The sequence below is a fragment of the Nuphar pumila genome, chromosome 12, assembly GCF_984573655.1.
Source record: "Nuphar pumila chromosome 12, dmNupPumi1.hap1.1, whole genome shotgun sequence".
NCBI lineage: Eukaryota > Viridiplantae > Streptophyta > Magnoliopsida > Nymphaeales > Nymphaeaceae > Nuphar > Nuphar pumila.
Genome location: NC_143260.1, coordinates 100,515,656 through 100,587,744, shown reverse-complemented (window position 1 = coordinate 100,587,744; position 72,089 = coordinate 100,515,656). Strand labels below are relative to the sequence as shown.

General features: G+C 39.4%; 2 protein-coding genes across 2 annotated transcripts; both read left to right on the top strand.

Annotated features, from left to right (window-relative positions):
* The first annotated feature begins 39,735 nt into the window (after positions 1-39,735).
* On the top strand, positions 39,736-43,815 carry LOC149821319 (uncharacterized). Its single transcript, XM_089981934.1, has 5 exons — positions 39,736-39,831; positions 39,908-40,037; positions 40,117-40,246; positions 40,331-40,527; positions 43,704-43,815. The coding sequence occupies exons 1-5, from the start codon at positions 39,753-39,755 to the stop codon at positions 43,813-43,815; spliced, it is 648 nt and encodes a 215-aa protein (XP_089838060.1). The 5' UTR covers positions 39,736-39,752.
* On the top strand, positions 43,727-56,183 carry LOC149821318 (leucine-rich repeat receptor protein kinase HPCA1-like). Its single transcript, XM_089983725.1, has 19 exons — positions 43,727-43,946; positions 44,610-44,730; positions 44,846-44,914; positions 45,090-45,164; positions 45,256-45,327; positions 45,434-45,595; positions 45,674-45,748; positions 45,865-45,936; positions 46,064-46,135; positions 46,222-46,290; positions 53,211-53,285; positions 53,359-53,430; positions 53,517-53,648; positions 53,729-54,201; positions 54,305-54,457; positions 54,605-54,747; positions 54,828-55,047; positions 55,149-55,384; positions 55,531-56,183. The coding sequence occupies exons 1-19, from the start codon at positions 43,853-43,855 to the stop codon at positions 56,032-56,034; spliced, it is 2,889 nt and encodes a 962-aa protein (XP_089839851.1). The 5' UTR covers positions 43,727-43,852; the 3' UTR covers positions 56,035-56,183.
* Positions 56,184-72,089: the final 15,906 nt, after the last annotated feature.

Genomic DNA, 72,089 nt, shown 5'->3' with positions numbered 1-72,089 from the left:
CTCAGCAAATAAATATTTGTAGATATTTTTTAAGAAAATGAGATTTTCTTAAGATCTTGACAAGTTAGACAATCAAAATATAAGACATAATCATATAATGATTAATGAGAGAGAGACATGACATGACTCATGAGAATAATTCCACGTAGATGTAAAATTATGGGCCTATCACAATCTATAAAAGGAGGCCCTCCTTCCTAGGGGTGGCAATCGGGTAGGGTTGGCAGGTCGACCCGAGGGGTTGGCGGATCAGCATACCTCAACCCGAACCCAACCCGTTTATTAAATGGGTCGGCTGTGGCAAACACGAACCCGACCCGTTTATTAAACGGGTAACCCGAACCCGACCCGTTTTAAACAGGTTGGCGGGTTAGCGGGTGGGTTGGCGGGTCAGGTAAACGGGTTGGCGGGTTGACCCACCCGCCTAACCCGTTTATTAAACGGGTTGACGGGTTGGCATACCCCTAACACGAACCCGACCCGTTTAATAAACGGGTTACGTGGGTTGACCCGTTTATTAAATGGGTTAGTTTAAGCCCAACCCGAACCCACCTAAGAGGCGGGTTGGTGGGTCGTGTCAGGTTTTGCCACCCCCACTCCTTCCTTCATACTTCACAACTCACAAGGGCCTGCCCACATTATGTGGGTGGGTTCCAACTTGGAAAAGTAAAAATGGAAGTAAAAGCCTTCCATCTTGGAAGAAGTTAAAAGTCTCCATCTTGGAAAAAGTAAAGATTTATGAAAATAAACTTTTTTTGTAATTTTGAAAAGACCATGATTTATGTTGTATAATTTATATTCTTTTGCTTGAACCAGCCAAGTCATTGTTCTTGGCCGAGTTTAATCATAACCAAGTCAAGCTGTTGTTTTGACTCAGCTACCCCTCAATACGAGACAACTTGGCTGATGCATGGGTTGACTCACCAAGTTTGCCAACTATGATGTGTATGTCTGCATGCATACATGCGCATGTGTGCACCTGCATGCATGTGTGTTTGATATGACTGTTGGGGGGTGAGGGGCATGTGTAACGAGTGAGTATCATATTTCATTTTTTGGGTTCTTTGCATTTTTATATACAAGTTGTCATCTTTTGATTCTGATACTAGTGCCTCCATGATTTTTCTGGCGAGGATGCATCTAAGAATCTGGGGGAGGAAAAGACAGGAATCTTAAAGGATTGTGAATCTTTTATAGGGAAGTACACACCTTGTCAATTTTGTCTGGAAAGACAGCAGTAGATGAGGATCTGGAGGCAGATCACAATGTTGAAGAATCTGAAAAAGTAATAAATGGGGACGTCATACATGAGGCCATCCACAAAAGGGATTCATATTTTAAGGCTCATTTAGGGTATGTGACTTGTGGTTATGTAAATGCTCATTTGTGAACTTTTTGCTTTTACCATCAGTTTTTTTTTTTTTTAATTCAAATTCAGCATCTTTGGAGGACTTTGAGTACCTTGAGATACAAGCTGGTAATATTCCTCTTTCAGTATTAAAGGGATCTTCCGGTGCCATGACCACTTTTTCACTGATATTTGCTTTCAGAGCTGTCACTTATTTAGGTGCTCGTAGCTTTCTTTAAGAGGATCTTTAAGTTGAAGAAGATGAATTCTTAGCCTTTTTTTATGGTTTGAAACCCGAATTTGAACAAACAAGCGCCTTTTTGCTATCATCTTCATCACCCTTACTATTCATGAGATTCTTATTAAACGTAGTGAAGAAGAAACTAGGCTAAACATGAGTAAAAATGTTAGTGTTCTTGCTACCTCTAACAATAAAAAGGATTGTGCTCTTACCGCATCAAAACCAAGACATTACATTAAGCCATATAAACTGCCTCACTTTAATAGAAATAGAGAAAAATAAAAAATCATTTGCCATAACTGTAATGAGCTCAGTCACATTAGGCCTCAATGTCCTAAATACAAATATAGGCCTTACGAAAAATGTGTTGCCGTTGCACCATCAAAATAAGATGTTGAGACTTTGAATATCAAAGACCTCACCAAATCTTTATCTCAACTGACCGAGGCATTACAACCATTGCTTAAAGGATCTACCTCAGAAGCGGCCATTGCATCATCTTCCACTCTTGGTATGTGCTCTTAGCTCCTTGATTCAGGATCTTCTTTTCATATGACACAACATAAGTCTATATTATTCAAATGTCAATCTAATTAAAAAATATCTTTTGTTTTCACTGCTGATGGTACTGTCTTAGAAATAGAAGGTATTGAAACTTTTAAAAATGATTTGTCAAAACATAGCAAATTTTATATTCTAAAAATAAGATTTATACCTAAACTTCATCTTAACCTACTTTCAGTTTCTCAAATCTTGGATTATGGATGTGATGTCATTTTCTCATCAAATAAATATTGGGTGCAAGATCGTCAGTCAGAGAAATTGATTGGGGGAAGTTTCAGGCAAGAAGATCTCTATTATATGGATTTCCTTTGTATTCCAAAGAAATCATTTTGTAACATTGCTCAAACAAAAGATATACAGACCTGACATCATAGACTTGGGCATCCAAATATAAAGAAATTAAATTTTGTACTTGTGACCAAGAATATTTGTAAAGAAAATTTTGAATGTAAAGAATGTTTACTTCATAAAATGACAACCTTGCCTTATGGTCAAAGAATATTTTATTCTACAATGCCTTTTGAATTAGTTCATTCAGATGTGTGGGGTCCTGCACCCATGGCATCTAAAAAAGGATTCTCCTACTATGTTGTGTTTATCGATGATTTCACTAGATATTGTTCAATTTACTTTCTTAAATTTAAATTCGATGTATTTGCAATCTTCAAAACATTCCATAACATGATTAAAAATCATTTTGAAAGTAAACTCAAAATCCTTCGAACTTACTCTTGGAAAGAATATTTGTCAAATGAATTTAAACAATTTTTAGAAAATGAAGGAATTCTACATCAAAGATCGTATCTTAGAACTACACAACAAAACAAAATTTCAGAAAGAAAATGCAGACTGCATTAACATTAGTATATCTTATAAATAGGATGCCTTCAAAAACATTATCCAATGAATTTTCCTTTAAAAAATTATTTAAATATGAACCTGACTATCAAAGATTGAGAATCTTTGGTTGCAAATGTTATGTTTTAAATGATAAAGGAGATAAAATGTCCTCTGAGTCTATTCCCTGTGCGTTCATTGGTTATTCTGAAACACAAAAGGATTTAAATGTTATGATATGAAAAATGTTAAACTTCTTGTCTCAATGAATGCTAATTTTGTTGAAAATGAAAGTTGATTTGAAGGAAACATGTTGCAAGAGGTAAATTCTGATTACTCATTCCTGTTTAAACTGTTGTCTAATGATGAAAATATTTGTGTAGAACCTCCTATTGACAATATAACAATAGCTGAATCAATAGTATATACTAGAAGGAATCAAAATACAACCAATGAAGATGAAAATCAAAGTAATCATGAAGCATTATAAATACCGTCAGAACAAACAACTATTCATAGATCTGAATGAACCTCAAAGATCTCAAATAAATTTGTATCGTATGACTAATTCTCTCCTAAACATAGAGCTTGTCTTATAGCTATTCATCCTTACTTTGAACCCCTCATGTTACAATGAAGCAAAAAATTTACCCGAGTGGATAAAAGCTATGCATATAGAATTAGATGCTCTTAAAGAATCTAATACTTGGGATATTCTAAATTTACCCATCAGAAAGAAGAAACCAGCATATATAGAGAGAGAGTTGTTAAATCCATAGGTACTAAATCCGTAGTCAAACACGTTGACCATCCATTGTGCGCATTGATAGACGGCCAACACAAAACAAAAAATCATATTTTTGACATGTTTTTCAGCCAAAGGGGCATTAACGGCGACAAAATTGTCGGTGCTAATGCTCAGGGCAAAAAAATGAGCATTAGCCATGACAAAAATTGCCACTAATGATTGATTTTTGGACTCCTTTAAAAACCTAATTACTTGTCATAATCACATGATTCAAAACAAGTTTACTACTAAAACAGACCATGTAAATCACATCCATAACATTTGATCTACAAAAAAAATGAAAATTGTGAAGAAAAGAGTGATTTCAGTTCCTTACCTTTGATATTTGCCAATATATAGTACAAAATATTGTTAATATGCATGAAGAATATTATACGTCTATTTTTTTTTTTACTTTTTCACTAATATTATGACAACCGGTAACAATTAATAAATTTATTTATTTCGTACCCTCTATGGTGGTTTTGGCAAGACACTACCCCCCCCCCCCCCCTCAAGCCTATCCGTAAAAGGGTCAACATTTGGGGGAGGGGTGGTTGCAGAAAACTGGCATATCGTGTGGATGGGACTACGAGCAGCGTAGTGCTAAGTGTTTTTAGCTGAGACCTCGTGGAGAAAAAAGAAAAAGATATTACCGAGTTCGTTTTAACCGGTCCTTCGCGGAAGCGGTTGAACGGATGAAAACGCTAAATATCTTATTATAATATACTAGTATTCAATAGAAAAGTCATAAGGCGAGAAGAGTATGTATGGTCCCTCCAATAATTTCGTCAAATTTCATTGTCCTTGATCCCCTTTTACTCGACAGCCAATTCAATTCCATTGAATCGGGGGCACTATTTGGTTCTTTTTTTTCTCTTTTTTGAAGAGATTTTTTCGTTCCTTTCTTTTATTCTTCCAAATATATGCCATTCAATCAGACTCAATCTTAACAGGATTGCATAAATGAATGCTCGCCCATACACAACGTCCCTTCCAGATGATTAAATGACGACGCTAGTTAGCCGATCCTGCTCGATCATACAATATCGTGTACCATCGACCCCGTTTCTCCAAAGCCCGTACTTGATGATACTACTTTCCAGCAAGCATACATAAGCTTTCTTTCTGGTGTGATTCTTGCACCACTAACCCAGCATACCAGTGCCATTCATAGTCATATGCGGCAAATATTGAGTTTGAGCCAACCACCCTCAACAATGCCATCACAAGCTAGTCGGATGCATATATCTGTCCTGATGCCATAACTAGAAACGAACAAACATTTGTAACATGTTTGCAATGCGCTCTAATCCTTGTATAAAACAAATACACTGTATGTAAAACATCAACAATTTGAATGGGAAAATTTTGGAATAATTTTTTTTTAAGACTGCAAAATACCAGTTAGCTTATCCGGTCCAACAGTTGGGCGAGTTACAGGGTAACACAAAGAGTATTCAAATAATATTTAATGACATCAATAAATGCTATGTCCAAAGTTATTACAATCCCATTAATAAAATAACGAAAGGTTTATCAGAGTTAATGCAGGATCACAAAAATGAAGTCTCGTGGCTTTGTCCGCAGCGACATCTGCAATTACCCGAAAACTTTAATCGCTATCTAAAAAATAATAATTTAGATGAGCTCAGACTATACCCCGTCAGAGTAAGAAGCATTATATCCATATAAATGTGCTCAGTGTCATGTGTACATTTATATATGTGCAACACACTTACAATAATGATATTGAAATATTAACAATTCACGTAATACAACCAACTCATGGTGAAAGCATTAATGAGACTATACATCTAATACACAGTTCACAGTTATGTAATAATTATTAAAATATGAATAAAACTTTGTTGCAGCTACACATCACATGAATGACACATATATTTTATAACAATTACAACTTCCAGCATTGAGTGTACTTAAACATGACTAAGAGTGAACTACCTTTATACTTTTCTTGTTAATTACCCTCTGGGTATACACAGACATTCGACATCTTAGCGGACTGAGACCATATGAGGGTCTGTTATATTTTTTCGATTAATACCTGTTTGACTAGCCATATAGATACCTAAAGAGGACAGTTCACGATAAAGACAGTGCTCCCCAATGACAAAATAAGAATTTGGATGCACACAGAAAAACTTTTACAAAAGACTTGGATCTACCACTAAGGATGCATTGATAGTCATGACCTCTAACTTTGAGGACCGGGTGAGATGCCTCGCTCTCAAAAAAATGTAATTGTCTCATGATCTTATACCATCTACCCTCTTCAAGGTAGAACATGGGTCTGGTAACATACACGGTCTTTCAGGTGTACCTAGAATCCTGAAAAATTGATAACATATATCGTCTTTCAGGTATACCCAGAGTCCCAAAATTAGGTTATAAGTGCATATATTAAGTTTCTATTTTTCATTCTTTCTGCAATTCACTGCACCTCCGGGGATTTCCAAAATCATGACCCATACTTAGGGTGATCAAGTCTATACATATTATTAACCTAGTGCTCAATAAACACCAACAAAATTCTCAAAAATTTTGGCTCGCATTCGAGCCAAGTACTTGAACTACTTCACACATTAATTTTTTGATTCGAATATATGCATCATACCCCGCCGATCATGCAGCCACATGGCCCATCTCAAATTCCTCACTTCGAGAGTGTTCATGTGACATTATAAGGGTTCTTCGGAACCACATAAATTCAATTTTTCTTTCACTTAATTCATGACCATGAAATCATCAAAATAATGTAATTAACATAAACATTCTATACCTTGGGCGTAGTCACGCGAATAATAAATTTCTTAATGTTTGCAATAAGCATATCTCTCATGCAACATATTTAATTTAATCCAATAAAATACAAAAACTTAAGTTCTGGATGTATAGCTCTAGATAGCATCATTGTTCTTAATTATTTGGTTTGTTATCTAAGATTTGCATGCCCTTTTTCTGAACTAGTCTAGTTAAAAGCAAAGAGTACCATCCTGCAATAGGACACAAATTGGTCCCTAGTTACAAGGGACATATCTCTTAGAATACTGATCAAAATAAGTTAAATGAATATGTCATGCTCAATTATAGAAAGTGTAGATTGAGATAAAACCCTTATTTATTTTTTTCGAACTTGTATTCTAGAAGATATCAACCATTTTCTGAAATATGTCAGAAAGAATATATCAACACAATCTTGTAACTGGACAGAGATTGATCCCCTATTGTGAGGGACATATCTTTCAGAATACAAACCCCAAAAAAATAAACAAATATATCAAATTGAAGATCCAAAAATGTAGATGATGATCAACTACTTATTTATTTTTTGGATATGTGTTCTAAACGATATCAGCATTTTTCTGAAATATATCAGAAAGAAAATATCAACGCAGTCCTGTAACTGGACAGAGATTGGTCCCCCATTGTGAGGGCCATATCTTCTAGAATAAGAACAAAAAAAAATCAAATATATGAAATTGAAGAAAAAAAATGTAGATGATGATAAACTACTTATTTATTTTCTTATGATCTATATTTTATAAGATATCAGCATTTTTCTCTAACATATCAAAAAGAAAATATTAATGCAGTCATGTAACTAGAACAAAGACTGGTCTCCCATTGTGAGGGACATATCTTACAAAATAAGAACATAAAAAAAATCAAATATATCAAATTGAAGATCAAAAAATGTACATGATGCTGAACTACTTATTTATTTTTTTATGATCTTTATTCTAGAAGATATCGGCCTTTTTCCAAAACATGTCAAAAAAAAATATCAACGCTATCCTATCACTAAAACAAATATTGGTCTCCCTTTGTGAGGGATATATCTTCCAGAATAAGAACCCAAAAAAACTAATCAAATATATAAAATTAAAGATAAAAAAATATAGATGATGATGGACTATTTATTTATTTATTTTTATTTGCATTCTAGAAGATATTGTCCTTTTTCTGAAACATGTCAAAAAAAAATATAAACACAGTTCTGTAATTAGACAGAGACAAGTCTTCCATTGTGACAAATATATCTTCTAGAATACTAATCCAAAAAAAAAAATCAAATATATCAAATTAAAGATAAGAAAACGTAGACAATGACGGACTACTTATTTATCTTTTGATAATCTGTATTCTAGAAGATATTGGCCAGTTTTTAAAATATGTCAGAAAAAAATATCAACGCAGCCCTGTAACTGGACGGAGACTGGTCCCCCATTGTGAGGGACATATCTTCCCGAATATGAATCCAAAAAATATAATCAAATATATCAAATTGAAGATCAGAAAATGTAGATGATGATGGACTACTTATTTATTTTTTATCTGTATTTTAGAAGATATCGGCCTTTCTTTTAAATTGGTCAAAATGAACACATGACCCTAGATACAAGCATATAGATCTAAAGCTACCTACCTCTTTTAATGAATCAAATATCTGAATATTTTTTTTGTATGGTTTGGCCGGCTTCGCGTCCGTGCCCTTCCTCTGGTCTAGCGACTCTGGTTTGGTTTATAATACAGTGAAAAAGAAAAATAAGGTAGACCAGAATAGAGGAAGAGGGATGAGAGAGAACAAAAATCATGTATCACAATTTTTTTGCTACTTATGAGATCCCTTTTTATCTATTTTGGTTTGATGCTCAAATTTTGAAATTTTGAAACCATCTATCCCTCAACCCATATTTTTTTTTATCTTGATAGACTTAATCAAAATGTACCTTTTTGCCCTTCCCCCATGTCAATTTGATTTCTCAAGACTACTTTTTTTTTTACTTTTGCCTCTTCACCCATCATGCGCAGTACACTACAAAAAAACAGTTGATTAGCGACGGAATTTAGCGACGACATTATGTCGTCGCTACTTAGCGACAGATTAACGAGAGAAATGAATCCATCGCTATAATTGGAGAATTTTACGAAACTAGTGACATATTATATTCCCTCGCAAAATCCGTCTCTACTTAGCGACGGATTTTGCGAGAGAATATTTTGTCGCAATAAATACGGCAGTTAGCGACGGAATTGTGACGGATAAATTCCGTTGCAAAATAGCGACGGCCTAGGCGACGGAATATTTTCTGTCGCCTTTTTCGTTTTTTGAATTACGATGGCTTAGCGACGGAATTAATCCGTCGCGAAATGTCGCATTACCCCTAATCCCAACCCTCTTTTTACTTTCTTCTTTCGCTGCTCCCGCTCCCGCCCACCGCCCTCTCCCTCCTGTCGCCCTCTTCCTTCGGCCGCCCTATCCATCCTGTCGACCTCTTTGCCGGCCCCCACCGTTCGCCGGAAGTCGATCTCCGTCAACCTTCCGCTGCCGCCGCCGGGAGGAAGCACAGGTATTTCTGGGCCCCACCGTTAAATGGATTGGGGGTCGACCCCCTGCATTTTCCAGCAGGGGGTCGACTCCGCCAGGCGGTCGACTCCGGTAGGGGGTCGACCCTTTGCCGTGTCCGGCCGGGGGTCAACCTCGGCAGGGGGTCAACCCCTTGTCATGTCTGGCAGAGGGTCGACCCCAGTAGAGGGTCGACCCCGGCAGGCGCTCGACCCCGTCAGGGGGTCGACCCCGGCAAGGAAAAGCCCTTTCCCATTGCACCCTCTCCTTCGTTGCGCTCGACTTCAACCCTCACACCTCTCCATCCGCAGCCTCCTGAGCCTCTTTAATGTCTGTCGCAGCCTCATCGGAGTCACCTACATGTGCCTCCAATCGTCAGAGCCACCTCAACTCATCTTCCACAAGAGCTAAGCCCCGTTGAATGCTCAGCGGGGCCCCTCCACACCTCATTTTCCAAACGGTGCTGCCCATTAGGTCTGATAATAAAAATATAATTAAAAAAAGTAAAGTTCTAATGTTAAGTGCATTTTCAGCATCAAGAAAGTTTGATTTCACATTTAGAAAAACAAATTTTTCATTTTTGAGAAGTGTCATTATAAGGTTTCATAAGCATAAAAAAGGTTGTTTGAAACAAGCTTCTTACCTTCCTCATGACAATTTCTGCCATCCCTAGTATTCATCGGTTCTTTGTAAAGGTTTTTTTCTCCATTACAATGGGGAGGTCATCCGAATGACTTCTAACGGGTTCAAGTCATGAGCAGTGATGTGTTGTTAATGGATAGAACCTAGAAGTAACCAGCGTGGTGAAACTCGAGCAGTACTATAGTTAGGTGTGAGGACCAGAGGTGGATGAGATAGGAGATTTGGTTCCTATGCTAGGCTAAGTTGGCTTAGCTAGGCTAGAGGTATTATGTCTAGTGCAGATAATTCAATAGTGTAGTTATGTCTAGATCTCATACTTCATGTACTGGAATACTGGTGGGGTAGACCCAAATTTATAACTTTTCTAGCAAATTTAGTCACAATTCCTATAAATATGATATTCGTGGATCCATATCTGCCCAAGGATGAGTTGGCAGGATCCTATTGTCCTAAGTTTGAAAGGGGTTTTTTTTGTGGTGACTTCATTTTAAAACAACATTTTTTTGTGCAGATTTTTCAACAGAACCAGCTCGTGCTCAGCCACTTGTGGTAAGTAAGGGACAAAAACAATGCAAATCGGGTAAATACCCGTGGTGAGTAAGTGATGCAAGTGTATCACATGTTATTTAATTTATTAGATGTAACACTTTATTGTTCACACACTCACTTAGTTATTAATATTTAGGGTTGCTTTGTTGGAGTTCAGAGATCATGCTGAGCATGATTTTAATGTATGAATATTGAAGTGTTCTTATTTTTGGAGTACGGAGTCCATGCTAGGCATGGTAGTAGTTAGTGAGATATTGAAGTGTGTTTGTTGTAGGTACATGTTTGTCATTTGTTTGATATGAATGATTACAATGTATTGCAATGTTTTATGTAATTGTATTCATGCTTGCATGTAGTTACTTTCAATTTGATTATGACTTTCATGTGAAATTGTATAATGAAAGCATGCTTCAAATGATTGTATCGTGTCATTAATAGTTTACACATGAAAATATTAAGTTATCAATGCATGCATCAAAATTCTTGTTATTGTATGATATCATATATTGCATGATAAATTTGATATGTTCTTCATCGTAGCATTCTGATTGTTCTCTTTTAATTTGTTAGGCTATTATTCGTAACTTCATAAAAAAATGACTGCAAATCGTGAATGGATGTACCGTAGGATAGTGGACAATGAGTTATCGCATGAATATATGGATGGTGTTGACAGTTTTATTGAATTTGCAACGACAAGTGTCAGTACAGTGGATCCTATAAGTCAGATTAGGTGTCCCTGCAAGATTTGTAAGAATAATCGATTTGTAGAACCTCATAGCGTTAGACATCACCTATACAGGAAGGGTTTTGTGAGTGATTATCAGAACTGGATGTTTCATGGAGAAGAATTTAGAAATAATTTTGATGCACGGGTGAATGTGGTGCATGATAATCCATATACGGATTTGATATTTGATGTCGCAAGAACAGAACTGGGTTCTGCTATGAGTTCTAGTGATGTAAGAACTGTCGTAGATGAAGAATCACCAAACGATGCAGCTAGTAGATTTTATGATTTACTTAGAGATGTTGATGAGCCACTTTGGAACGGTTGTGAGAGTTACACTATCTTGTCCGCAGTTCTTCAACTAATGAATTTGAAGTCCGAGTATAATTTGAGTTAATCACGTTTTGACCGTTTGTGCATGATTTTGAAGAGTATGTTGCCCAAAGATGAGAAATTGCCACAAAATTTCTATCGTGCGAAAGTTATGGTCAACGCTCTAGGTATGGGTTACAAAAAGATTGATGCTTGTCCAAATCACTGCATGTTGTATTTCAAGGAGCAGGAAAACAACATATCATGCCCGTCATGTGGGCATCCTCGGTTCAAGCCAAAGACAAGAGGCAATGGTAGCACAAGATCAAAGCAAGTTTCATACAAGTCGCTTCGCTACTTTCCTATCATTTCTAGATTACAGCGATTATATATGTCTTCAAGGACAACTAAACACATGAGATGGCATGCAAATAAAGTTTGACACGATGAAAATAAGATCACACATCCTGTTGACGCTGAATCTTGGAAGCACTTTGATCGTACTCATCAGAACTTCGTAATGGAAGTGCAAAATGTTAGACTCGGTCTATGTACAGATGGATTTAATTCATTTTGGGGTAGATCAACTCCATACTCATGTTGGCCAGTATTTGTAACTCCATACAACCTTCCACCAAGCTTGTGTATGAAACGTTCAAATCTTTCTTGTCTTTTTTGATCCCTGGTCCGACCTCACCTGGCCAAAATCTTGATGTATATTTAAGGCCATTGATTGATGAACTAAAAGTACTGTGGGATGATGGTGTTACAACGTATGATGCCCACAAAAAACAAAATTTCAACATGAAGGTCGTTGTTCTATGGACAATCAGTGACTTCTCTGCATATGGTATGCTATCTGGTTGGAGCACACATGGGAGGTTGGCTTGTCCGTACTGCATGGAGGATTCCAAAGCTTTTAGATTGAGGCATGGAAGGAAGCCTTGCTGGTTTGAGTGTCATCGTCGATTTCTACCCAGCGATCATCCGTTCCGATGATAAAAGAATGTGTTTAAAGCAGGCACAACTGAAACAGAAGGTCCATCCTCAAGATTGCTTGGTATAGAGATTCTAAGAAGATTGCAATACTTTCCAGATGTATTAACAGATGCCTGCAGTCCTACACCCTTCCGTGGATTTGGGAATGATCATAATTGGACAAAGAAATCTATTTTTTGGGAACTACCGTATTGGCCGACCCTATTGATACGACATAATTTGGATGTGATGCATGTAGAGAAAAATGTGTTTGATAATATGTTCAATACATTAATGAATATTAAAGGAAAAACGAAGGATAATCCGAAGGCCCGTATGGATTTAAAATTAATATGTAAAAGACCAGAATTGGAACTCAAAGAGTATAATGGCAAAGTAGTGAAACTAAAGGCAAAGTACGTGCTTGGACCTGATTAAATAAAACATGTATGTCAATGGTTGAGACAACTGAGATTTCCAGATGGATATGTCTCTAACATTGCTCGGGCTGTGAAGATTGACGATGGACAATTATATGGGTTGAAGAGCCATGATTGTCTTATCTTTATGCAACGATTGATACCCCTAGCATTCCATGATATATTAGACAAACCTATATGGGGGGTATTGTCTGAGTTGAGTGGATTTTTCAGAACATTATGTGCATCGAAGGTCGTAGTATCAGATGTAAAGAATCTCGAGGACTCTGTCATCACCACTGTTTGTCTGCTAGAAAATATATTTCCGCCAGCATTTTTCGATGTTATGGAACATTTGATCATATATCTGCCATATGAACTAAGAGTTGGTGGCCCTGTGCAATATCGATGGATGTACCCATTTGAAAGGTATATGTTGATTTATATTTGTCTCTTTAATGACAGATATTTCAAATTTAAAATGTATATTCTTGTCAGATGCATGTTCGACCTAAAAAAAAAGGTTTGTAATAAAGCAAGAAAAGAAGACTCTATTTGTGAGGCATACACTTTAGAAGAGATTTCAAATTTCTCATCTATGTACTTCGAACCTCATATTCCAACACGTTACACATGCTCTTCCCGTAACGATGATGGAGAACAAGTAACTGTAACTGACAAGCTGTCGATATTTCAACCACTTGGGCATGCATTTGGTAGTTGCCAATCAAGGCTATTGACAGATCGAGAGCAAGATGCATCACACATCTATATTCTTTTTAATTGCTCAGCGATCGACCCATACATCGAGTAAGTATATGTATATGCAACTCAATTATAAATCCTTTTATGTTCTATATGTGGATACATGGCTCGGTAATATAAGTATTTGTGGTTTGCAGACGATTTGATCTGGAGTTGCAAAGCGAAGTTTCACATCTCACTGATGCAGAAGTACAAAAAAAACGTGAAACTAAGTTTGTGGAGTGGTTGAAACAGTTGGTAAAGAAGCTAACATAAATTTTGTACTTATAAACAACACTAAGTTACTTAATTGATCGTGATCACAATCATTGTTTATGTTTGTGCATAGGTTCGCAATGGTGATGTTAAAGATCAAGGAATATGTGATTTAGAAAATGGTTCGACCAAAGTTGTGCAATGCTACAACGGGTATATCGTAAATGGTTATCGATTCCATACAAAAGACTACGGTGTAAACAAATCAACGATAAATGGTGGCGTGTGTGTCAAGGGTAGCAGCTACGGTGAAAATGAACATGATTACTACGGTGTTATAGAGGAAATAATGGAGTTGACTTACTTAGGCATGAATAACAGGGTTACGATATTCAAGTGTCATTGGTTTGATCCAACTGCAACAAGACTAATCTGAGTAGTCTAATCTGTTTCGTAGAGTGTCTACGCATACTCAATAGGCTTTTTGGTAATCTAGTGAAACTTAAATTACATGCTCACTTTATTTTTCTACACTTTTATATATGCTCATATGATTATTTGGATTTATGGATATGGTTAAATGTTTTGATTTGAATTAAATTGTTGTTGTGCATGCCTAAAATTGTGATATTATGCTTATGCATATTTTGAGAATTATGAATTAGATTATGTGTATTTACCTTGGGTAAGCTTGGCTATAACTAAACATAATTAAAAACATACAAGCCTTCTGATTCGGGCATATGGGAGCATGGACCAGAAAAATCGACTTATGTATTTTTTATGGGTTAGTTGTAAAAAACTCATTGATTTAATATATTATCATAAATATGTTAATGGGGTTGGATATGATTTGAAGTACTAAAACATTAATACATTAATCAGAGTCATGCCGATTTACTCGATAAGAGTTTATGGGAGCTATTATAAGGAAAGTCGAGTTTCGTTACTCTAGTTATGTTTTGATGTTTTTTTTTAAAATTTTAAAAATGTAATTTTGGATTATATCAGATCTAATATAAATATTTATGCTAGAGATGAAGGTGAGTTAGATCACGATTGGTAAGTTATGGTTTTGGTGTAAGGATGCCTTGTTTCGAAGAAATAGACTCCTGCACAAATTATATTTGATATTCATGATTAAATCCATTTATTACAACTTAATTGTATTCATTTTCTTGGTAAATTGAGCATGATTATGATCTTATTTGCAAAGAATGTGAAATATGAATCTGGACATGTTTGATTGTATTGTGTTTGGCAAAATATATTTCAGTTGTTTGGATTTTGGCTACTCTACCCACGGAACCTAAACAACTTAACAGTGATTTAAAATTATAATTCATAGAATAATATATAATTGTGATGATGATGCATGTTGATTTCTATTTATTGAAATTATGTGATACTGCATAAATAAATTATTGAATAACATGTTTACATGAATCATTGTTTATAAAATGCATGTAATGTTTTGAGATGCAATATTTGTTAAATGCATGCAGGGTGATAGAAATCTCACAGGATTGCATGAGCATATGGGTGCTTAATAAAATGCTGAATTAAGGTTTTCAAGAGAGAATAGTGAGATGACAATGCACTAGCCTAAAAGGTAGATGCATTTACAAATAACTTAATTAATAAGATAACCTTGAGAAAGATTTTGGTTATGCCTTTACTGAGGTATGATGAATAGAAATGGTCCTTAGTATACCTTAGACAGGATAGGTGGTATGAAACTCTCTTGACCCTTTTCTTTTTATGCTGCAAGGGGTAATGCCTCGATAACTCCCCAGCTCAGAGAATTTAAGGGGGTCAGGACTGTCTTTTTTGTCCTAGATGGGCATGTTCCTGGGTCTTCTATAGAAGTGAGTGATCGATCACCATATGGCGTGAAGCCATTCCCCCAGATAGTTTCTCTCAGTGCATGTCGCTACGTCTCACAGCTTGTCTCTATCTCTGGGGTAACGACTCAGTCATTTACTTAAAAAATTAAAATATATAGTATAATAAACACCTGAGTAGTCTAGTTTGTTTCATAGAGGGCCTATACATACTCATCAAGCTTTTTGGTAATATAGGGAAACTTAAAATAATGCTCACTTTACTTTTCTGCACTTTTATATATGCTCATATGATTGTATAAATTCATGCATATGGTTAAATGTTTTGATTTGAATTAGATTTTTGTTGTGCATGCCTGAAATTGTGATATCATGATTGTATATTTTTTGAGAATTATGAATTCATAAACTTTACTGTTTAGTCATTTATTTACATATTAAATGTTGAATTTTGTATAAAGTGATTGATACATGTTATGCAAGCTTAGTGTGTTGTATATTTGTATTATCTGTGTGAATCTTATTAAGATTCTTCAAAATCTCACATTTTCAAAATAAAAATATTTTTCAAGCAACATGTGACCTGAGGAAGCGAATGCAAGATGTTGTGAGTGTGTTGTATGAGACTGATGATTTTAAGATCCTGGGAGATATTTGTCAAACTGTAATGTGATATTATTTGACTATTTAAATTAACGATTTTTGGGATAAATGTATGAATGATTTTTTAGTTAGAATAGATTGTTCAATATTTCAATTAATTTCTTTTATGGGTGGTCGAATGAGTGTGTTTCAAAATGTAATGTATCTGAGAGGTTTGACCAAAAAATCTACATGTTAAATTGACTTTAAATCAATATATTCTGATGTGTTTACTCAACATAAATAAAGATATTTGGATTTTGTCATTTAGATGCCTTTACTTCAAACATTATTTTAAGGAGCTATTAAATGTTAGTGCATGCACATAATAACTCGTTATAGCTTAATTCAGTTAAAGCAATGCTAACGATGAAATAATTAAATTAATAATTCTTTTATGTAATGGTTCAATCGGTTTGTTAATGGTGGTTTCGTACTGAATCAGGTACAAAAAGGCTAAAACACGTTCGCGCTTATGCTCAGGCCGACCGTCTAGTATTTGATACAGTTAGAACATGTCTGATGGTGAGATCGTTGCATTCTTACATATAAAAAAAATCAACAATGTTTTACCTTTGATAAAAAAAAATTAATGGTATTTTTTAGTTGAAATCTATCTGAGCATTATATTTTGACAGGTATCCCTCGTGCTGAGAAAGATCAAGGTACATATTATCAGGGACAATGTAGACGACTGTGAACCTAGGAATGAAGCCACGAGAAGTTAAGCACAAGTGACCCAAGAAGGTGTCAGGCCTGCTCAGGCGATTTCAGTTAACAATATAGCCATATCGTGCATATGATATGGTGGAATCGTTTAGCCAGGAAGAAGGTGAGACTCAGGATATTCAACCATGAAAGGTACGCAGATATGGAGTCATCGGCCAAGGGCATCCACTGGCGCCAATCGAGGGACATCAATATGGCCTTTCTTTCCTCCCACTATGATCATCTCATGCAGTTAGATTGGTATTCTTTTAAAGATATCAGGCTTCCTTGGTTGATCATACGTGTTCAGTCTAGCGGCCTTCAATTGTTGGATGTGATGCCGCTTTTCAGTCGCATGAGAATCGGCCACGACTCACCACAGTGCTCGGATTTGTTTAAAACACAAATTTTGCTTCTATAATTTGCCCAAAAATAACATGAATTTTTCTCAAATTTTGCTTGAATTTAAAGGTCAAAATAAATTTTTTTCTCACGTTTTAACTTGCTCGTTTAGGCCTTGACAATGAGACCTGGGTCAAGCTCAGACTCAAAAGCATCAGCCTAAAATCGAGAATCAAATGATTTTCTTCTATACTTAGCCAAAATTTTCGCAAAAAAAATAAATTTAACTAAGTATGAAAATACGCGATATTACATATCCAGCTGGAGATGACCTGACTCCAACTATAATTCAGCTGGCTCGGTGTGAGAGCCCGAGTTGGAGAGGAGATGAGTGGGGCAATAAGGGTGGAGAAGAGAGTAGGTAATGAGGTTGGAGTTGTCAATTACTCATAGTTTAAATGGGGCCATCACTCCCATCTCCCAAATTGGGATTGCAAACAATAGAACTAAATTCCCATTTTTTCGAGTTCCAAGCAGAGTGAATATATATATATATATATATATATATATATATATATATATATATATATATATATATATATAAAGTACAAATATTGTTAATATGCATGAAGAATATTATACGTCTATTTTTTTTTACTTTTTCACTAATATTATGACAACCGGTAACAATTAATAAATTTATTTATTTCGTACCCTCTATGGTGGTTTTGGCAAGACACTACCCCCCCCCCCCCCCCCCCCTCAAGCCTATCCGTAAAAGGGTCAACATTTGGGGGAGGGATGGTTGCAGAAAACTGGCATATCGTGTGGATGGGACTACGAGCAGCGTAGTGCTAAGTGTTTTTAGCTGAGACCTCGTGGAGAAAAAAGAAAAAGATACTACCGAGTTCGTTTGAACCGGTCCTTCGCGGAAGCGGTTGAACGGATGAAAACGCTAAATATCTTATTATAAGGCGAGAAGAGTATGTATGGTCCCTCCAATAATTTCGTCAAATTTCATTGTCCTTGATCCCCTTTTACTCGACAGCCAATTCAATTCCATTGAATCGGGGGCACTATGCATACGGACAAAACGAGACCTAACAACTCCATTCGCGTTCTGTGTAATAAATAGTATAATTAATACCATGACAAGACCAACGCCCCTCTCCCCATTTTTTTTTTTCACAATACTCGCCTGTTACTTACGATGCCTAAACATAAAGATCAGAACAGTAGTCGCGTGTATGGTGAGAGGCGTTTAGAAAAGCAAGAGAATGTCCTTAAAAGGAAAAAAAAAAGGAAGCAAGAGAACGTTGAGGTAACTCTTGAGATGGAAGCAGAAAGACGCACCAATGTTTCCTTCTCCAGATCAGCCCACCCCATAAACCAGAAAAAAAAAAACTAACGGTTAGAAAAAATCACCATGGATGGAATGACCATCTCTTGAATAGGCCTCACTCTTTTTACTGATGCCGTCTGTGCCTTCGATGGACAGCACCAATGGCCGTTCGCACCTGTTGTGTATAAAAAATCTTAAGATGAATGACATCTGAGGCACTCTTGACCAGGTCCTCGTTCTGCTTCTTTAATTTGAGTCCTCACTATGGCCCTTGATAAAAACGACAAACCTTAAAGATAAGGCTGCTTCACTCTTTTGGTAAACGCTGCTGGCACATTTAATTAACTGTCACCTCACACTAAATGTATATATATCACCACAATAATTATCATTGACTGCAGTCTCACCCGTCATGCATTTTTCAAGTAGACCGGACTGTATACACTTGTGTAGTATTTTTCATCTGATGATATGGATTAAAAATAAGTAAATATTTGGCAGTAATGAATCAAGGTATGTAACTCTTGAGTAGAAATCACTTTTATTTCATATTTTTTAAAAGTTTTTTGAAATCTGGATGTGATCTATTCGGTTTGTTTAGTAAGAAATGAATTTTGAATTATGTGATTATAATATGTAAGTTTTTGTTTAAAATCAACGGCCTACAATCTACCAAAATTTCACAACTCAAATAATCATATTTTTACATCATACAAACATGATTAGCATGGTTTATTTACTATGTTAGCTGATGTAATGACCACCAATATTTAGTAGTATTCAATTTTCAAGATGGTGAAAAATGAACAGTTCATGCCCACAAGGGGTCTGCTTTCCTGGATATATACTACTGCGGTTTATCACCTGATGTGGAATGATCACCCTTTGAAACCAATGGAGGGGTTCCTTGCTGCAAAGGTCCAAGGTTGGGAGCTTGTACTTGTAAGTAGGGGATCTCAAGAATTTTACCAACTGAAGAATTGTCAATATGCAGGGTGGGGGTTAATTTGAGGGTAGGGCTGGTAAATGAGCTGAACGAAGCAGACAGGGCATGTTGGCTTGGCTCATTTACCAGGATTGAGCTCGTGGCTAGGCTGGTGTTCTTTTTTAGCCAAACCGAGCTTGAACTTGAGCTCGGCTCATTTTTGAATGAGACGAGCTGAACATCAGCTGACTCGTGTAAAAACATTCAATGTCATTTATACATGGAATATATATGTTTTTATATATTACACTTAATATATATATACACGCTCTCCTGAAACGAGCCACAAGCTGCTTGGTTTGTTTACCAGACCTACTTGGGGTGAAAGGGCGATGGTGGGGGTTTACCTTGACCTAAATATGCTCAAAATTCATGAAAATAATTATATTTAAAAAAGTGATCCAACCATCATATTGGAAACAACTTTATCATATAATAACAGCATTTATCATGTGAAACTTGATACAAAAGTCAGTTTTTGTTTTTTTGAGATTAAATTTATGTAAATTTCAAGTGGTTACTCTTGATTTATATAAATTTAATCTCCAAAAATCAAAAACTAACTTTTGTATCAAATTTCACATGCTAAATGCTGTTATTATATGATAAAGTTAGTTCCAATATGATGCGGTTATATATATATATATATATATATATGAACCATTTCAAGTGGTTACTCTTGATTTACACAATTAAATCCAGTCCAAGTACCTGTCGGTTGTCAGTTGTATTTTAATGCCGATGATACAAGTGGTTTACCTGTATATACCTTAGGTTTGATTCATTAAAGTTTTTTCGCTAGGAGGTAAGCTCACTTCTTTTGTTTAAATAATATATACAGGTCATTGGATGTGATCATCTTGAAGTCTTAAGGGTGGTCTTCAAATTGGAGGTGAAGGATCACCAAAGCGAAGCCATGGGGCCCAACGACATGATAAGTCCAATATAATTGCGATGGCATTGAATCAGACGGTTTGAAAAGTCGACGGGGAGAGGCGATTGGTGAAGGAGCGCAGGGCCCCAGGGGTTTTGATATTTCTTTTATTATCTTGGCCCCTTGGCAGAGGAAACAGCAAAACAAAGGCAAACTGATGAGAGCGCAGGAAGGAACATGGAGTGGTTTGCAAGGGAAGGGTAAGAATAGGAGGACCAGGTGGTGCGGTGTGAAATGATTTCGGCAATTATGATAGAGTGAGTGGTGTTCTTTGAGTGTGTGTGAGAGAGAGAGAGTTGGTAGGGGTGTGTGAGGTGTGCCAAGGTGAGTGATAAGGATAAAGATTCCACGAGTTTACAGAACTCTAAAACAAAAGTCTCCACGAGTTCTCAAAGTGCTAAAACAACAGAAGGTGTCCTAGATGTCTCGAATTATCGTGAAGGAGTCTTATGAATTATCATTTTCTTGTAGGATAAGAGTTATCATTTTTATCAAAAACGATAATTGTGTATTATGTATTCTTGTATTCTGTTATATTGTAAAACTCGTTTCATTATAAATAGAGTGCTTGACCTCTCGATGTACAAGAGAGTCAAAACCGAGTTTCTTCATCCTCTTTAAAGTTCTTTCATGGTATCAGAGAATTCAAGCTCAAGCGAGTTATCAATGGCTGCTTCATCATCCCTTTCCTCTTCTATGACCTAGTGGAATGTCATTGCTAGTCTTGTCTCGATAAAATTAAATTGGGACAACTATCTGTTGTGAAAATCTCAACTTGAATTTGTTATGATTAGCCAAAACCTCCTCAAGTTTGTCGATGACTCCTCTTCTCAACCCAATCCCTTCATTACTGTGATAGATGGAGGTAAGTTAGACAATCCAAATTATCCTATTTGGATTCGCTCTAACCAGTTGGCCCTCAGCTGAATCAATGCTACTGTTTTTGAACTTGTTCTCGGTCAAATCATGAGAACAAAAATGGCCCATGAAGCTTGGCTTGTTTTAAAAAATATATATGGATCTCAATCCCCTTTAAGACTCATATTTCTAAAGAAAGACCTGACCTTTATTAAGAAAGAGAGTATGGACATGCTCTTATATGTAGACTGTATAAAGTTTCTAGCCAACTCTCTTGCCACCTCCAACCATCTTGTTGAAGACGAAGAATTAGTCCAAATAACTCTAAATGGCCTTCCTCTTGAGTACGAAAGCTTTGTGACTTCTGTCACCATGAATCCAGCCATATATACCTTCACAGATCTATATGATCTGCTTCTTAACCAAGAAAAACATGTGCTTCTAATTTATGCCAAGCCTCTTGAAACCCCTGAACTTCAGAAAACTGCTTTCACTGCATCCAGGGGTCGAGGTCGTGTTTTTTTTATAGAGGTCGTGGCAGGGGACAAGGTAGAAACTTCTATCTAAACTTGTCCAATAATAACCCTGTCTGTCAAAATCAAGGTGACCGTGGGGTTGTCACCTGTCAATATTGTGGAAAATGAGGACATATTGCTAAAAATTGTTGGAAAATCCCTAAAGCCTTTCCAGCCATATTTTTTCAACAATCCACTGATGACTATTAGTATCCTGACACTGGTGCTATGAATCATCTAACCATAGATGATTAACAACTCTTCTACAAATCACAATATCACAGGGATGAGTAAATCGTAGTTGGTAATGGTAAGATGCTTCACATCTCGCACATTGATAACCTTATTTTGAAAGCTCATGGCTCTTCATTTGATTTAAATGATATTCTTAATGTTCCTTTCATTATGAAGAATCTTTTATCTGTGGGCTAGTTTACTGAAGACAATGATTACATTTTTTAATTCACTCCTTTTGAATTCCTTGTCAAGGATCGACAGACAAGCAAGATTCGTCTTAGGGAACCGAAATCTAGCACGGGACTATATCCAATCAAATTTGATGATCCTATGCAGGTGGTGGCATATGCAAGCAGGACGACCTCTTTTGACATATGGAATCAATGCCTTGGGGATGCAAACAAGAAGATTGTCTTTTACTTAAACTCTCGTCATTCTATTTCTATTCATAAAAATAACAAAATAAAGTGTGTGGGAGTTGCCTCATTGGCAAAGCTCACAAACTTTCTTTTGGTCACTCTTGCTCTTCTACAACATCTCCACTTAAACTTTTGCATGCAGATATCTGAGGGCGTGCTATAGTCAATCCATGTAAAGATTTTCGCTTTTATCTCCTTATAGTGCATATTTTTTCTTATTTTTCTTGGTTTTTTTATTGCATGCTAACTCATAAGTAATTGAGTGTTTTAAGTCTTTCAAGCAAGTCACTGAAAAGCAATTTCTACTTTCTATCCAGGCTTTTCAAACTGATAATGGAGGCAAATTTACCAGTCGTGATTTTAAAAGTTTTTTACGAGACCATGATATCATTTTTCGTGCCCACATACACCAGAACAAAATGGGCTTATTGAGCACAAATATTAGCATGTCATTGAAACTGGCCTTATTCTGTTACATACTTCTATGTTGTCATATACCTTGTGGGTCGATGCCTTTCATACCGCTGTTTATATTATTAATCGTCTTTCCACCCTTATACTTGATCATAAAAACTCGTATGAACTTCTCTTTCATAAAACCCCCGACTATCACCATCTTCGTGTTTTTGATGCATGTTGCTACCCCCCCTGTTAACACCCTATCATACCTCGAAATTTCAGCCAAAAACCATTCCCTGTATTTTCCTTGGCTATGTCTCTCGCCATAAGGGCTACCTTTGTTTTGACCTCTCTCACCTTCGTACCTATATCTTTTGTCATGTTTACTTTGATGAATTCTTTTTTAGACCCGTCCCTCGGTCTATTTGTTCTCCAACACCTAACTTTTCTGATTGATGTCTTTCTCCTCCTCTCGTCATACCCCCTCCATAAACCTGATATCTCTCCCCTCCTACTTCGTATGCTCCATCTTCTCTTGTGAGCCACACTTTCGCTCCTAATCCACCTGATTCCTCCTTGCCTATGTCCTCTATTCCTGAACCCCTCATGAGTCATCCGTCTGATCATACTCACCCCCCCCCCCCCCCCCTCATGAGTTGTCTGTCTGATCATACTCACCCTATGATCACTCGGTCTATGATCAACTCTCTTAAACCTCATGTTTTTACCACCACTCTCTATCCTCTACCGCTTGCTTGCTTTAGCTCTATACTGCTCACACCCAAACCTTCCTCGTTTAAATAGGCTCATCTTGACCCTAAATGGCACACACCTATGAATGAAGAGTTTAATGCGCTCCAACTCAATCACACATGGCATCTTGTTCCTCCTTTACCTCATTATAATATCATTGTTTTCAAGTGGGTTTTTAGAATTAAACTAACTATTGATGGCTTAGTAGCTCATTACAAGGCCCGCCTCATTTCTAAGGGCTTTCATCAAAAAGAAGGTATCAACTTTTTGAGACCTTTAGTCCCATTGTGAATCTCACCACCATCTGTGTGGTTCTTACACTAGCATTCTCTTTCGATTGGCCAATACACTAGTTGGATTTTAATAATGCCTTTTTAAATAGTCTCTTATCTGAGGATGTTTATATGATACAACCTCTTGGTTTTGAAGATCCATCTTTTCCTTAGCATGTATGCAAATTAGATTGAGCCTTATATGGTCTCAAGAAGGCTCTACGTGCCTAGTATCAACGCCTCAGTTCTTATCTTCAGTTTCGCGGGTTTCATATCTCTCTTTCTGATGCTTTGTTATTTATTTACCAAGATCGTGATTTGGTTACTTGTTTATTGGTTTATGTTGATGATATTATAATCATCGACAGTTCGTCTGTTGCCATCAAGCCGTTAATTCAATGTCCCAGCTTTGCATTTTCCATCAAAGATCTTGACAGGTTAAATTATTTTTTGGGCATTGAGGTCCATTATGCTTCGTTAGGGCTTCTTCTTTGTCAGTGCACATACACACTTACTCAGCTCTGTCGTGCATCTATGGCTGATGCGAAGCCGGTCACTACTCCTCTGAGTGTCTCTACTCGGCTCTCAAAAGATGACACTCCTTTTCATGATTTCACTTTATATCACAGTATAGTGGGTGGTCTTCAATATCTTACTATCACATGACCCGACATTGCCTTTGTGCTCAACAAGGTTTGTCAATTTATGCACCAGCTCATGGTCTCCTACTAGTCGGCTGTCAAATACATTCTTCGCTATATCAAGAATTGCATCCATCATAGCTTATTCCTCTCACGATCTTCTTCTCTTCAACTCAGTGCTCACTACAAGAAATCTGTGGATTAGCGACGATCATAATCCATCATAAATCCATCGTTGAACAATTTAGCAATGGGTTAGCGACGAATAACTTTTATCGAAATTTCCTAGTCGCTAATTAGCGACGGAACATATTTGTCGCTACTTCCATCGCTAACTTGAAATGAATTAGCGAATGTCATGATTCGTCGTGAGGTCGTCGTTAATCTGCAAAGATTTGGTTTTGTGATAGATACACATCCATCATAAAATATTGGTCGATTCAGTTTTGCGACAGATAAATATATGTCCCTAATTCATCGCTAAATTGGAGGCCGATACTAATTAGCGATGGATAATATTTATAGCTAATCTATTGCAAAAAATAAATAAAAAAATAAAAAAAGTTTGAAATATAAATAGCGAGAAAATTTTTCTCGTTATACAATTTATATATCCTGTGTATAAAAAATAAAGTAAACATAAAAAATACATATATAAAGCTGCTGAAACAAATTTAACATAAGATACAAGGTGAAAAAAATTATTGATCCACTATAATCCTCGTCAAGTTCTAATTATTTACAAGTAAACATATACAAAGAATTTCTTTTGAAACAACAAGGTGCAACAAATTCAACACATGGAATCATCGCCAAGATTTTGAGCAGCATCCTCTTCATTGTCTCGATCTGCCCTTTTATCCATGCCTCTATCAGCTCCTCTACGCTGATTATCTCCAGCATCCTATAAGAGAACTGCAAGGTTAGTATTGATAAACAAAATATAATGAAATAAATTATATGCAGTGCACCTAATCTAAGGCAATCAAAGTAACATAAATGAATTACACACAGACTAGCTAGCATTAAAGTGAAGGACAATAACAGAATTCAGATATGTGTTATAAGAGTCAAAAAACCTTCATAATAATGTAATCATGCTCATATGTGATGAAATCATGCATATATGTGTTCTAATGTTGTCAAAAAAATTTCATAATGATTTAATAATGCATATACGTGTTATAAGGCAGTCAAAAAACTTTCATAGTGATGAACTCATGCTTATATGTGTTCTAATATTGTCAAAAAACTCTCATAGTGATTTAATCATGCATATATGTGTTCTAAGGTTATCAAAAAACTTTCATAGTTATTCAAGCATGCATATATGTCTTCTAAGGCAGTCAAAAAACTTTCATAATGATGAAATTATGCTAATATGTGTTCTAAGGTTGTCAAAAAACTTTTATAGTGATTCAATCATGCATATATGTGTTATAAGGCAGTCAAAAAACTTTCATAATGATGTAATCATGTTCATATGTGATGAAATAATGCATATATATGTTCTAATGTTGTTAAAAAACTTTCATAGTGTTTCAATCATGCATATATGTGTTATAAGGCAGTCAAAAACCTTTCATAATGATGAAATCATGCTTATATGTGTTCTAATGTTGTCAAAAAACTCTCATAGTGATTCAATCATGCATATATGTGTTCTAAGGTTGTCAAAAAACTTTTATAGTTATTCAAGCATGCATATATGTGTTCTAAGGCAGTCAAAAAACTTTCATAATGATGAAATCATGCTAATATATGTTCTAAGGTTGTCAAAAAACTTTCATAGTGATTCAATCATGCATATGATTGTTATAAGGCGGTCAAAAAACTTTCATAATGATGTAATCATGCTCATATGTGATGAAATCATGCATATATGTATTCTAATGTTGTAAAAAAACTTTCATAATGATTCAATCATGCATATATGTGCTATAAGGCAGTCAAAAACTTTTATAGTGATGAAATCATGCTTATATGTGTTTTAATGTTGTCAAAAAACTCTCATAGTGATTCAATCATGCATATATGTGTTTTAAGGTTGTCAAAAAACTTTTATAGTTATTCAAGCATACATATATGTCTTCTAAGGCAATAAAAAAACTTTCATAATGATGAAATCATGTTAATATGTGTTCTAAGGTTGTCAAAAAACTTTTATAGTGATTCAATCATGCATATATGTGTTATAAGGCAGTAAAAAAACTTTCATAATGATGTAATCATGCTCATATATAATGAAATCATGCATATACTAGCTTAAAATCTAACGACATGAAACAAATGACATGAAATTTTCATACCTGACAGGCACCTGTAGACGAAATTCTCCTCTCTTGAAAAAAGTTGCACAACTCATTATGAACAATGTCGGAAATGACTTCATATAAATAGTCATACAGTGTCCTTAACAAGCTGGCGGACACCATCTCAAGAATTAACAGGGTCAATCGGACGCTGGGAGTTGATGCTGGCGAGAGAACTTTAAGAGCCCTAGCTAGAGGAGGAAATGACTGGTGTGGTGTTCATATTACTCCCAAACCTGAACACACGACCCTTTTTTGGTTCACCGATTGCAGTCACCTATGCTGCAGGATCAAAAGGTGGATGCTGAGTGGAGTCATCGCCGTATCGCTCTACCATCTGTTGCTCATATGACTCCTACAAAGTAATGATTACAGTATGAATTAATAATTAAGAATTACAATGTTTATGATAACTTGTATATTACAATGTTTATTAATACAACAAATACATACCATTGTCATTCTTGCCTTCTTTGATACAAACTCTCCTGTGGTCTTACATTTATGTGTTTCAACAAACACATCCTTATACAGCACAATGCCTCTTTTTTTTGCTTCCTGTGAAGTTAAATGATAAAATAATTATTTAACAGGTATGCAACAATACTTATAAAATTGACAATATATATATATATATATATATATATATATATATATATATATATATATATATATATATATATATTGATGATTTACCATTTTCTTTAGGTGGCTCCCAAAAGTCCTAGATCTACCTGTGTGTAGATGGGCATCGAGCATTTTTGCTCGGTTTTGTGCAGCCTTCACTGAGCGGTTTCAAAATTCATGCCCCGCCCACTTGTCGCACATTGCATCCCAAACATCTACCCTGATAGTAGGAGGTCCATAGCCCTTCCATTGCAGTGGATCATCTATCTCGCCAGATATTTTTCTTTTTGCAGTCTTCATATTATGCAACATGTCTGTAAATCGACTAGCAGCCACCTTTTACCACACCTTCCTCACGTCCTGCTCCTCCATCGTAGTCGTGAAGCGATTCAAAGCCTACAAATATTTTCATAAAGTTAGTAGACATGATTATAACAAAAAATTAAATATGAAACATATTAACTATGAGAAATGATTGTATACCATGAATGATGATCACAATCTGTCTAATGCCTCCTTCGGGTACTCTTTTCATCGAGCGACCGATCCTGGTAGATGTTGAACTAGTAAATTTCTATCTCTCGTATTACTTTTTGTGGCTTGAACCTCGCGCTGCACATGAATTGATAAACATTAACTATCAATATATAATATTTATAAGATAAGTATAGGATAAGTGAAAATAAAATACTTACGGTCGATTATCGATATATACTATTTAAATGAGTTTTCTTGTGTCAGACTGAGAAGACCCTGCATCCAGCGTTGTCTCATGACTAGTATGAACAACTGGTGTAGGTAGGTCATGTGCATGTGAAACATTATCTGTAAAAAAATGAGTTAGAAATTTATACAACGCGCATTTAAACTAATCAAGTATACAATTAGTTAAATGATATACCTATCGAAGCAGCCCGTGAAGATGAAGGTTGAGACTGGTTATCACTGGGTGATCGACTACTGTAACCTCCACGAACCATATTCTAACAAATAAAAAATGTTATGCAATACATTCAAACATTGCAATACCTTCAAATTATTACAATATATTCAAATAATTCAAATCATTCACATCAAATATTGCAATACATTCAAATCATTCAAACACGTTACAATACATTCAAATCATAACTCTATACATATCGAAGATACACAATCAAAGAATAAAAAACATCATGCAATACATTCAAATCATTCACATCAAGTATTTCACTACATTAAAACATAAGATATTCAAATCAAATCGAAAATAACTTCATGCAATACATTCAAATCATTCAAGTCATTGCAATACATTTCAATACATTCAAATCATTCATATCAAATAGAGGTTTGTATTACAAGATTTATTTCACTAGCTCAAGAATTCTTTCTCATTACTTATTTGACTTTCATATTCTTCTTCTTCCTCCTCCTCTTCCTCATTTTCTTCTTCTTCTTCTTCATTGGCCACCCATCCACTTGGTATATCATTTGGATCACATTCTTCCATGAATGTTATATCGACCAATAGAGATATGACATGCATACCATGCACGACATCGTGACCATAAGAAAAGTCATACATATCATCTGATTGATAGTAATCATTCTCTTCAATTAAGTCATCTTCCTGTAACTGATCATACGCAGGATATAGTTTAGACTTCACCTTGCAAACTGCGCATCATTCATTTCTATCTGACTTCTTTATACTTGGATATGAAGTATAGTAAACTTGTTGAGCTTGCGAAGCTAATATGAATGGTTTATATATTCCAAACCTTGATTTATGATTCACCTCTACAATGCCTAAGGCTTTGTCGACTCTTGTTGCAGTGGGATCAAACCAATGACACTTGAATAAAGTTACTCTATTATTTTATGCCTAAGTAAGTAAACTACCATTGACACTCACGCTACTATTCATCATTGGCTTGTTTACATCGTAGTCTTTTGTATGAAATTGATAACCATTTATGATGTATCCGTTATAACATTGCACAACTTTGGTCGAACCATTTTGTAAATCACATATTCCTTAATCTTTAACATTACCATGGTGGACCTACAAACATAAACAATGACTATGATCACGACCAATTAAGTAACTTATTATTGTTTACACGGAGACAATGTATGTCATCGTCCTTACCAACTCTTTCAACCATGCCACAAACTTATTTTCACATTCTTTTTGTACTTCTCCATCAGTGAGATGTGAAAGTTCTCTTCACAACTCACAATCAAATCGTCTGCACTTAACAAATACTTATATTACTGAACCATGTATGCACGTATAGAACATAAAAAGATATAGATTTGTATTGCGTTTACATATACTTACTCGATGTATGGGTCGATCACTGAGCAATTAAAAAGGATATAGATTTGTGTTGCGTCTTGCTCTCGATCTTTCAAGAGTCTTGACCGGGAACTGCCAAAGGCATGCCCAAGTGGTTGAAATATCGATAGTTTGTCAGCTACAGTAAATTGTTCTCCATCAATGTTATGAGGTGGGCATGTGTAACATGTTGGAATGTGAGGTTCAAAGTACATAGATGAGAAATTTGAATTCTCTTATAAAGTGTATGCCTCACAAATAGAGCCATTTACTCTTGCTTTATTCAGAATCTTTTTTTTGAGGTCAAACATGCATCTGTCAAAAATATACATCTCGAATTACAATAAATTTCTCAATAGCATTAAAGAGAAAAATATAAGAAAACATATACCTTTCAAATGGGTACATCCACCGATATTGCACAGGACCACTAACCCTTAGTTCATATGGCAAATGTATGATCAAATGTTCCATAACATCAAAAAATACTGGCAGAAATATCATTTTTAGCTAACAAATAGTAGTGACAACAAAATCCTCAAGATTCTTTACCTCAGATACTACGACTTTCGATGTGCATAATGTTATAAAAAATCTACTCAAATCGGATAATACCCCCATATAGGTTTGTCTAACATATCATGGAATGCTAGGGGTATCAACCGTTGTATAAAGACATGGCAACCATGGATCTTCAACCCATATAATTGTCCCTCGTCTATCTTCACAACCTGAGCAATGTTAGAGACGTATCTATCTGAAAATCTCAATTGTCTCAACCATTGACATACCTGCTTTATTTGATCTGGTTAAAATATGTACCTTGCCTTTGGTTTCAATACTTTGTCATTGTACTCTTTGAGTTCCAATTCTGGTCTTTTACATATTACTTTTAAATCTATATGAACCTTCGGATTATCCTTCGTTTTTCCTTGCACATTCATTACTGTAATGAACACATTATCAAACATATTTTTCTCCACATGCATCACATCCAAATTATGTCGTATCAATAAGGTCGACCAATATAGTAGTTCCCAAAATATAGATTTCTTTGTCCAATTATGATTCTTCCCAAATCCAAGAAAGGGCATCGGGCTATGGGCATCTATCAATCCTTACAAAAAGTATTGCAATCTTTTTAAAATCTCTATGCTAGACAATCTTGTGGGTGAACCTTCTATTTCAATTGTGCCTGCTCGAAACACATTCTTTTGTTGTCAGAATGGATGATCGCTGGGTAGAAATTGATGGTGATACTCAAACCAGCACGACTTCCTTCCATGTGTCAATCTAAAAGATTTTGTATACTCCATGCAATACGGACATGCCAACCTCTCATGTGTGATCCAACCAGATAACATACCATATGCAGAAAAGTCACTGATTGTCTATAGAACAACAACCTTCATATTAAAATTTTGTTTTTTGTGGGTATCGTACGTGAGAACACCGTCATCCCACAGTACTTTCAGTTCATCAATCAATGGCCTTAAATATACATCAAGATTTTGGCCGAGAGAGGTCGGACTAGGGATCAATAGAGACAAGAAAATATTTTGACGCTTCATACACAAGCTTGGAGGAAGGTTGTATGGAGTTACAAATACTGGCCAACACGAGTATGAAGTTGATCTATTCTCAAATAGATTAAATCCATTTGTACATAGACCAAGCCTAACATTTCTCACTTTCATTGCGAAGGTCTGATGAGTACGATCAAAGTGCTTTCAAGCTTCTGCGTCAACATGATGCGTGATCTTGTCTTCATCATGTCAAAATTTATTTGCATGTCATCTCATGTGTTTAGCTATCCTCGAAGACATATACAATCGTTGCAATCTATGAGTGAGAGAAAAGTAGCGAAGTGACTTGTATGACACTTTTTTTGACCTCGTGCTACCATTGCATCTTGTCTTTGGCTTGAACCGAAGATGCTTACATGACTGGTATGATCTGCTATTTTCCTGATCTTTGAAATACAACATGCAGTGATTTGGACAAGCATCTATCTTTTGATACCCCATACCTAGAGCGTTGACCATAACCTTCGCACGATAAAAATGTTGTAGCAATTTCTCATCTTTGGGCAACATACTCTTCACAATAGAGCACAAATAGTCAAAACATGATTGACTCAAATTAAACTCGGACTTCAAATTCAGTAGTTGAAGAACTGCAGACAAGATAGTGTGACTCTCGCAACCATTTCAAAGTGACTCATCAGCATCTCTAAGTAAATAATAAAATCTACTAGCTGCATCATTTGGTGCTTGTTCCTCTATCACAGTTGTTACATCACTAGGACCCATAGCAGAACTCAGTTGTGATTCTGCGACATTAAATATCAAATCCATATATGGATTATTGTGCACCACATCTACTTGTGCGTTAAAATTGTTCCTAAATTCTTCACCATGAAACATCCAATTCTGATAATCACTCATAAAACCCTTTCTGTATAGGTGATGTTTAACGCCATGAGGTTCTACAAATCGATTGTTCTTACAAATCTTGCAGGGACACCTAATCCAACCTGTGGGATCCACTGTACTGACAATTGCCGTTGCAAATTCAATAAAATTTTCAATACTATCCATATATTCAAGCGATACCTCATTGTCAACTATCCTACGGTATATCCATTCACGGTTTGCAATTATTTTGTTGTATGATGTTACAAATATTATCCTAACAAGTTAAAAGAGAATCATCAGAATGCTATGATGAAGAAAATGTCAAATTTATCATGCATTCGTGGTAGATGTAATGATTTGATATCACACACACACACACACATATATATATAATGTCATATAATCACAAAAACTATGATGCATGCATTAATAACTTAATATTTTTATGTGCAAACTATTCATAACACGATACAATCATTTGAAGCATGTTTTCATGATACAATTTTATATGGAAGTCATAATCAAATTGAAAGTAACTTCATACAAGCATGGATACAATCACATCAAACATTGCAATACATTCAAATCATTCATATCAAAATAATGTCAAACATGTACCTGCAGCAAACACACTCTAATATCTCGTTAACTACTACCATGACTAACATAGAATCCGAACTTTAAAAAAAAAAACACTTCTATTTTCATACATTAAAATCATGCTCAGCATGATCTCTGAACTCCATCAAAGCAGTCTTAGATATCCACAACTAAGTGAGTGTGTGAACAAAAAAATGTTGCATCCAAGAAATTAAATAACCTGTGATGCACATGCATTACTTACTCACCATGAGTATTTACCCGATTTGCATTGCTTTTATCACTTACTTACCACGGGTGGCAGGGCACAAGTGAGATCCGTTGAGAAATCTGCTAGAGACACTGTGTTAAAATAAAGTTTATTACCCGATAACAAGGAGGGTGACGCCCCCTAGTGAAAATGATTCTAGACAAGGAGACACAAACCTATGGTGAAAGCGAGACAGACAGGGGCGCTGCCCCTACTGGTAGTAAGGTCAAGGCAAGGAGGTCTCACCCCCTCTCATATCAATCATGAGGCAGGGGTCTTGCCCCCTGTCGAGGCAAAATTTTTTGTCAGGGAGATCCGCCCCTTGCCAGGCAAAATTTTCTGACAGGGGGATTCGCCCCCTGTCAGGCAAAAAAGATAAGAGGCAGGGGGGCTTCGCCCCCTGTCGAAATTATCGAGGAGAGGGGGGCGAAGCCACACCTTGTCAGGGAAAATAAAAGGGTAGGGGGCTTCTCCCCCTGCCGATCATTCTCTAACAGCGGACAAGGGGGCCCCTGTAGGCAAAGTCAAGAGGATAGGGGGGGCCCTGTCTGCAAAGTAAAGAGGACAGAGGGGGCCCTATCGGCATTCAAAAGGACAAGGGCAAAGCCCCCTGTCATGCCGGAGAAAAAGATGTCAGGGGCAGAGCCCCCTATTCTGCCGAAGAGATCAAGGGCAAGGGGAGGGTCTGGCAGAGGTGATCGGGGCCTCTGCTAGCCCCCGCCGACTACACAGGGGTGGGGAGGGCCCGACAGAGGCTGTCAGGCCTCTGCTGGCCCTCCAACAACCATAGGGGGAAGAAGGTGGCTACACCATAGAGGAAAGGGGAATGGTTATCTGCGGATGAGGTTCGTCAGAAAATCGAGAGGGTGAGCAACAAGAGAGAGAACGGGATGGGGAAAGAGAGGTCGACGGGTGCGGGTCGGGCAAGCAGGCCAATGGAGGTCAACGGGTGAGGGTCAGGCGGGTGGGCCAATGGAGGTCGACGGGTGCCGGTCGAGCGAGCGATGGCAGGATGACGGGTGGGTGGTGGGAGACAGACGGGTGGGCAGGCCAATGGAGGTTGATGGGCACTGGTCGGGCGGGTGATGGGAGGTCGCCGGTTGGGCAGGCGATGGGAGGTCGCCTGGCGGTGGGCGAGCAACAACAGGACGACGGGCGGCAGGCGGGCGATGGGAGCTAGACGGGCAACGGTCGGAAAATTGACGAAACAGAAAAGAAAAAGGGGCCCGCAATTGGGATTTATGGGAAATTTAGTGACAAATTAGCGATGACAAAATTTCACTGCAAACGCTGTCACAAATGTGCGACGAAGTAGTGATAGAAATTTTTTTATGCTTAGCTGTTGTGAAGTTGCGACGAAATTTAAGACAGAATTTTACCGTCGCTAATTCACGATGGATTCTCGACAGAATTTTTTCCGTTGCTAAGTCTGCAAATAATTCAAATGTTAGCGATGGGTAGTTTTCTCTGGCTAATCCATCGCAAATTGGCGATGAAAAAATCCATCATAAATTTTTGTCGTTAATTAGAGTTTTTCTTGTAGTATATCCTACGATACATTCATTCATGGTTTGCAGCCATTTTGTCCTATGATGTTACAGATATTATTCTAACCAGTTAAATAAAATCATAAGAATGTTATGATGAAGAAAATATCTAATTTATCATACATTGTTTGATATATATATCACAAAGATATTTAGAAAGATGAAATCACATTCATAAACATGATACATTCAATTTAAGCATGTTTTCATAATATAATTTCACATTGAGGGCATAGTTAATTAAAAAATAACTTCATGCAAGCATGGATACACGATACACGATACACGATACACGATACACAAAGATATATATATATATATATATATATATATATATATATATATATATATATATATATATATCACAAAGATATTTAGAAAGATGAAATCACATTCATAAACATGATACATTCAATTTAAGCATGTTTTTATAATACAATTTCACATGGAGGGCATATTTAATTTGAAAATAACTTCATGCAAGCATGGATACACGATACACGATACACACAAATATATATATATATATATATATATATATATATATATATATATATATATATATATATATCACAAAGATATTTAAAAAGATAAAATCACATTCATAAACACGATTCATTCAATTTAAGCATGTTTTCGTAATACAATTTTACATGGAGGGCATAATTAATTCAAAAATAACTTTATGCAAGCAAGGATACAATCACATCAAATATTATAATACATTCAATCATTCATATCACAATAATGTCAAATACGTACCTGCAGCAAACACACTCCAATATCCCGCTAACTACTATCATGACTAGCATGGACTCCGAACTACAAAAATAAGAGCACTTTTATTTTCATACATTCAAATCATGCTCAACATGATCTCCGAACTCCAGCAAAACAATCCTAGATATCCACAACTAAGTGAGTGTGTGAACAAGAAAGTGTTGCATCCAAGAAAGTAAATAACATGTGATGCGCTTGCATCACTTACTCACCACGGGTAATTACCCGATTTGCATTGCTTTTGCCTTTGCATTTTTTTTATTTCTTTTTACATTATATTTTTAGTTGCATGCGATGCTTAGCACTAAGCATCGCGTAATTAGCTTAGCTATGTACCTGCAATGCACATTTATATATTGCAATGCACATTTATATACGACAAAGAGGGACGGGGCGACGGTGAGAGGGGAGGCACAGTCGAGGCCGAACCCCTTCCTTGTAACCCAAGCAACAGGGAGGGGGTATCGACCCTTCCCTTACAAAGAAGGAGAAATGGGAGGGGGCTGAGCCCCTCCCTCAAAACCCAAGAAAAAAAAGACAGAGAGTGAAATTGACCCCTCCCTTGCAAAAAAAAAAGAACGGGTGGGGCAAGGGCCTTGCCCCCGCATGCCAGAAACACCCAGGCAGTAGGGGCAAAACCCCTACTGGCCTAAAGGAACGAGGGAGGTGCCCAATGCCCCTATTGACCGAAAGGAATGAGGGAGGTGTCTCCCCTGCCGATCGAAAAAACTTGCAGGGGTGCCCCTGCTTGCCGGTCGAAAAAGGGAGACAAGCTGGGGTGCAGCCCCTGCCTGTCAGCCAGAAAAAAATGGAGGACAGATAGCCTCTATCTGTCGGCCAAAAAAAAGGAGACGAAGAGGAAGGGGCTATGCCTGTCGACCGGCGGTAGGTAGCTAGATAAAGGGATAGTCGACGGAGGCAAAGGGGCCACTGTCTGCTAAGGGGCCGACCGATAGAGGCAAATGCGGTGGAGACAAAGAGGAAGACAATGGGATACTAGAAGAGAGAGAGAGAGAGAGAGAGAGAGAGAGAGAGAGAGAGAGAGAGAGAGAGAGACAGAGAGAGAGAGAGAGACCTGAGGGGGGCCAGAAGGCGGAGGGTGTTGCCAGCGGTAGATGGAAGGGAGCAACAGTGAGGCTCAGGGAAGGGAAAGGGAGCAGTAGTGTGGTGACCTCTGGTGAGGCGAGGATCGGGGCTCAGGGAAGGGAGCAGTGGCTGGGTGGATTCTGGCTGGGCTGCCGACGGCAGGTAGCTGGATGTAGGGAGGGCCGGCGGAGGCAAAGGGGCTGCCACTACAAGAAAATTGTTAATTAGCGACGGATTTTTTCCGTCGCTACTTAGCGACAGATTAGCTAGAGATAGAATCTGTCGCTAATTCGCGACGGATTAGCGAGGAAACAACTTTTATCGCTAATCTGTCGCTACTTAGCGACGGATTCGCGACTGCATGTTTTTGTCGCTACTTTTTATTACAAGAACACCATTTTAGCGATGGATTTAGAGAGGGAACTCTGTCGTCGCTAATCCGTCGCTAATTAGCGACGGCGTAGCGACAGAATATATTCCGTCGCTTTTTTGGTATTTTGGTTTAGCGACGGCTTAGCGACGGAAACATTCCGTCGCTAAGCCGTCGCTAAATGTCGCGTAAATCCCTAATCCCATCACTCTTTCTCTTTTCCCTGTTTCACTATATTGCTCCCTCCCGCCGCCCGTCGGCTCTCGCCACCGTCCGGCCGCCGCCGCTCGCCAGCCGCCGCTCCCCGTCCACCGCTCGCCAGCCGGCGCTCGCCAGCTGCCGCTCCCCGTCAACCTCCCGCCACCGTCCGGCGACGCGCAGGTAATCTTATTCTTCTTCTTCTTCTTCTTCTTCTTCTTCTTCTTCTTCTTCTTCTTCTTCTTCCTCTTCTTCCTCTTCTTCTTCTTCTTCTTCTTCTTCTTCTTCTTCACGTTGTACGCCCCTTCCCTGCCGGAAACGCAGGGGGTTAAACCCCCTGCCGGAAAGGCATGTTCAATTTGGATGGATTTAAAATTAATATGTAAAAGACCAGAATTGGAACTCAAAGAGTATAATGGCAAAGTACTGAAACCAAAGGCGAAGTACGTGCTCGGACCTGATCAAATAAAACATGTATGTCAATGGTTGAGACAACTAAGATTTCCAGATGGATATGTCTCTAACATTGCTCGGGCTGTGAAGATTGACGATGGACAGTTATATGGGTTGAAGAGCCATGATTGTCATATCTTTATGCAACGATTGATACCCCTAGCATTCCATGATATGTTAGACAAACCTATATGGGGGGTATTATCTGAGTTGAGCGGATTTTTCAGAACATTGTGCGCATCGGAGGTCATTTTATCAGATGTAAAGAATCTCGAGGACTCTGTCATCACCACTGTTTGTCTGTTAGAAAAGATATTTCCGCCAGCATTTTTCGATGTTATGGAACATTTGATCATACATCTGCCATATGAACTAAGGGTTGGTGGCCCTGTGCAATATCGATGGATGTACCCATTTGAAAGGTATATGTTTTTTTATATTTGTCTCTTTAATGACAGATATTTAAAATTTGAAATGTATATTCTTGTCAGATGCATGTTCGACCTAAAAAAAAAGGTTCGTAATAAAGCAAGAGTAGAAGGCTCTATTTGTGAGGCGTACACTTTAGAAGAGATTTCAAATTTCTCATCTATGTACTTCGAACCTCATATTCCAACACGTTACACATGCCCGCCCCGTAACGATGATGGGGAACAAGTAACTGTAGCTGACAAGCTGTCGATATTTCAACCACTTGGGCATGCATTTGATAGTTGCCGATCAAGGCTATTGACAGATCGAGAGCAAGATGCAGCACACATCTATATTCTTTTTAATTGCTCAGCGATCGACCCATACATCGAGTAAGTATATGTATATGCAACTCAATTATAAATCCTTTTATGTTCTATATGTGGATACATGACTCGGTAATATAAGTATTTGTGGTTTGCAGACGATTTGATCTGGAGTTGCGAAACGAAGTTTCACATCTCACTGATGCAGAAGTACAAAAAGAACGTGAAACTAAGTTTGTGGAGTGGTTGAAACAGTTGGTAAAGAAGCTAACATAAATTTTGTACTTATAAACAACACTAAGTTACTTAATTGATCGTGATCACAATCATTGTTTATGTTTGTGCGTAGGTTCACAATGGTGATGTTAAAGATCAAGGAATATGTGATTTAAAAAATGGTCCGACCAAAGTTGTGCAATGCTACAACGAGTATATCGTAAATGGTTATCGATTCCATACAAAAGACTACGGTATAAACAAATCAACGATAAATGATGGCGTGTGTGTCATGGGTAGCAGCTACGGTGAAAATGAACATGATTACTACGGTGTTATAGAGGAAATAATGGAGTTGACTTACTTAGGCATGAATAACAGGGTTACGATATTCAAGTGTCATTGGTTTGATCCAACTGCAACAAGACTCGACAAAGCTTCAGGCATTGTGGAGGTGAATCATAAATCCAGGTTTGGAACATATGAACCATTCATATTAGCCTCGCAAGCTCAACAAGTTTATTATACTTCATATCCGAGTATAAAAAAGTCAGATAGAAATGAATGGTGGGCAGTTTGCAAGGTGAAATCCAAACTATACCCCGAGTATGATCAGTTACAGGAAGATGAGTTAGCTGAAGACAGTGATTACTATCAATCAGATGATGTCTGTGACTTCGCTTATGGTCACGATGTTGCGCATGATATGCATGTCATATCTCCATTGGCTGATGAAACATTCATAGAGGAATGTGATCCAAATGATGTACCAAGTGGATGGGCAAACAATGAAGAAGAAGAAGAACAAGAAGAAGAAGAAGAAAGTCAAACTAGTGACGAGGAAGAATTCTCAAGCTAGTGAGCAAAATCTTATACTACAAACCTCTATTTAAATGCATTGTAATACTTGATGTGAGTTGTATTGCAATACTTGGTGTGAATGATTAAAAATTTTATTTGAATGTATTGTAATACTTGATACGAATGATTCGAATGCATTGTAATACTTGATGTGAATGATTTCAATTATCTGAATGTATTATAATTTATGAAATTAACGAATGATTTGAATTAGTGCAATACTTGATGTCAATGATTTGAATTATTTGAATGCATTGCAATGCTTGATGTGAATGACTTGAATGCATTGTAATACTTGATGTGAATTATTTGAATGTATTGTATGACATATGTTATTTGTTAGAATATGGTTCGTGGAGGTTATAGTGGTCGCTCATCCAGTAGTAGCCAGGCTCAACCTTCATCTTCACGGGCTCCTGTGATAGGTATATCATATAACTAATTAGATGTTTGATTAGTTCAAATGCACATTCTGAGAATTTCTAATGTATTTTTTTACAGATGATGTTGCGCCTGTACACGACCCACCTACACCAGTTGATCGCACAAGTCAACAGCCAACACAGGAAACAGGGTCTTCTCAGGCTGGCACAAGAAGACTCATTCGAATAGTGTATATCGATAATCGACCGTAAGTATTTTGTTTTCAATTATTGCATATCTTTTAAATATTTTATATTGATATTTACTGTGTAACAATTCATGTGTAGCACGAGGTTTGAGCCACAAGAAGTAGTACGGGAGATTAGGAATTCACTTCTTCAACATCTACCAGGACCAGTTGCTCAATGGAAAGAGTACCCAAAGGAGGTGTTAGACAGATTGTGGTCCTCATTCATGGTATACAGTTGTTCCTCATAGTTAATGTGTTTCATATTTAATTTATTTAAGCAATGTCTACTAACTTTCTGAAAATATTTGTAGGCTTCGAATCGCTTTGCAACTACGGTGGAAGAAAATGATGCAAGGAAGGTGTGGCAGAAGGTGGCTGCCAATCGATTTGCAGACATGCTGCACACTATGAAGACTGCAGCAAAAAAAGCATCTGGCGTAGTAGATGATCCATTACTGTGGAAGGGCCATGGTCCTATTACTATCAGGAGAGATTATTGGGATGAAATGTGCGATAAGTGGGCGGGAGATGCATTTAAAAATCGCTCTGCGAAGGCTTCACAAAATCGATCGAAGATGCCCGAAGCCCATCTACACACAGGTGGATCTAAGACATTTGGGAGCCACCTAAAGAAAATGGTAACTCATCAATATATAATATTAATTTTATAAGTATTGTTGCAAACTTGTGTACTAAATCTTTTGTCATTCAACTTCGCAGGAAGCAGAAAAAGGAGGCAGTGTACCATATAAGGATGTGTTTGTAGAAACACATAAACGGAAGACCACGGGAGTCTTCGTATCAGAGAAGGCGAGAACGACAACGGTATATATTAATTCTATTAATAATCATTGCAATATATATGCAAGTTATCATAATGTTTTCATTAATTATTAATGAATACTTTAAACATTATTTTGTAGGAGGCATATGAGCAACAGATGGTAGAGCGATATGGTGAAGACGCTACTCAGCATCCATCATTTGATCCTACAGCATGGGTGACTGCAGCAGGTGAACCCAAAAAAGGTCGCGTGTTCGGGTTTGGGAGTAATATGAACACTTCACCAGTTATTGGTTCTTCCAGTTACGGCTCACCGACTTCTTGCGCCGACATAAGCTCCAAGCAGCCGACTATTCTTTCCGGTGATGATATACGCGAGATCATTAATGAATCACTGAATAACTACTTCCAATACACTGTCGCCCCCTTTCTCCGAAATGAGATCAAGGCCGCTGTTCAGGATAGGGGATCTTCGATTCCAGGTCCCTCTCAGGTATAATCATATATATAGTTTTTTTGACTGTCTTAAAGCACATCTGAGCATGGTAGAATCACATATAGAGTTTTTCTAGATGCCTTAGAACACATATGAACATGCTATAATCACATATTCAATTTTTTTACTGCCTTAGCACACATATGAGCATGATAGAATCATATATATATATATATATATATATATATATATATATATATATATATATATATATATATATATATATATATATATATATATATATATATATATAACTTTTTGTCTGCCTTAGAGCACATATGAGCATGATAGAATCACATATAAAGTTTTTTTGATTGCATTAGAACACATATGAGCATGCTATAATCACATATTCAGTTTTTTGACTGCCTAAGAACACATATGAGCATATTATAATCACATATTCAATTTTTTGACTGCCTTAGCACACATATGAGCATGCTATAATAACATATAGAGTTTTTTAACTGCCTTAGAACACATATGAACATGTTATATATCATTTATGATAGAATCACATATAAAATTTTTTGCTTTGCCTGCCTTAGAGCACATATGAGCATGCTATATTCACATATTTAATTTTTTTATTGCCTTAGCACACATACGAGCATGATCGAATCACATATATAGTTTTTTGCCTGCCTTAAAGCACATCTGAGCATGGTAGAATCACATATAGAGTTTTTTTAGATGCCTTAGAACACATATGAACATGCTATAATCACATATTCAATTTTTTGACTGCCTTAGCACACATATGAGCATGATAGAATCACATATAGAGTTTTTTTATTGCCTTAGATCACACATGATAGAATCACATATAGTGTGTAATTTATTTCATTATATTTTGTTTATCAATACTGACTGTTCTTTTCTTGTGTAGGCTGCTAGCGATATCAGGGTAGTGGAGCTGAAGGGACAGATAAAGACAATGAACAAGAAGACGCACAAAATCTTGGCGATGATTAGAGGACTGTGTTGAAGAAGTTCTATTTTTTTTATTTTTCCTAAATGTAATTGTTGAATTGTAAATAATTAAACTTCTTAATTTTAAGGTGGAACGATTAATTATTGTAGATACTTGTTATATGAATTTTTTTGTGTGGTTTGTTTTTTATTTACAGGAAATATAAATTGTACAGGAAATAGAAATTGTACAGTTCTCGGTAATTAATTTTTAAATAATTTTTTTTTGATTTTTTTTCGTGTTTGCGACGGATTAGCGACGGATGATTCCGTCGCTATTCATATTAATCTAGCGACGGCATAGCGACGGAATTAAATCTGTCGCCAAGACGTGGTCGTCGTTTAGTACCGGCGGATTGGCGACGGAATATAGCGCTCGTTATTCCGTCGCAATTAGCGACGGACCTGGCGACGGAATAATTCCGTCGCCAGTTAGCGTCGAAATATTCGCGACGTAAGCATACTGTCGCCTCGTTGTCGCTAATCCGTCGCTAACTATGTTAGCGACGGATTAGCGACGGAATGTGGTCGTCGCTAATCTACTGCTTTGTTGTAGTGTGCCGTCTATTAAGGGGCCGACCGACGGAGGCAAAGGGGCCGTCATCTGCTAAGGGGTCGGTCGACGGAGGCAAAGGCAGAGGGTTAGGGTTCGAACCCGATTTGGGGGAAATCAGAGAAAGAGAGAGAAAATTTTGAGTCTTAGACGGGCTTATATCAAAAAATAGCGATGGAAAAGTTTCATGTCAAAATCCGTTGCTAAGTAGCGACTTCCGTAGCAACGAAAAAATTCTGTCGCTAAGTTGTGACGGAGCTTGACATGGAACTTTTTTGTCGCTAATTAGCGACAGAGTTTGAGAAGGAATGTTTTCATCGCTAAGTTCGTAGCAAATTTTAATTTTAGCGATGACTACTTTTCTCTCGCTAATTCGTCACAACTTTACGACGAAAATAATTCATCACCAATTTCTATCGCTAATTAACATTTTTCTTGTAGTAGATCTTTGATGCTCACTAAGCTGGAAGCCTTGATGACCGCAAATCAATAAGTGTTTTTTCTTTGGGTTCTAATTTGGTTTCTTAGTCTTCTCGAAAAGTAGCAAACTGTTACTCGATCCAGCACTGAAGCCAATACAAAGTCTCTTGCTTGTTCTACATTTGGCTTAAGTCTCTTCTTATTGAGTTTGGTGTTGCCCTTACTTTTCCGCCCTTTTTATGGTGGGATAATCTTGGAGCGTTATATCTTACCAGCAAATCCGGTTTTTCATTCTTATACCAAACATGTTGAAATTGAGTTTCATTTTGTTCAACATCATGTGCAAAATAATCATCATGTTAAGTTTATCTCCTGCTCCTGATAAAGATTCCACGAGTTTCCAGAACTCTAAAACAATATTACGCATTTATATTGTAAAACTATTTTCGTTATAAATAGAGTGCTCGGCGTCGGCCTCTCTCGGTATACAAGAGAGTCAAAACCGAGTTTCTTCATCCTCTTTAAAGTTCTTTCATCGAGGATTGACTTTCACCATAATTATTTCATTTGAGCTCACCCGCTAATCCTCCGTCTCTCACAATTCCACCATGGCTGAGATTCGTTTGGCTTGTTTGAAGTTGCTGTTCCTGTGTGTTATTTGCCATCCTTTTTTAGTCTCCGCTGATACAAACGCTGAAGATGGTGCTCCCTCTCTCTCTTTTTTTCTTTTTTGACAGAGGAGATTCTCTTGTTCCTTTGCTTTTAGTTATGATAGGAGCATCACCTACCTCTGCATTTTCTCTCTTCCTTTTGTAGTACTGCAACAGTGGAAGCATAACGTCTCTGAGATATATGTTATTCTTCATGTTTTCGTGAGTTCTGATTTCTTTCCCGGGACAGGGCTGTGGTTGGTTTGATACCTCGCTTTGGATAATAACTTTGAACTTCTTTTCCTTATTTTCTTAATTGGGAGGTGACTTGCAGCATGAGATTTTTGATGTCAGGGATCAATTCAGTTCTGTTTTGCAGCCCCTGTGGCGACATGGCACTCCATGTCGATTAGTTCTCTAAATGAAATGATCTGATTTTTGTTACCTATTTCAAGGGTTTACTTCTTGTGCGAGCTTCCAAGTTTCATACTAAAACCGGTAGTCATAATCGTGCCAAGGTTGTAGAATCCCAAGATAGCCTTTTGCCTTTCTTAACTTAGAACAAGCCTTTCTTAACTTAGAACAAAGGACTACTGTTTCTCGATCGGATTTCTTTTTTTTTCCTTTTAAACTTTATCTGAAGAGAGACTCGAGGATGCTCATTATAACTTACCCGTTCTTGTTTTAATTTCTCCGAATATTTCGATTTCGACAGCTGCTGCCTTATTTTCCCTCAAGACTTCATGGCAGAATACGCCACCAGGATGGGAGACTGCAGATCCTTGTGGTGCACCATGGGAGGGAGTCGGCTGCAATAATTCCAGAGTGACAAGTTTGTGAGTGTTATCTGAGCCTGCATAATATTGGTACCTTACTTGTCGGGCAGGATTGCCAATAAAGGCTATCCAATTAATGGTTTTACCTGTCTTATGGTTCTGGATTCCTCTTTAGGAAACTATCATCCATGGGCCTTCAAGGTGACATTTCTGACATTGGATCGCTCACTCAGTTGCTTGTGTTGTAAGTCCCTGACCCTTGTTTGTATCTTAATTTGACGACAAGACAACATTTCATTGGGTTGATGCCCTTTGTATGTACTGCTTGTTTCCTAGCTAGCTAGCTTGTGTGTGAGTGTGTGTTTGGATGCCATTAGGTATTGTTGAAGTATCGGTTCTGTTTTTCTTGGTTGGCATAGGGATTTATCTTCCAATCCTGGTCTGACGGGTCCAATCCCCTCCAGTATAGGGGACTTGGCTAACCTAACGATCCTGTAAGAGAATTCGGATTCTGTTTACTTCCATTCGTGCAAATGGCTTTGTGGTTAATTTGATGCTCAAGACTGTCACCTTCTTCCGTGTCAGAATCTTGCAAGCTTGCAATTTCACAGGTAGCATCCCCCAAGAATTGGGCAATCTGCGACAACTTACTTTCCTGTAAGAATTTAAGACCTCAAATGTTTTGAAGTTTCAACGTCATTTTATATGTGCTTCTTTGGTTTCCTGTTTCATTGTTGGGTTTGTGGTTTTCTTTCTTTACCAGGGCGCTGAATAATAATAAACTGACGGGCAACATACCTCCCTCCTTGGGTAATCTCGCAAATGTTTATTGGCTTGACATTGCAAGCAATGCTCTAAGTGGACCTCTTCCGGTCTCAAATGGCAGCACACCTGGTTTGGATATGCTTGTTAATACAAAACACTTGTAAGTTAGAAAAACACTTCTCGAAAAATGTATTCATGCACTTAACAGTAGACTCATTTCATTGTTTTCGGGATGCAGCCATTTTAGTAGGAACCGGCTTTCTGGTCATATTCCATCTCAGCTTTTTAAGCGAAAAATGGTGCTTAAACACATGTAAGCTAGCAGTGATCACAGGACACTTGCATCAACATCGGGATTCTCTTTTTCTTTTCCTTTGTATAGAATGTTCTCGACTTACCTTTCTTACTGACTACTTTGCTTCACAAAAGATTGTTTGATGGAAATCAGTTGTCTGGAGTAATCCCTTACACAATAGGGTTTGTGCAAACACTTGTAGTCCTGTGAGTATCCATAATATCTCTTCCTGTTGATTACTTGTTTATATGCTAGTGTAAGCACTTGTTATACACCATCATTATTTCATTCACTTTTTATTAATACCTAACCCTGGATTTGCTTCTTCAAAAGCCGACTTGATCGGAATTTCTTGACTGGTTCAGTGCCATCCAATCTCAACAACCTTACACAAATCAATGAATTGTAAGTTTTTTACTGTTACCTGATGGACTTCTACTGCAGTAACAATTTAATTGGCATAACCTTTCGACTCCTTGCATCTTTTTCAGGAATTTGGCAAGCAATCAGCTGACCGGTCCTATACCTAATTTGACGAACATGAACAGCCTCAATTATGTGTAAGAATATGATCTCTCTCTCTCTCTCTCTCTCTCTCTCTCTCTCTCTCTCTCGCGCGCGCGCGCGCGCGCGTGTTCTCTTCCTCCCTCCCCTATGCCCCCTTTCTTTCTGTTATTTTGAGCTCTATAACCTGCCATTGAAGCCTGGTAGCATCCGAAAACCTGCGTTGGAGAGTGGCGGTCTCTCTCTCTCTCTCTCTCTCTCTCTCTCTCTCTCTCTCTCTCTCTCTCTCTCTCTCTCTCTCTCTCTTTTGCTGTAAAACAACAGAAGCCTACTGAAGCATAAACCAGAGGCTCGTGATTGGGGGTTTTCAGTCTCATCGCTCTTTATATCGAAGCGGAGAAAGTGAGGGAATGGAAGGAGGCATTGAAGCAAGTTGGTAATCTCAGCGGCTTTCATCTTGACAACCAGATTCCGTTCAATCCATCAAAGCCCCTTTGAGTTGAGCCCTAACCCCTTTCTCTCTCAAACTCTCACAACATCACTCTCACCGTGCCTGAAGGATTCCGTCGTGGTGCTGCTGTCTGGTCAATCCATCGATCAAAAATGGCGTCCACATCCTCTTGGTCGAGCCCCATTAAGATGATGGGGATGCTTTTTCAAGGGAGCTCCCGATGAATGGTTTTCGAGCAAGCTCTGAGCACCAGAGATCATATGAACCCATCGCTTCCATTTTCTGCTGATATCGCTCCCCTTCTCTCCTGTCCTGCGGTCCATCCCACACCATCCTCTGCACTCAGCTATCATTTTCCGGCATCGATGACAAGCTCGAAGCTTGAAGTAGGATTTTCTTCTTCTCGTTAGGGCACCACCCTCCGCCCCCCATTAGACGGTCATTCACCCTCCTCCCCTCTGCTTCGGCCGGCGACTGGTCCTTCTTGTCATCCGGCATCTCTCTCTCTATCGGCCTTCTCTCAAAAACCCAATTCCTCAAAACCCCAAATCCATTCTTCTTTTCATTCCCCATCTGTGCAGTCTCTGTCGGTTGCCCTCTGTCGGACGCTCTTTGTTGCCCTCTGTTGTGTGCGCTCGTCAATTGGCCTGTGGTCGGGGCTCGCACGGCCCTGAAGGGCCTTACATGTGTCAATAAGGGCAGCAAGAGGCAATCACATCCCAATCGGGCGCGTATGCGGGATATCCAGGAACATCTTCGCCAGCATCTCAGCCCACCTAAAATCCGTTCCTCACCTCTGCGGTTCACCTCTGTGGAAGTCGTTGGCAACCTGACTGCAAGTCTGCAATAGCCAGGCTTCAGCTACTGGCTTCCGGCGACAATCTCGATCGAAGTCTGACGAAAGTATCGAAGCCTGCATTTCCAGCAGCAGGCTCGAACGTCGGATGCCCTAGCTTGTGCCGAGTTTCGTTGGTCGTGTCGATCACCGCCGAAGTCCCCAACCCTCGCAGTTGTGCCTCTATCTCGTATATTCCATTTTTTAAAGTTTCGTAGGCTCCTTCATCGGTGCCTTTCGTCGTTTGGTTATGCACCCCTCGTCTAGCCATTTTTTGGGGCTTGCTCCCGATCTCCCGTTGAAGGTCAACCTGCGAGCCCTACATTTCATCAAGGAAGCTGTGAATGACTGGGGTGCAGCCTTTGTGCTTCGTCGGTGGGGATTAGATGTTGTCTTGCCTTTCAAACTCAATTATTGGTTCTTCTCTAAGCTTTCGGAGTCCCTCCGATCATGCCTAGATGTGGGCTCTTTTCGTATTTCGAACATTAGGTTTTTCCTGCGAGCTATTAGGCGGGAGCCTCTCGAAGCGTGCTCTGTTAAGGCTTTGCTTGTTTCGCCTTTCTTCATTCGTGAACTTCCAGAATGGGTTGCTGATCGAGGATGGCAGCATGTCCCATCTACTTGGCAAAGCTCCTTCCATGATGTTCGCTATAGATCTCAGTTGAGTCATGCCAGGTCGGGGGATTGGTGGTGTGCTAATTGTTTTCTCTGAACTTTCATAAATGATGTGATTGTCATAAGTGTGGCTCATCTTTTCTCTCTCGTCGTCACCCAGTCTGGAAGCAAAGGCGATCTAACCCCTCTCATTCTCATTCATCGAGGCAGAATCTAGTCACTAAAGATTTTTCTGGGTTGGAGCATCATCCTGCAAGTCGGAATCCTGAACGGCCTCCCCAGAAATTATCCTTCTCGCCATGGGTGCAGATTGGCAATCTTCATAACCCGGCGAATTCATTCCATGCTGTCAAGATTGGGTCTATCTGGGTCCCGGTCCGGCCGCAACACTTTGGGCTTTTTTTTTCTGTCTTTTGCTCCAGTTATGTTAGCCTCATCGCCAGTGTTTGATGGCATCTCCCAACCGTCGCAAGTTCTGCCAAGGGTGGGCCCCAAAAAATTTGGCTCTGCCATCAATGTTTACTCTCCTAGAGATTTGCCGCTCACTATTTATAATGCATGGAGCTCGACGTTTGATTCTTTTTGCGCTAATTCTCGTGGCGGACTGATGGCGCGGTTGGGCAGGCATGCTCGTGAGAAGCAGAGGAAATTTTTGCCATCCTCACCATCACAAGTTCTGTCAAGTGTGGGCCCACAAAAATTTGACCATGATAGCAGTGTTTTCTCTACTGGAGTTCAGTCGTTAAATATTTCTCAAGCTCCGGACCTGGTATCTGCTTCTGTTTGTACCACTTCCCGTTTCAGCTTGGAGGCGCGATTGAGCAGGCTTGCGTGTGATGAACGAAAGACGAATCTGCAATCATCCCTTATTATTTTTCCCTCAAGACGCTCTGACTATCTGGTTATCAATCTTATTGCGTTTAATGCTAGAACCAACCTGGCAATCAGATACATGGTGCTTAGCTGCTCGGTTCCGCGTCCTCTCTCTGTATCGTATTATGTCTCTGAGGTTTTTTCTTCTACCAAATCTTTTGGTCTTCCGCCAAACGGGGTCTCATCCAGTAGTCCAGCACGGGGTCAGGGTAGTCATTTGTTTATGCCTTTGCTTCAGCAGTGTCCTAGTCCACAACACTTGGGTGTCACGGTTGTCGATGCAGCTAAGTTGTTGGATATCTCTCTCTCCTCTTCGCAGCTGCAAGCTATAGCTGTTGATATGGATTCTATGATTTCAGCTATCTCTTCTATTATTGGGGACTCTCTCTGCCACTCCGGTGGAGTAGACTGCGAGCAATTGGGCATTTTTGATGGTCACTTGAGGTCGTCTATCAGTGTTGGTGGTCAACGTAGAAGAAGAAGGCTATTGATGCTAGGTCCCCAAGAAAGTCGTCTCGGTGCCACCACCCTGAGTTTTTTCCAGATTTTGTTCCATGAAGACTGTTTGTTGGAATGTTAGGGGCTTAAATTGTCCCACGAAACGTCTGTTTCTGGCTAATTGGGTTAGGGAGCAAAAGCCCGACCTTCTTGCTTTATGTGAAACTAAAATGGAGGTCATCCCGCTCGTGGTCGTCTCTAGCATCTGGCAGGGAGCTGACTATTTCTTTAAGCCAACGGTAAATCATGCAGGAGGTATCCTTATCTTGGGAAATCAGTCTTTAAATTTATCTCAACTGAATGTGGGTCTTTTCTCTCTGTCTGTTGCTTTCAATTTGCAGACAGTTGATAGAAGGGTAGTGGTTTCTCTTGTTTATGGCCCTAATCTCGCCGCCATGAGGCCCGCATTTTGGGATGATTTGGATAGGGATGTCATTTTTAGCGCAGATTGTCACCTTCTTATGGGGGATTTCAATTGTTTGCTATCTATTCATGACTAATAACCTCGTAATTCCTAATCCCTCTATGTGAGGTTTCCAAGACTTTGTTCATCGACATTTTCTCTACCATATTCCTTTAACCGAGGAGAGCTTCTCTTGGTCGAATAGGCGGTTTCGTCCGTGTTGTAGGGTCCTTGATAGGGTCTTTGTTACCCCTAACTTATTGGACCTCATTCCCGACATTAAGTCTGTGTTGTCTGCTCTCTTTATCTCGGATCATGGGCAAATCATCACTCATTGGGGGGATGACTTTCAACCCACCAGGAACTTTGCGTTTGAAGAATGGTGGCTTCAGGAGCTAGATTTTCTCTCGGTTATTGCTAATTCTTGGAACAAACCTGTTGATGAGCATTGGGCCACGCTCCGGGTTCAAAATAAGTTTTCTTGTCTAGCTAAGGATATCAAAGCTTGGCTTCATAGTCGTAAGGTGGAGAAATTTCAGCAAATGGCCGCACAGGATCAGGAGATTTCTACGTTGTATCATTCTATGTCTTCCCCTCGCTCTCTTTCTGATTTGCAACTTCTAAGCCTCCAGGCCAGGTCCTTAGAATTAACTATGCTCTTGAAAAGCTGGAGGGTCAAAGAAGAAATTCGTTGGAAGCAGAGGTCTAGGGTGAAATGACTTGCGGCTGGTAATGTCAACACTAAATTTTTTCACTCATATGCTTCCCATCGTCATAGAAGGAAGGTTGTTCCTTCTATCTCCATTGAGGGTGTTTCATATCTCAATCAACACGTAAATTCGACAGTCTCGCTATATTTTAAGGACTTATATTCTGCTTCGTTAACTGCGGAGGGTGCCTTTAGTAATATCCAAGTTGGGTCAATTCAGCCTGAGCAAGCCAGATCTATGCAAAGGAGGTTCTCTGACGATGAAATTTTTAGGGCCATTAAGGATCTGTCGGGTTGAAAAGCGCCTGGCATTGACGGGTTTCATGTCGACTTTTTTAGAATCTTTTGGGACTGTGTTAAATCAGACGTGGTGAGCATGTTTGATGAGTTCCATCGTAACTCCAGATTGCCTTATCATTTTCATGTTGCTATTATTTCGCTCATTTCAAAAGATGATGAGGCCACTCATATTTCACGATTCCGCCCAATCTCAGTTATGAGTGCTGTCTATCGGATGTTTGCCAAGGTTTTGGCGAATAGGCTGAAATCGATGGCTAACCAAATTTTTTCGACTCTCAGTTCGCCTTTATCTGTAATAAGAGGGTCCAACACTCGTTCATCATGGCGTCCAAGGTTGTTCATTCCTTGCAGCATAGCGGTCAACCTTACTTTATCCTTAAATTAGACTTTCATAAAGCTTTTTGACTCTGTGCATTGGCCATTCTTATTTCAAATATTAGCAAATTTCAGTATTGGTCGTCGTTTTTCTGGTTGGGTGAGAGAGCTGGTTTCAAATGCTCAGGCCATGTTAAATATCAATGGTGTTAGAGGAGACCGGTTCAAGCTGGGGCGGGGTTTGCGGCAAGGGTGCCCCCTATCGCCTTTGTTGTTCAATCCGTAATAAGAGGGTCCAACACTCGTTCATCATGGTGTGCAAGGTTGTTCATTCCTTGCAGCATAGCGGTCAGCCTTACTTTGTCCTTAAATTAGACTTTCATAAAGCTTTTGACTCTGTGTATTGGCCATTCTTATTTCAAATGTTAGCAAATTTCGGTATTGGTCATCGTTTTTTTGGTTGGGTGAGGGAGCTGGTTCAAATGCCCAGGCCATGTTAAATATCAATGGTGTTAGAGGAGACCGGTTCAAGCTGGGGCGAGGTATGCGGAAAGGGTGCCCCCTATCGCCTTTGTTGTTCAATGCAGTTGCTGAGGGTCTTGTGATCTTGCTTAAGCGGGCTGCTATATCGTGTTTCATTGATCCTTTGCAGGTTTTCGACTTCCCGGGTCATATTCTTACTTATGCTGAAGATATGATCATTTTTTGTCGTGCAAATGTTCAACAGATGCTTAGGTTCAAGCTTATCATTCAGTTCTTTCTCTCCCTATCTGGGCTTTCTCTAAATGAGACCAAAAGCTCTATTACCATGTTCAATGTTAATGCCAATATGCTTGCAGCTGGAAAGAGAATTTTTAATTGCACTATTTCTGACTTGCCTATTATGTACCTAGGTTTGTCGTTACAAGTGAAGCACCTCTCTTCTGCTGCTTGAGCTCTGACGCTTCAAAAAGTGAAGCGCAAATTGCTTTCGTGGCAGTCGTCTTATCTCTCCATTGCTGGCCATCAAACCTTAGTCAGACATGTTCTTTCAACTATTCCAGAATTTTTCATGTCTATGTTTGTGATGCCTATGGGAGTAGAGAAGCAGCTGACGCGCTTGCTGGCAGGTTTTCTATGGTCTGGGTGTCAACTCAAAGGTAAGCGTCACTTGATTGGTGGGCGTTCGGTGCTCTTACCTCAGCGTATGGCTGGTTTAGGCATTCCTGCGCCCAGACTGAAAAGCATTGTTCTTGTCGCCAAGCAATATTGGTTGGCCCACCAACCAGATAACCCTTTTGCTAGTTTGCTTCTTGATAAATATGGGGTTCCTGCTCTTATTCTGATTCGTTTGGGAACCCGAGGTTTGGCGCTCTCGCACTTGCGTAAATCGTGGTCGAGGGCTTTAGCCTGCTTTAGAGACCATTTTGAGGAGTCCAAAAATTTTGGTCAGTGGTTGCAGTGGGCGCTGGCGCCAAGCGAAGAGTTCTTCACAAAAAAAGTCTATAGATCGTTGCTCCCCTCGGGGGCTGATTGGTTGCCCGAGGATGTGCTTTGGGCGAAGGGTCCTTTTGGTGGTTTGTTTGGATGGAGCCAAGTGGAGAGGTTAATCTGGCAGACGTGGTTGCTTAATTTTTGGTGGTTTATTTGTATGGCGCAAAACGATGCTCATTTTCGTCAAATTCTGGTTAACATTCAAAACCTGGTGCATAAAATCTCGGTAGATGTTTATGCGATCTTGCGTATGCATCTTAGTGATCTTCCGCTCGCTCCTGCTGACGCTACCTCTCTTTTGCCGCAATCTGGGCAAGCGGCTCCGGCGTGAGCCCGTTTTATCTGTTTGATGTTCTTTCTCTTCTGCTTTCTTTATTTGTTTTGGCTTTTGCTCTTGTTCAGTTCATGGGTTCAACATTGTGTTGATCTTCATGAGTGGTAATGTTGAATTACTTTCCTCTCTCTCTCTCTCTCTTCCTTGGAACTGACATTCGCTTTCTACAGGGACTTGAGCAACAACTCGTTTGATGTATCAGTAGCCCCATCTTGGTTCACAACCATACCGTCTCTAACAACATTGTGAGTCCTTAACTTGCCTCCTTATTTTTCGAGCTTTTTATTCTCTTGATCTAACTTGTACATGATCGTGTAGAGTCATGGAGTTTGGAACACTGGAAGGACCGGTACCAACACTATTGTTCAGTTTGCCTTCTCTTCAGACAGTGTAAGCACAGAAGAATATATTTCTTCGTCTATTGGTCCAAATCACCCGAGTTTTTGGCAGCGTAATTATTTTTTTAAAATTTGCAGGAGGTTGAAGAGAAACTCATTTAATGACACACTAGATATGGGAAACAACATTCCTCCGCAGTTACAGCTCGTAGACTTGGAATATAACGAAATCTCTTACTACAAAACAGGGAACTTCAATCATTCTCTAATGTACGAGATATTTAAAGTTGGTACTTTAGTTTTTCTTCTAAATTAGTGATATGCCACTTCTTTGTCATTCAAACTTTCAGGCTTATGGAAAATCCAGTATGCTCTTTGTCACTTGCAAATACTCGGTACTGCGAGGTGCAGCATGAGCCAGCAAATGCATACTCAACTAGCCTACCAAACTTCTGCAATACAGAATGTCCACTCCCCGAGAAGGTTAACCCTCGGGATTGTATGTGCGCATTTCCTTACGAGGGAACTCTATATTTCAGAGCAATCTTTTTTTCGGACTTTAAGAACAAAACCCCATTCTTATCACTGGAACAAAAGCTTTGGACAGAACTTGGTCTGAGACCCGGCTCAGTGTTTCTCGGGAACCTACAGTTGGATGAAAGTGCCTATGTGCTACTGGACATGGCTCTTTTCCCATCAGATGGCAAGTATTTCAACAGGTTAGAAGTCTTGGGAATTGGTTTTGATCTGACCAAGCATACATTCGATTTTTCTCGGGAGTTTGGACCATTCATTTTCGTGGCATTTCCCTATCCCTTCCCAGGTATCTGATCCTGATGCAGTTGATTTAGCAGAGAATGTTTTTATTACTTGATTTATTATATATTATAGTCGCTGGTATATTGATTAAATGAGGGTCATATCAGAAGGAAATGGTGGAAAGTCTCTTAGTTCTGGTGTGATCATTGGCATAGCTGTTGGTTGCTCTGTTTTGGTTCTCGCACTTGTTACTGTGGGAATATATGCTATCCGACAAAAGAAGAGGGCCGATAAAGCCATAGTACAAAGCAGACCTTTTGGTAACGTTTTCTGTTCAATCTTAGTCCAATCACCTCCTAATTGGTAGATGAGTTGGCATTGTGTTATTTCCTTGGAAAAGAAAGGTCGCACTTTCTCAGCCTTGTTGGCCCTACCATGACTGACTGCGGTTTGTGTATGAATTGCAGCATCCTGGAGAGGAACTAGCAGTAAAGACAGTGGGGATGCACCACAATTAAAAGGATCTAGGTGTTTTTCATATGATGAAGTCAAGAAGTGCACAAATAATTTCTCAGAGCGCAACGAGATAGGATCTGGAGGCTATGGCAAAGTAAACAAGATTTGATGCCCTCTTTTCCGTGTTGATTTATAGGTTCTGACAAATGATTCATTTGAAATGCTTTTTCCCAGGTCTATAGAGGAATTCTGCCAAATGGTCAGATGGTAGCAATCAAGAGGGCACGACAGGGATCTATGCAAGGTGGGGTCGAGTTCAAGACAGAAATTGAGTTGTTGTCAAGAGTTCATCACAAAAATCTTGTCGGGCTTGTGGGCTTCTGTTTTGATCGTGGTGAACAGATGCTAGTTTATGAATTTATTCCTAACGGAACACTAAAAGATAGCTTATCTGGTATACAGGGAATATTTAGATTGAGATTGCCTTTGTTTATACTTTCTTATCTGCAATCTCTTCTGAACTTTTTTAATGAGCGGTTTCTTTTATTTTAATAGGAAGGAGTGGCATTCACCTTGATTGGAAGAGGAGACTTCGAATTTGTCTGGGCTCTGCTAGAGGATTAGCTTATCTGCATGAACTTGCTGACCCCCCCATAATCCATAGGGATGTCAAATCTCCAAATATTCTATTGGATGAAAATTTAACAGCCAAAGTTGCAGATTTCGGCCTGTCTAAACTCGTTGCTGATAGTGGGAAAGGGCATGTTTCTACTCAAGTTAAAGGGACAATGGTGAGATATTTCTAAAAGTAAAATGATTACCGCAAACGCGTCATGTGTGCTTCTGTTTCTCAATTTTGACCCTGTTGAGATTCTTTTGTATGCTTGTCATAATAATTCTTAATGCAAGCCCCCTGTTTTATGTAATCAAATCACAGGGTTACTTGGATCCAGAGTACTATATGAGCCAGCAACTGACAGAAAAGAGTGATGTATATAGCTTCGGTGTGGTTATGCTTGAAATGTTAACAGCCAAACCACCAATAGAAAGAGGCAAGTATATTGTCAGAGAGGTGAGAATGGCCATTGACAAAGCAAAAGAACTTTATGGTCTGAGGGAGTTACTGGATCCAGCAATTAGGACACCAGCCGTGCTTGTAGGCTTTGACAAGTTTGTGGACTTGGCCATGAGTTGTGTGGAAGAATCTGCATCCGACCGCCCTACCATGGGAGAAGTTGTGAAGGAAATCGATACAATTTTGCAGAATGAAGGACTGAATACGAACCAAACATCAGCGTCATCATCTGCTACTGATTTTGGAACGACTAAGGGTGTTCCGCATCATCCCTACAATGATCCGCTCCTTGGGAAGGAGCTAAACAGCGATGACTTCAGTTACAGCGGTGGCTATACATTGTCCACAAAGGTTGAACCCAAATAGGTGTTGCATTGTATACGTACACCTTCATCCCTGTTCATTGTTTTGTTCGAAATATTTTTGCTCTAAAACCCATGAGCACTAGCATTTGAAGCTGAAATGTATTTATCCAAACTTTATTTTATATCAAATTTCCTGGCTTCGTGCTTCTACCATACTTGGTGAGTTGGGATGTGAAATCCTCGGGTCAAAAAAACCCCAAATACCGGACTAGAGATCCTCGGATTTCAGAGCTCAGGATCTCCAGGTTGAGATCCGAGAGATTCAAACCTAACACTATGGGTGAGTTTGCTTGTCATGGAACCCCTACCACCACCACCACCATCACCCACAAGAGCTGAATCCGTGGAAAGGGGAGTCCAGCGTGTAAAATGGGAGCTGCTTTTGGCGAGGAAAGCAGCTCGCATTGTGGAGCCCGTGGAAATGGCACCCATGCATTTTTGCAAAAAGTTTCCCTTTCGGGTGTGATTCTTGCACCACTAACCTAGCATACCAGTGCCATTCATAGTCATATGCTGCAAATATTGAGTTTGAGCCAACCACCCTCAACAATGCCATCACAAGCTAGTCGGATGCATATATCTGTCCTGATGCCATAACTAGAAAGGAACAAACATTTGTAACATGTGTGCAATGCCCTCTAATTCTTGTATAAAACAAACACACTGGATGTAAAACACCAACGATTTGAATATAAAATTTTTGAAATAAATTTTTTTTAAGACAGCAAAATACCAGTTAGCTTATCCCGTCTAACAGTTGGGCGAGTTACAGGGTAACACAAAGAGTATTCAAATAATATTTAATGACATCAATAAATGTTATGTCCAAAGTTATTATAATCTCATTAATAAAATAATGAGTGGTTTATCAGAGTTAATGTGAGGTCACAAAAATGAAGTCTCATGGCTTCGTCCGCAGCGACATCTGCAATTACCCGATAACTTTAATCGCTAACTAAAAACTAATAATTCAGATGGGCTCAAAGTATACCCCGTCTGAGTAAGAAGCATTATATCCATATAAATGTGCTCAGTGTCATGTGTACATTTATATATGTGCAACACACTCACAATAATGATATTGAAATATTAACAATTCACTTAAGCATTAATGAGAGTATCCATCTAATACATGGTTCACAGTTATGTAATAACTATTAAAATATAAAGAAAACTTTGTTACAGCTATACATCATATGAATGACTCACATATATTTTATAACAATTGCAACTTCCAGCATTGAGTGTACTTAAACATGACTAAGAGTGAACTGCCTTTATATTTTTCTTGTTAATTACCCTCTGGGTACACACAGACATTCGACATCGTTGCGAACCGAGACCATATGAGGGTCTGTTATATTTTTTTCGATTAATACCTCATTTGACTAGCCATATGGATACCTAAAGGGGATAGTTCAGGACAAATAGAGTATTCTTCAATGGCAAAACAAGAATTTGGATGCACCCAAAAAAACTTTTATAGAAGACTTGGATCTACCACCAAGGACACATTGATAGTCCTGGCCCCTAACTTTGAGGACTGGAGACCGGATGAGACGCCTCACTCTTACAAAAAAGTAATTGTCCCACAAAACTTGTACCATCTACCCTCTTCAAGGTAGAACATGGGTATGGTAACATACACTGTCTTTCAGGTGTACCTAGAATCCTAAAAAACCGATAACATATATCATCTTTCAAGTATACCTAGAGTCCCACAATCAGGTTATAAGTGCATATATTAAGTTTCTATTTTTCATTCTCTCTGCAATTCACTGCACCACCGGGGATTTCCAAAATCCCGACCCATACTTAGGGTAATCAAGTGTATGCACATTATTAACCTAGTGCTCAATAAATACCAACAAATCTCTCAAAAATTTTGGCTCGCATTCGAGCCAAGTACTTGAACTACTTCATACATTAATTTTTTGATTAGGATGTATGCATCGTACCCTACCGATCATGCAGCCACATGGCCCATCTCAAGTACCTCACTTTAGGAGTGTTCATGTGACATTATAAGGGCTCTTCGAAACTACATAAATTCAATTTTTCTTTCACATAATTCATGACCATGAAATCATCAAAATAATGTAATTAACACAAGCATTCTATACCTTGGGCGTAGTCACGCGAATCATAAATTTCTTGATGTTTGCAATAAGCATGTCTCGCATGCAACATATTCAATTTAATTCAATAAAATACAAAAACTTAAGTTCTGGATATATAGCTCCAGATAGCATCATTGTTTTTAATTATTTGGTTTGTTATCTAAGATTTACATACCCTTTTCTGAACTAGTCTAGTCAAAAGCAAAGAGTACCGTCCTACAATAGGATACAAATTGATCCCTAGTTATGAGGGACATATCTCTTAGAATATTGATCCAAATAAGTTAAATGAATCTGTCATTCTTAAGTATAGAAAGTGTAGATTGAGATAAAACCCTTATTTATTTTTTTCGGACTTGTATTCTAGAAGATATCAATTGTTTTCTGAAATATGTCAGAAAGAATATATCAACACAATCCTGTAACTGGACAGAGATCGGTCCCCCGTTGTGAGGGACATATCTTTTAGAATACAAACCCCAAAAAAATAACAAATATATCAAATCGAAGATCCAAAAACGTAGATGATGATCAACTATTTATTTATTTTTTTCTGATCTGTGTTCTAAATGATATCAACATTTTTCTGAAACATATCAGAAAGAAATATCAATGCAATCCTGTAACTGGACAGAGACTAGTCCCCCGTTGTGAGGGACATATCTTCTAGAATAAGAACAAAAAAAAATCAAATATATAAAATTGAAGATCAAAAAACGTAGGTGATGATAAACTACTTATTTATTTTTTTATGATCTGTATTCTATAAGATATCAGCATTTTTCTGAAACATATCAAAAAGAAAATATCAATGCAGTCATGTAACTAGAACAGAGATGGGTCTCCCATTGTGAGGGACATATCTTACAAAATAAGAACATAAAAAAAATAATTAAATATATCAAATTGATGATCAAAAAACGTACATGATGATGAACTACTTATTTATTTTTTTATGATCTTTATTCTAGAAGATATTGGCATTTTTCCAAAACATGTCGAAAAGAAAATATCAATGCAGTCTTGTAACTAACACTACAAGAAAAACATGGATTAGTGATAGATGTTATCTGTCGCTAATCTGTTTAGCAACGGATTATCGACGGATAGCGTCCGTCGCATATTTCTCATCGCTAATTATCGATAGAATTGATTTGTCGCTACTTCCGTCACTAATTTGCGATGGATATGATATGTCGCTAAATAAACACGGATTCAGTTTTGTGATGGATTATATTTCGGCGCTAATCCGTTGCTAAAATAGCGACGACATTAGCGATGGAATATAATCTGTCGCAAAACATCAAAAATTCATCGTTGAATATTAACAACGGATATTATCCGTCGTTAATCCATCGCAAAATTTTAAAAAAAAATCTAAAAAAAAAAGAGCTCTGAGGTGTGCGCCTCATACGCCTTGAGGCATGTACGCCTTGAATTTTTTAGTCAAATGAGGGTCAAAGTCTTTATTTGATAAAAAATTAGGGGTTTTTTATGCAGTTTTAATTAAGTTGGTAGGAAAAAATTGGGTCTGATCCATAAGACACCGGGTCTCAAACATAAGGCCAAAAAAAAAAAATCTTCTGGGGGCGCTGCCCCTCACGACCTCCCGCCAGGGGCGGCCTCCCCTGGACCCCCTTTACTCTGAATCAAGCTAATGGCACGTAACATGAATGCATCAGAAATTATGTGTGCTTCTCCCAGTTGCTATGTGACAGTTAACACCAAAAAACAAAACGACTAATCAGTCCACCAGCAACAAGATGATTAAGCATGCCAGGAAAAGTGGGCTTCAGGTTGCTTCTTTTTCCAATCCAAATGAACTTTTCTCCTTCCTTCTCTACATAGCCATTCATATGGACACCATATGCCTTCAGAAGCGCAAAAATTGAAGCAACCAGCGTTACAACTGAGTACAAGTTGCTCTAGAGAATAATCCAAAAGTGACGTAGAACTAAATAAAAAACTGGACAGGAAAAATGGTGTATAGTTAAGAAATATTTATAAGTGTGACATGTACCTGTGGCAACGCACATATCTTGTTCAATGATCCGTCACAAACACTAATGCTGGGAATCACATTGTGGCACTGTAGCAGGACAGGGCCTGTGTGGGGGTGATGCCATGATGGCGTCGATGAGAGAGAGAGATGGGGGTTGAGGTTCCACCGGGTCGAGCAGGGCCTCGGAAGAAGGGGGCTCAGGTAAAAAGAACACCCCCCCCCCCAGCTCCGCCTATGCCAATTACTGTTTCACATCAAACTTCTGTTTTCGGGAGCAATGAACCGGTTCAGGTGTCTGCCCAAGACGCTAAACCAGTACAGCAGATTATGGTGGATGTTGCTCTGCCCCTCCAGGATTCGGTGAGGGATTTAGCTATTCGTTTGAGCCCTTCGCAACCTGCTACGTTGGTTTTTGTTGAACCGATGGTAACGGTTGCCTCCATTCTGCGTCAGCACTTGCCGTCTAAATTTGCATCAGACCCACAGCTGGCTGGCTGATCTATGCATGCAGGATTTTGATTCTAACAGCCATCACCTCCATACTTCTAGCGCCGCAACAAGCAACACCAAAGTGCAGGGTGATCTTGATGATGATCGCACCCTCGGTGAGATCCTTAAACGCTCTAAAATTCTCTCAGATCTAAGGGCAGCAAAGAGTCAAGTGCAAACGAGATCCATGTCGGGCACTTCCACGCAGTCTTGACGCGGCTAAGTACTGAAGGGATACCTTTCAATTTTGTTATCAATGAAGATAATGATGTGGAACGCCCTAGGGCTTGGCAGATGGGCAAAACAGTTATTCCTTACCAATGTTATTTTGCAAAAGAAACTGGATGCGGTTTGCGTTCAAGAGACGAAGATGTCGGATATTGGAAGGTCTTTTATGAATGAATTATGGCGGTTCGGTTGGACCATCACAGGACACCTTGGTAGCTTGGAGGGATGACTTAGAAGGCACAGTAGTGCACATTGAAAGATTTTATATTTCAGTTCTCTTTTTGGGTGGAGGAAGGTGTCTTAGCTTTTTCTTAACCTCGATTTATGAGCCTAGCATGAGTGCTCACAAAAAAGAGTTTTGGGCCAAACTGAAAAAATCAAACAAGAGCTTAATCCAGATGTCATGACGAATTGGTGTATTGGGGAGACTTTAATTTCATCATTTGGTTGGGAGATTCAAATAGTACTGAATTATACACAAGGAACATGTGGCAGTTTGTAGCTTTTATGGATGAGGCAAACTTATCGGGCATTCATATGTATGCTCAAAATTCATATGGTCTAACAAGCTGGCACCACCAGTGATGAGGAAGCTGGACCGTTTCTTGGTCTCTTCCAACATGATTCATCATCTTCATGATGATATGCGAGCCTTGGCTGACCTGATTGCAATATCGGATCATTAAATAATTTTGGTTGTCTTGGGAGAAGGTTTTACTCACAAAAGCTTTGGGTTTAAAATGGACCATGAACCTAAGTTCACCAATTTTCTTAATGGTTGATAGAATTCAACTACTTTGTTGGGTGGTTGGAGCGCACAAAGAATCCTTATGAAGCTATGACTTATGAGAAAGAATCTCAATCAATGGAATAGATCTAATTGCCTGTCGAGATTTAAAGACCTAGATGATTGGGAAGCCCGTCCACTCCATCTACAATCACTTGAAGAGGTATCCATGGATGTAGATAAAGCAACTAATCTAAAAATTGAAATACAAAATCTTGTGCACCTTATTGGTAAGTGGCGAACTTGAGAATGCATGCGGTGGAAACAATGGGCCAAGGCCCATTCGCTAAAATTGAAAGAAAATAACTCTCACTATTTTCACTAATGTGCCTCTTCGAGAAGGAGGGTGAATGATGTTTCATCTTTGATTATCTATGGGATAAGGATAGAAGGACTGCACATCTTATCAAGTGTTATTGAATACTTCGTGGCTTGCTTTGCAAATGTAGTGAAGGCGGATTATGATATCTCTCAATTGGGTCTTAACTCCTTAAGCGTATCGGAAAGGATGAAAATCTCTTCTCTTCTCTTCGGAGGAAATAAAAAAGGCTATTTGGTCGCTGCCTAATGGGTATTGATAGTTTTCCGATTGAATTCTACAAGCATATGTGGGATATTCTAAAAGAGGAATTGCTTCAAATGATGCTAGATTTTCATCTAAATGCAAGAATCCCAATGGCCTTGGGCAAATCCTTGGTGGTCCTTATCCCTAAAGAACCACATCTCGAGGACATAGGTCGGTTTAGACCAATTTCTTTGGTGGGCTCTCTATTCAAGCTTATCTCAAAAATGTTGACTTTAATGATGAAAAGCATTATTGGACGGCTTATATCGGACTCACAAAGTGCATTTATTCTAGGGGTGGCAACTACATGATTCATATGTTATTGCATATGAGGCCATTCATTCCATCAAAATTCATGGTATGAAATTTTTTATTTTAAAATTTGACCTAGAAAAAACTTAAGATTCCCTTGATTGAAGGTTCTTGTTGAGATGTTTGAGATGCATGGGTTTTGGTGACAAGTGGTTTCATTGGGTCGAAGGGTTGTTGTCTGCCACTTTGATTGCAATGTCTATTAATGATGCGAAGGAAGAATTCTTAAAACCGAAATGAGGATTGTGACAAGGCAACCCTCTTTCTCCTCTTCTCTTCGTTATTGCTATGAAAACATTGTCGATCATGATTGCCAATGCGGAAAGGGTGGGGTTATTCAAGGGTTGTAAGGTGTCGGATTCGATTTAAATTTCACATCTTCTCTTCGTGGATGACTTGTTAATCTTTGGTGAAGCCACGAAAGCAAACATGATAAACTTGTGAATTATTCTTAAATGTTTTTTAGAAATTTTGGGCCCTCACATAAACAAAGGAAAGTCTCAAGTTATGGTAGTTAATGACCCTAATGGAGACTCGCAAAACTTGGCTTTCTCTATTTTCAATTGTGAAGTGGGAGTCTTACTAATTAGATATTTGGAACTTCTGCTTCACTTGAGGGTTTCTAAGGAGCTTCATTGGTGTCACGGACCTATTTCCTTCAATGGGCCAGTGCGGCTCTACAGTCCTTTCTCACTGCCGCAAGCCTACTAGTCAGCTCACTTGCCAGTCGCGGAAGCTTAGAATCAGAGTGCAAGAGAGCAAGAGAGAATAGAGAGAGAAATTGCAATCACAAGAAGCAATCACAACGAGGGTGAACAAAAGAAAGCTCAACGCATTTACTTCATTCACAATTTTGCCCACAGACTATTACAGTTCAAGTATACGGACTGCCCCTTCGGGGTATTGATTCACCTGAACCAGGCAGCTTACATCAGACTCAATAAAAGCAAAACAAACTCTAAGTGCAACTGTACATTGTAAGTCTTAAGGGAACATGCTCCCCCCTTCAAATCATGCGCCGTCCTCGGAGCCATCGGTTTCGTAGTAAGCCCTGACTTCAGCCGGGTAGCAGCTGTTTATTCGAAATGCAAGCTCCCACGTTGGTTCCGCTATTTCCTCCCACTGCACCAAGTATTTCTTCGCTTGTCCCAAGTAGTTGACCTTGTGGCGAAGGATCTAACTGAGGTGCTTCTCGGCCCGTTGTGCTGTCGGGGCCCTCTGCGTGATGGGAGCGCGTTGTGGCACACTGTGTTCCGGGTCTCCATCATCTGGATGAAACTGCTTGAGGTTGCACACGTGAAACACTGGGTGCACCTTGAAGTCTGGGGGCAACTCCAGCTTGTATGTCAGCTTGCCCACCTTCTTTGTGATTGTGAAGGGTCCCTCATACTTTCTGAGTAGTCCGCGGTGCCGCCCTCAGAAGATGCCTGTGCAACCAGGATATAGCTTCACCAACACTTGGTCCCCAACTTGGAACCCCGCGGGTCGACGGTGTTTGTCCGCCCACTTCTTCATTCTCTTTGCTGCTTTGTGTAAGAATGTCTTCACCAACTCATTCTGCTTGTGCCAGTCGCGAATAAATTGATAAGTGAAAGATGGACTTTCATTTTCTTGTGCGGCAAGAGTGTGCGGGGTCAGTGGTTGCTGCCCCGTGGCTATCTCAAACGGGCTGTGGCCTAAAGACTCGCTCTTCTGTAGATTGTAACAAAATTGTGCCACATCAAGGAGCTTCACCCAATTTTTCTGATTGGCACTAACAAAGTGCCTAAGGTACTGCTCCAGTATCCCATTGATGCACTCTGTCTGCCCATCTGTCTGCGGATGGAAGCTTGTTGAAAACAGCAAATCATAGCCAAGTAGCCGAAATACTTCACGTCAGAACTTGCCCATGAAACGAGCATCGCGATCACTCACAAATGCTCTTTGGTATGCCCCAGTGCTTCACCACATGCTTTACGAACAACTCTACAGTCTTCTCTACAGGGCACTCCTTGGAAGCTGGGATAAAGGTGACATACTTTGAGAAACGATCCACCACAACTAAAATAGAACTGAGGCCCTCTACCTTTGGCAGACTAACAATAAAGTGCATAAAGATGTTTTCCCAAGGACGTTCTGGAATTGGTAGAGGCTCAAGGAGACCGGCAGCCTTCTGGTTTATCCCCTTATCTTGCTGGCAGATGAGGCATGTTCGCACATACCCGTCAACATCGTCCCTCATCTGCGGCCAATAGTAGCCGTGATCAATGAGTGCTAAGGTCCGCTCCTAACCAGGATGGTCGGCCCATAGTGTATCATGGCACTCCTTAAGCAATTCTCGACGGAGGCTTCCCCACCGCGGTACGAAGATGTGTCCCCCTTTTGTTACGAGGAGGCCATTTTGTAGCCAAAAACGCCGAGTCTTCCCTGTCTGCGCCAGAGAAACAAAGTGTTGTGCGGTCGGATCCTGCTGCGTACCTTCACGAATGCGGCTCAGCAATGCGCCCTCCAAGTGCACTTCAGAAGGCTCCGCGCTCATAGCTGCCAGTTCATCCCTACGGCTTAAGGCATCCGCCACAACACTAGTCTTTCCAACCTTGTACTCCAAGGCAAAGTCAAACTCAGTCAAAAACATCTGCCATCGAGCTTGTTTAGGCGTTAACTTCTTCTTCGTTTGAAAATAGCTCATGGCCACATTGTCCGTCTTGACGACGAACTCAGCACCCAAAAGGTAGTGCCGCTAGATCCTGAGGCAATACACAATGGCAGTCATCTCACGTTCATGCATTGTGTAACGCTTCTCTGCATCTTTCAGCTTGCGACTCTCATATGTGATCGGATGACCATCTTGCATAATAACTTCGCCAATGGCAAAGTCTGAGGCATCCGTGTGGACTTCAAAGGGTCTCGAATGATCAGGCAGTCGCAGCACTGGCTCTTTCATTAAGGCTTTCTTCAAGCCATTGAAGGCATCTTGGCACGCTTCTGTTCAGAGTCATACCCGATTCTTCTTTAACAAATCTATGAGGGGCGCAGCAATGAGGGAATAACCTTCGATGAAACACCGATAATAGTTTGCCAACCCGAGGAATGACCGCAATTTTGGCACTTTGCTTGGCGGAACCAATTCCTGGATGGCCCTTACCTTCTGCCCATCCATACGCAGCACCCCACGCCCCACAACATGGCCAAGGAAGTTGATCTCCTCCTGCCCGAAGAGACACTTCTCTCATTTGACACAGAGGTCATTCTCCATCAGCACCTGAAACATTGTTCGCAAGTGCCCGACATGTTCCTCCATATTGCTGTTGTAGATCACGATATCATCCAGGTAGACTACCACAAACTTGTCTAAGTAGGGATAGAAGATCTGGTTCATTAAAGTCGTGAACGTGGCTGGAGCATTTGTCAACCCGAATGGCATTACTAGAAATTCGTAAGCACCATAGCGGGTGACGCAAGTTGTTTTTGGCTTATCACCTTCGGCAATCCTCACCTGCCAGTAACCCGATCGCAGATCTAGCTTGGAAAAGATACGAGCACTGTCTAACTGATCAAACAAGTCCGCTATCAATGGCAATGGGTACTTGTTCTTCACCGTGACCTTGTTCAGAGCACGGTAATCCACATATAACCGTTTAGAGTCATCATGTTTCATCTGGAAAATGATTGGGGCACCAAATGGGCTTTTGATGGACGAAAAATGCTTGCGTCCAACATCTCGTCTAGTTGCCTGCGCAGCTTCTTCTGTTCAGCTGGCCCCATACGATATGGAACCATTGTGGGAGGCTTTGCTCCCGGAGTCAACTCAATCTTGTGGTCGACCTCACGTCTTGGCGAAAGACGCTTTGACAATTCTGGAGGCATTACCCCCCGAAACTCCTTCAATAGTGGGGCTAGGGTCGGCGGCACTGTTGTTTCTACCTTCCCTTCATCTGCACGCACTGCAACTAAAAATGTCTGCTCCCCATGCTTGACACCCTTCTTCAGTTGCATTGTCGATAACACTGAAGACTTGCCTTTCTGCGTAAGGCACTGCACTGTGTGGGACAGGTCTGACCCCATGATCGTCAACGTGTTAAACTTTGGCAGCATCATAACATTATGGCTTCGCAGAAACTTCATACTCAGAATCACCTTAAATCGTCCAGGGGCACCACAGAGAAGTTGGCTTTGTCGACCCAACTCCCCACTTGAGTAGCCACATCTCTTGCTTCACCAAGGATGGGCTTGGCCTCAGAGTTTACTGTTTTGATAGTCATATATTTTGGCCCAGTTTTCATGCCCAACCGCTCTGCCTCTTTCTGCGAGACAAAGTTGTGTGTGACCCCGGAGTCTATCATTGCTGAAGTAGACTTTTCATTCATAATGACTTCTACGTACATAAGTTCCTTACTGACCTGCATGTTCTTAGTTGTGCAACTTCTAGCTACGTTAATCGATCGCATGGCTCCCATCCTTGGTTGCATGGTCTCAGTGCCACTGCATTCAGTATCGTTGCATTCTTCATATGCAGCATTGGCTTGCCTGTCGTCCTTTACAAGGCGCTTTGGGCACTGCCTGGTGATATGTCTATCGCCGCAGAACCAACATGTCACAACTGCACCCTTGTTGTTGTTATGCTTTATGAAGTTCTGTTTCTTTTCGGATTGATGTTGTGTTGACGCCTCACCTTTATCATTGCGCTGCTCATCCTTCTTGCCTCCGTGGTCAGGCTTCTTCCCAACTTTGGTTGATGAGGTGAAAGGCTTGCGCTGAGTGTCAACTAAACGCTCTGCCGCCACATATGCCATCTTCCAAAATATGGGGGTTGCTCCTTTTCACTTCAGACTGTGCCCATGGCTGAAGTCCCACAATAAATCAGTTGAGCATGTTGTCTTCTGGCATGTTAGGTATCATCAGCATAAGCTTCTGGAACGTTCTGACATAGTCTTGCAACTAACCAGTGTGTTTGAGCTCACGAACCATCTGGTAAGCCTGCCTCTACGCAATTCTTGGCATGAAGTAGTTGCGCAACTCCATTTTGAAGTCATCAAAGGTGTCTATCACACATTGACCCATCTCCATGTCATTATGCTTCCGCCTCCACCAAGCGATAGCATCTCCATCAAGTAAAGTCGTTGCAGCCTTAATGCTCAGATCTTCGAGGGTCACATTCTGGATATCCAAGTAGTCTTCTACTTGAAACAAGAAGTTCTCAATGGCCTTGCTGTCATGAGAACCATTGAATTTTTTGGTTCTTGGCACATCAATCATTGATGGTCTCTCACCATTTCCGCCATTTAGGGTCACCGTCCGCTGCAACGTACGGTTCTTCAACTGAAGCTCCCCTACTTCGTCTGCAAGTCGGCCACTGTAGTCGTCAACAAAGTGACTTGCCTCATTAATAAGGTTACCTGCTCTTGCAGGCTCGCCACCACATCATTCAGTCCATTGAATGTTTCGCATGCGCGTGAAATCGCCTCCTTATGCGAAGTCACCTCTTCTACTACTCGCTTCCTTTCTAGTGTCGGTAGAATTAGCTTAATTCCTATTTCAATATTTCTTGTTTGGCAATTCACTTTCTTAAGTTTTTAAGATTCCTAAAAAGGTGGTGAGAAGGCTTAACTCTCTCTTTCAAAAGTTCATTTGGCATGAGATACAGGAGGGGAAAGCTAAGGCGGGTTTTTGTTGGGCAACCATATCTCAACCTCTTGATTGTGGGGGGCTAGGGATTCACAACTTGGAGAGATTTAACGAAGCTCTCTTGGCGAAATGGCTATGAAAAATTAGTAGAAGGCAAGACTCCATTAGCCTCATATTCGCGAAAAAGTATGCTTTGGAGTGTTGGTCTTGTAATTGGATGGAAAATAATATGGGGGCTTAGGGGATCCGATATTTGGAAAGGGTGGACCTCCGTTTTGGATGCATTTAATCAAGCGGTTAGGGCAAATGTCGGTTGTGGCAGCCACTTTATTTTGGCAAGAACCTTGGCATGAGAATCTCAAACTAAGAGACATGTACCCTATTGTTTATGATCTCGCTAGAGCCAAATACGGCAAGGTATGTGGGACATTGTGCTACATACCAATCCCTTCAACAATGGAGCGAACTCATGGAGGATTGGGTTTCTTGATCTCTTTCTAATGATGGGTTATTATTTTTCACCTCGTCTACGTATGTTTTTTCTTGGATCTTCATCCACGAATTGGCTCCCGAAGCATGCCTTGTGGGGTGCTCGATTGCCACCACGAGTTTATCTCATGGGATGGCTAGTCCTACATGATGCGGTTAACACAGATGCAAAACTTAAGAGGTGAGGTTTCCTTCTCACTAGCCGCTGCCTACTTTGCTTGAGTGTGGAAGAGTCTACAAGTGACTTATTCTAGAATTGAGGCTCTTTTCGCACTTTGTTGTATCATGTTTGGAATGACATCTTTACGGATTGGGATTGCATTTCTTTCCCTAGAGAGGTTGTCATTGCACATCATTTCAAACCAAAGGGGAACCGCTGGACATCTTTGTGGCGCGCTTTTGGGTGCTGTTTGCTTGGCGTGCAATCTGGCTAGAGAGGAACCAATGCATTTTTTTGGTAAAGCTGCTGACGTTGAAGGAATATATTACCATTTGCGTTGAGAAATGGGCGCAAGGATCAAGCTCAAATGGCCTCATCTTTAGGGGTGGCAAAATCTGACACAACCCGCCAACCCGCTTCTTAGCCGAGTTCGGGTTTGGCTTAAATGGGTTCGTGTCATAAACGGGTCGACTCGCCTAACCCATTTATTAAACTGGTTGGGTTCGTGTTAGGGGTATGCCAACCCACCAACCCGGCTGACCTGTTTAATAAACGGGTTAGGCGGGCGGGTCAACCCGTTTACCCGAACCCGACCCGCCAACCCGTTTACCCGACCCCGACCCGCCCGCCAACCCGTTTACCTGTTTACTCGTACCCGACCCGCCAACCCGTTTACCTGACCTGACCCGTTTATTAAACGGGTTACCCGTTTAATAAATAGGTCGGGTTCGTGTTTGCCACAGCCGACCAGTCTAATAAATGGGTTGGGTTCGTGTTGAGGCATGCTGACCCGCCAACTGGACACTATTGCCACCCCCTACTCATCTCCCCACGGATTGGGTCGGGGAGCGTCATGCTGTGTTTGTTTTACTGTTACTGTCTCTTTTCTATCTGCTGTGTAATAGATTGGAGGAAGTGATATCTCGTCACTCTTCTTCTCCATTGGTTTTTATATGTATTTTTGTTACTAGTCTTATTATTAATACATCTCTTCTTCCAAAAAAAAAAAAAGACCATGAAACTTTTAGTGCAAGTTGTTGGGGAAAAACTGGAAATGAGGCTTGCTAAAATTCACATGAAATGTGAAACATGATATATAATATAGTGTGCGGAGCAAAAGTGCAAATGTTGACAATATGGACAAAGAATATTATAGGTTTGCATAAAAGTTATTTTTTTACTAATATTATGATAAATGGTAAGGATTAATATACTTTTTTAATAAAATATATGACTGCATTGATTACAACTAAAATAAGTAATTAAAGTTTTGAATAACACATATGTCTCAACATTTCATCAAAAAAAATCATATTTAAGAAAAACTTGAAAAGAATGCACAGAAACATGTCTCCCATATGAAGTAGGTAGTTTTCACATTCCATCATAGTAGCCAAACTCAATCTTGGCTATTCCTCGGGAACTATCATCATCGGCAAATTGTGATTAATCGGCAAAAAAAATCAGTCAACCTCGCATTTGGATTGTGATTAATCACCAAAATCAAAAATCATGATTAATCACTAAAAATATCTGTCAACTTTAATAGGCCAATTCTTTGATTAATCAATTATGCAGTAAATCACGATTAATCAACTAAATAATTATGATGTTTTATATAAAAACTATATATAATACAATTTTTTTGCTAAAAAAACAAAATTAATGTCTAGATACATTAAAATACCTTTAATAAACCATAATGCAAAATCCACGTGAAGAAAAAAAGTAAAATTGATGAAAAGGAAAATATATGATAAATATAATTTAAATTTTATTATTTTTAATGCAATGTTAAATCTCATTTATGTATATATATATATTAATTTTAAAGACTTCCTTTCCATCAAGTTTTATTCATTAAAAATGCTTTTTTTATTATTATTTTCTTATTCAATAAACCCATGGTCTCTCTCTCTATTTAATGATGGTGTCTATTTTGACCTTTTCCTACCTACAGGGTTCCTGACCGTTTTAAGTCTCTCTCTCTCTGAATCGTGATTTCTTGTTTTTTTCTCATCACGACTTTGGCGAGTATCGATTTTCCAGAAAAATCTATATCGATTAATTGTGTTCAGTGAGGACTGTGTTGGGATAAACCACCACTTTGGTGGTGGTTACCTACGATGTAGATAACCCTCCCTCACACGAAAGGTGTTCCTACTGATAGACCCGCACAGAATCAGGGGAGAACGATTATGCAAACTGCTCCCACTCTGTGCCTATAAAGGGGTATCATGAGCGGCCCCCAAATCACGACAGATACAAAGGAAAAATCAGGAGAGAAACAGGGATCGTTTTTCTTACCTTTCCATTCAAACAATTTTCATACGAGTGAGGGAACAGGTCCTGCTCACTGATTGCATACGGCAGTCTGCGCTCGTGAAGGGTCGTAGTCCGGCTGAAGAGAAGCCCTCCTATGCTCCAGCCACCACATGTGGCTTCCCCTACTCCGGTCGCCACCGCCAGCCACTGATCCTGGTTCATCGATGGTTGCATCAGGTACGCCTTCCTGCTATTCATCGTTTGTGTGCAGGCTGAACCCAACAATGGGTTATGGGCCCACCATGCTTCCATTGTGTCTATGTCTGTCAGACCAAAGTTTTTCCAACGGGATTGTCGGCTGGTGTCTACCCGATAAACCCCTTTTTCCCTTATTGTCGACCTTGATAGGGTCAACCTTTTTTTTTTTTTTTTGCGGGGGGGGGGGGGGGGGGGATGAAAGGGGGTAATGCCTCTAGTGGGTCCAGGCCGGCGATCCGTGGCTATTCTTTCCGGTGATGCTGCCTGTGTCACCGTTTTCTTCCCGAAAATGCAAAAAAAAAAATTTGACGTACCTCCGTTTTGGGGCATTCAGTCGGGAAGGACGTCGTCGGCTCCTTATCCTCTTCCTTCTTCTCCGTCAGGACGCTGCAGAGATGCCAGGGCGGTCGCCAGCCACTGTCGAGTGGTCGGACCTCTGCAATAGGCTAGTCATGTATGATGTTGCCCCATCGTCGAAAGCAAGTGACCATTAGGCCACTGACGGTGGTGGCTGCCACCTTCTTGACGCCGGGGTCGCCAACAATCGTCTGACTGTCGGACCGTCGGAGCCAGCAGTGACGATCTACATCAGGGGAGAGAGAAAGAAAGAGGCAAAATAGGTTTTTCAGAAACCCTATTTTGTGTTTTTAGGTTTTATTTTAAATTGTCTTCGAGTCGGGTCCATTTTTGGATCCAAACCCGCCTCACCCGAACCGATCCATAAGGCTCATCTGGATCAGATTTGGGATTTGGGTGGGGGCCCAGTTATGTTAGGAT

Excerpts from the sequence above, each read along its gene's own strand:
- LOC149821319 (XM_089981934.1), top strand. The coding sequence starts at position 39,753 with ATGGTTCGTGGAGGTTATAGTGGTCGCTCATCCAGTAGTAGCCAGGCT. Across the intron at positions 39,832-39,907 it reads TTCACGGGCTCCTGTGATAG|ATGATGTTGCGCCTGTACAC; the intron begins GTATATCATATA and ends ATTTTTTTACAG. Across the intron at positions 40,038-40,116 it reads GTGTATATCGATAATCGACC|CACGAGGTTTGAGCCACAAG; the intron begins GTAAGTATTTTG and ends ATTCATGTGTAG.
- LOC149821318 (XM_089983725.1), top strand. The coding sequence starts at position 43,853 with ATGGCTGAGATTCGTTTGGCTTGTTTGAAGTTGCTGTTCCTGTGTGTT. Across the intron at positions 44,915-45,089 it reads CTCACTCAGTTGCTTGTGTT|GGATTTATCTTCCAATCCTG; the intron begins GTAAGTCCCTGA and ends TGGTTGGCATAG. Across the intron at positions 55,385-55,530 it reads CTCAAGTTAAAGGGACAATG|GGTTACTTGGATCCAGAGTA; the intron begins GTGAGATATTTC and ends ATCAAATCACAG.